Source organism: Phragmites australis, chromosome 3 (genome assembly GCF_958298935.1).
Source record: "Phragmites australis chromosome 3, lpPhrAust1.1, whole genome shotgun sequence".
NCBI lineage: Eukaryota > Viridiplantae > Streptophyta > Magnoliopsida > Poales > Poaceae > Phragmites > Phragmites australis.
In genome coordinates, this window is record NC_084923.1 from 11,141,202 (window position 1) to 11,211,511 (window position 70,310).

A 70,310-nucleotide genomic window follows, 5' to 3' on the forward strand; every position below is an offset into this window, starting at 1 on the left:
TCCCAGTTCCAGTTGGACGCACGCATCCCTGCCTTGAGCTACTAACCAATAACCACTACCCGGTCGTCCGGACTACGGACGGCGACGGCGACGGCGACGGCTCGGCTGTGCCGTTTACTAATGGTGGAACCGCCGGAACGTACTTAGCTAGCGTCGGACAAGGCAATACTTTACAGAGCTCTCCATGACTCCATGCATGGAGCCACATGTCAGCAGAGGAGTATGTGCTCTGGTGGTGCTAGTAATATTTTTAGCTTCGATTGATCAGCTAGTCGTAGATGCCAGTGGTTAACTGGAGTACTGGACTGCCGGCGGCACTGGCTCTTTCCCATGATCCATGAAATTTAAGTATTAAGTTGGCCAGGGAGCGTCGGCGTATTACAAGATTGGGATCCATGATGGAGAGTGATGAAACTCCCAATGATATATGTTTGCATGCATGGAGGCGTTAGGCTCTAGGTTGATCTGCTAGCTACAATGGCCTGGGCGATGCGTGAGATAAAATTATATATAGCCCGTCAGCTTCTGCTTACAATTTAACAGTGGATCGCGACTGATAAAAATAAGATGCTGATGGCCCAGCAAGTTGGGAGGTCAAGTTGTCAATTTGCACTATGACAAATGCAAACAACAGTCAACATAGGTGCATTTTTACCATGAAAGGCGAGGAAGCATAGAAGATTATCGACTGAACTCCTGTAGTACAAATTTTAGGTGCAGGACCAGGATCTTGAGTTGGCAACATACAACCCATGGCAGATACTAAATCAGTTAGCATAGGCGGTTATTGGTAAGGCCGTAGCTCGACGAAATTTAGATCTTGTTTGAAACGAAGGAATCACGTAGGCACTTTACATATAATAATTTAGTTATTGTAGGTTTTGAGAACTTTACCTGCAGTCGATACTACTTCGTAGACATTAGAATAACAAGGAGTCCTTGCACCTTAGCACCGCAGTAGAGATACAAAGAGTAGGAGGAGATGATTGGAATCCCATGTGGACACCTTCATTTGGCACCTAAGGTGTGGGCACAACCTGTTAACACTCTATGAAAGGCTTAAATCGACTAATCACTGTTGGGATGGATGTGGTAATCACATGTCTCACCCGGTTTCAAAGAACAAACTAGATGTATTCTACATGTATACTAGGATCAGTTTCTATACATACGGTGATGTTATAAGTGAAATTATTACAGCGTCATTACATAACGATAGAATTCATTACAAATGATCAGTAGGTCATAAACAAGCACTAAGATAACTTCTAGTGGTAGCTAGTCTTCATCCACCTAGAACTCAGCTCCATCATCCAGAATCATCAAAGTCTTCTCCTTCTGAGCAGCAACAAGAGGTTGAGAGAAAGCAATCGTGAGTACATGGAGTACTCAGCAAGTGTGGCAAAACATGACATGAAGGCTTAAGGCAAGAAAGGCTTGACTCAGGTTTACTCCATCTATGTGTGACGATACCAACCTTAAAGGAATAGCTCATCGGATTCCATCCGACTACCAGACTCGCCAGATATTCTATATCTGGCTACCAACTTATCAGAGTATCACCACCCGATTACCCAAAACCAACTATCCAAGATCTCCACTAATAATGAAGAAGTACAAGCACGACTGATCGATCAGTTTTATACTCTACAGAGGTTGCACATTTTACCCACGAGTCGTGGTTCCTATTTTGCTTCACACTTCCGAGGTGTAGAGCCGGGGTCTCACTTTAAGGCCTTTACAAAGCGCATCCAAATCCATATACACCGCTAAGGTTTCACCGCTAACAAAGATTCCATCCACTGCAGAGGTCTCCTCTTATACCACTCAATAGCCAAATGGTGCGTACAGAATAAGGAGGACGTCTAATTAATTGGTCAGGTTGTACCCATATAAGCCTCGTGGTTGCGCTGTTTAGCTGGGTTACATGCTCCACAAAGCGATCCTTAGGATCTAAAGCAGGTACTTGCACATCACCCAATACGCACACAGCAGCCATACCAACCAAACCAACCTGCCTAGATCCCTATGGTCCATGTTGCTACAAAAGATTACCCAAACTGGTTCATGTTGTATAGACCATTAATCAAATTAACATTTATCTCACCCGACTTGACAGCATAACTAAGCAACCCTTACACCCAAATTACAACATCGGCGACAAGGATAATTATAGAAAGTAATAATAAACTCTAAACATGGGATTCATATTGACAAAGCATGCAATTAGAAAGTAAAAGACACACTTTCCTATAATAGGGTCAATGTAATCAAGGACACTTACCTTCAACAACAGGTTGCTCAAACTCCTCAAAAGGTTGGTCATTTAGATTCATGAACTGCTCGTCTACTAATGCAATCGCAAGAATCGAAAACAAGCAAGCACAAACATCTAAAAACAGTACACCAAACAGTAGCAAAGTACTATAAAAGCTTACTAAGAGAGAGAACTAGCTCTATGATCGCGGGAGCGTAAGAATCGTCTAAAATAGAGCTATAACAAAAAAGTTATAAGGGTTTTAAGCTATAGGGGCTAAAAGTAAAATAACAGGGGCTGACAAGGGTTTATTTGTGAAAATAGAAAAGTTTAGGGGCCTAAATGTAAAATTACTAATTTTCGAGAATAAAAGGATTTGTTTTTGTACTGAAAATCCTATTTATTGCATCATGCTGATGTCACTGGCTTACTAGGCAGCTAACTGGGCTCAGTTGCTGACATGGTCGTGCCACATGGGACGAAAGCGCATGCGTGGCATGGATACGTGGCAGTGCCGACTAGGGTTAGGCTATTTAAATCTACACCGTTGATCTCAAAACCAGCGGCTATGATTTAAAGGGGTGAAGGGGGTATCTAATCCTCTAATCTCGATCGCACGTGAGGGATTCGATGGCCGACGATGGTTGAGGGAAGTTTGGCGGCCGACGGTGATAGGGAAGCGGCGGCGCCGCCTTAAACAAGGCCAGAGCATCACCGGTAATGCTCGATCTAGCGCTACGGGCTACCAAAAGCGACTGGAAACTGTGCAAACGAATGAGGTGGCGACAAGGATTCTCACTAAGAGCTTCACAGCGACCGGCGATGGCTCGGCAGTGGTCAGCAACGGCGATAAGGCGACAACGAGGTCGAAGCTCGGCAGGGGCTCGGCTACGGCGATGGAGAAACAAAATTGAAGATCAGGAAGGCTAGCTGGCCGTCCCGTAATGCCGAAAAGGTGGTTAGCGGGCCTCGGGGTGCAACGAGGAAACCAGCGATGGCGAAGGGCGGAAATGCTCATCGGAGCTCGGTGGGAAATGGCTTGTTGTGGCGGAATGGCGTTGAGGAGCGGTGGAGAAAGCTTCCCATGGTCCTGCGATGTCGACAGTGTCCTCAATTGCGACGAGGAGGGCTCTGGTGCGGCGGACGGCGTGCGGTGATACTTTTGGAGATGGGTTGAGGGAGAAAGGGAGGGCGACGGGGTGCTGCGGAGGCCATTTTATAGCACGGAGAGGGAGCGGCCCATTGCGGAGACGTGGGGCATAGGGGTGGAGGTGTGCGCCAGTGGTTTCGGGCAGGCAGTTGTGCATGCGGCTAGAGGTGGAGGAAGGGACTGATAGGTGGGCCTAGCACGGCAGTAGGATGGTGAGAGGGAGGGAGCAGGCTGGGCTTCGGTTGGCGTCGACCCATGGCGCGCGGGAAGATGTGCTGGCCTAGTGGGAAAACAAAACGGGTGTAACACCACAAGGCCTTACTGCCAACGATAGAGCTACTATATGAGCACTGGGGTCGACTAACCCCCATTGACTTCCTACCATCTCCAAAGTAAACCTCTTGCTTGCCACAAGTGACCCACTCTTAGAAATTGATACTTTGTAGTGGGTTGCAAAGAGATTTCCAAAGGCACGTAATTAGACAGGGAGATCTTTTATCCCCAATCTTATTAAATCTTGTGACAGAGGTTTTGAGTTCATTGATGAATGAGGCTAGGGACAGAGGCTTTGTCTCAGGATTGGTGGAGCACCTTGTCCCGAGGGATCACACATGTGCAATGCGCTGACGATACAATGCTTATGACTAATTGCTCAGAGGCTAGAATTTTGAACCTGAAGATCATCTTATACTGCTTTGAATGGATGTCAGGACTTAAAATCAATTTTCACAAAAGTGAAGCCTTTGTTTTTGGGGCTGGCCAAGCAATAAAAGAGAAATGTGTCAAAATGCTTAATTGCAAATTAGGGGTCCTTCCAATTAAATACCTTGGTATCCCAATTGATGATAAGCCTTTAGATCTTGTTGCTTTTAACCCCTTGGTTCAAAAACTATAGAAAAGACTTGATCCTTGGAAAAGGAAAAACATGTCTTCAGGGGGGAGATTTGTTTTATCCAACATTTGCCTGAGTAGTCTCTCCATGCATATCATGGGCTTTTTATCTTCTTCATGTTATAACTCATTAGAGAATGAATTATGTTAGATCCAAATTTTTCTAGAGAAGGGCCTAGGATAAATTCAGATATCATATGATTAAGTGAGAGGCAGATTTAAGACCAAAAGACCAAGGAGGCATGGGTATTATTAACACAGAGATTATGAATCAATGTCTATGAAATGGATTTGGAAAATTCTGAAGAATGGGGATGCACTTTTGTGCAGATTTCTGAGGGCTAAATACATGAGAGATAGGGACTTCTTTAGCTCTAAGAGGAAAGGATCCTCTCAGTTCTGGCAAGGTCTACATAAAGTTAAACATTTATTTCAGTAGGGGTCACCTACAAAGTGCATAATGAAAAAATGATTAGTTTTTGGACTGATACTTGGATACATGACACCCTCCTCAAGATTCAATTCCTTGATCTTTACAAAATGACCTCAGATGCAACTTCCACTGTGGCTGATTGTTTTGAGGATGACACTTTCAGAATCAATTTCAGAAGAGCTTTGACTTCCTTAGAATTAGGGAAATATTAGGATATGAACATGTTGTTTAACTCCATTAATTTGGATTTTTTGGATGATGAAGTCCATTGGGCTTTGGAGAAGTCCAATAATTTCACCACTAAATCCCTATACCATTTTATTCTGGATGGTGGAATAAGAAGCAAAATCAGTGGTAATATATGGAAGTGCAAAGTTCCATAGAAGATAAAGATTTTCCTTTGGCAGATGTTTAATAATAGATTGCAAATTGCAACCACTTTAAAGTGAAGAGGATGGAAGGGTGGTGGATCATGTTGTCTCTGTGGTAAAAAAAAGAAAATGTAGATCATATATTTTTCCAATGTGTTCTTTCTAACTTCACATGGAGTGTAGTTAGAGAATGTTTTGTCTGGTCTAAGTAACCCAGGATCCTTGATGAGTTTGTTGTTGGATGGTTGACTCAGAAACTAAAGCTACCAACAAAACTAGGTTTGTTCCTTTTTACAAGGCTTAGCTGGGCATCTTGGAATGCTCATAACAAGATGACAATTGAAAAGATCTTCCCCAAGAAGCCAATTGATATTCTTCTTAATGGTCTTTCATGCTTGCAGAGTTGGAAAATCCTGCTCAAGGACGGCGACAAGGAAAGGATTGATCCGGCTCGTGTGCATCTTATGGACTGGTGCAATAATTTTCAGCCTAATTATCAAGAGTTGATCATTGACAATACTTCTGGAGTATACCGAATGATGGGTGCGTGATCGACGTGTTCGCTGTGTGTGTATGAACTCAAGAACACTAGGGTTATCTAGGTTCAGACCTCCCATAGGATAAAAGTCCTACGTCTTGTGTATTCTTTTATGGATTGTATGAATTCGTTTACAAATGTATTCCACCCCTCTTACAAGCCTGATCCTCCCCTATTTATATAGCAGAAGTGGTGTACATACAAACAGACTGTGACAACAACGTGACTGGTCTAACTCTGATGAAACCAACTACCCCTAGCTTGGATAGGTATAAAGAACCTACACTGGTCGACCGGCCTGCCCTGTCCCATCGCCCCATGCTGCATGCCCACCTACGACACTGTCACATCTATCGTGCAGCACTACGCTTATTTGTAACGTCATCCCGTATCATTTAATGCTACAGGATGGGACACTGCTTATCTGTGCCGGCCAAAACTTTGTTCGCTGGAGAGGATGTCTGGGGAAGGAAAACACTCGAGTAGATAGCATTTAATGCGACTTGACAGGTTAAGATGAAATATCTACCCTGTGACCAGTGAGGCTGGTCGTAGGGCTTACCTTCACAATCAAGGGGTTGGTCGCAAGAGCCTTGCCTGGTCGTACGATAGGGCCATGGTCTTTGATAAAATATCTACCGCCAGTTGGTACTCCCTTGTGCAGACTCCCCCTGGCAAGGGACCTCTTATTCTATACATCAACACTAATGTTGATATCCAATCTGATATCATGGAGTTGTAGTCTCATTGATGTGTTTGTACGCTTAACTTTGATGCTAGCGTCCCTAGCCTGGTATTGTATTTTTTTTCTATTTTGGTTGTTATCTGTGGTCTGGTAGTTGTTGACAGTTAATTTTGCTTTCAATAGAAGCAGAGATCGGTTCTCCTATAAGAAAAAGGCACGTAATTAGCTAGATGTTTTGATCAATTTTTTTTGAAAGGATGGCAGGAGCTTTGCCGATTTTATATTAGAATGAGAATAGAAGAAGACAGGATGTGAGTACAACGTCATCCAACAACAGGCGAAAAAATGAGCCTGAAGATCAACTGGTGACGTCTAAAGGCAATAACAAGGAGGAAACAACTAAAACGGAAAGCAAAAGATGAATAGAGCAACGACAGCACCGGGAGCCCCCTATGTTGTGAAGTTTTCGCCCACTGGATTATCGTCAAGGGCTTCCCCAAAAGCAATCCTTTTTGGTCAATGTCTTCCTTTATTTCGACTTGCATCGGCGACATTGACTCATTTTGAATGACATTCTACTGTTGCAATTTTTCCAAACATTTCATCCGAAATAGATTGTTACACCATTAAAATCCTTCCTGAAATTCATGTGAACCCTTTTTGTTTGACATCTGCCACCATCGGTTGATTGTGGAGTGGTCACTCAACCTTGGCAGCCCCCGGATGCCAAGACAATCCATTTCGTCCCAAACATTGTTGACAAAGGTATCTTTGCGTAGGTGAGTTGGTGTTTCATCAGCCTGTCTGCACAACTTGCACATTTGAACATGTGGCCAGCCTCTACATGCAAGATTATTTAGGCTCGGTTTTGGTTGTCCAAATCGGCTTCATGTTGTATCTTTTGATTGCTCTCGTGAATTGTATGTTGTATGCAGTTTTTATGGTATATCCACCGTTAGACGTCCATCTCCAAGTGATTGTGTCTAGGTTATTTGCGTGCAACAAGAAATCCTGCAGGTTTTCCCATAACAACACTAGTTGATTGAGCTCTTGTAGTGTTGTAAGTTGCTCCAAACTCCAGATCCAATTATGGTTCGGTAGTGCTTGGTTGACCAGTTGGTTTCTTCTATGGGCATTGGTATATGGGGCTGCTGTAATGTTCTTTGGTGCTTGACCGTGCACCTAACTTGAGTGCCAAAACGAAGCTTTCTTTCCATCACCTAAAGTCAACACTGTTGAGGCATCGAAGGGGTTTCTATCTCCTTGATCACAAGGCACCGACATCCCTTTTCCAGCTCTTCTCCTATCCATAGGAAGTTTCGTCGTATATGATCGATTTTCTTGGTGAGCCATTTTTGGAGAGGAAAAACTGTGAGGAAGTATGTTGGTTGGGAAGATAATACCGCCTTTACTAAAGTCTCTCTTCCTGCCAGAGTCCGGAGATAACAATTTGAGATAATTCTTTGTGTGTCATTGAATGTTAACCAAATTCTGTATTTGCCACTGAAAAAATCATGTTTACTTTCATGCCACCAATTTAGTATTTTTTTGTTGTATATAATGCGATAATATGAGCAATAAAATTATTCCAAAAGTATCAAAAGAGGAGCTTAACATATCAAAATCATTGCACATGAACAGTAAACATAATAACAAAGATTTTGTGTCAACAATAATAGAGAGCATGTGTGTTGTATGAACTAAACTGCACTCAAAAGACTTTTGTAAATTTGCTCTTAGAAATAGAATGACAATTGGCCTAAGGACCTGTATGATCCTGCCCCCTAATTGTCCTAGCAAATTTTTCATAAATTGGGCAATGTCCTTAAGATCTCAGCTAGCAAATTATAACTAGACCTAACTTCTTAAGTTCTGAAAAGTTATCCTAGACAGTACTACAGTCCAAACCAAAATACACCAAGTCGGCATAGTGAAGGAAAAACCAGTCAAGACAAAGATGGAAAGGAACCACAAAATTGCTAAAGATAGTGATTGCAAAATTGAACTATTGATCCATCTTGTGATAGAAACATTATGTGTATTGAAATATCACTGCAGCACCAATCCAGAAATAGATTAACAGATAGAATCTAGGAACCAAATACCACGTGTATCTCTGTATACAGGAATTAAAATGGCATACACACCGAACAGCTCTAGGAACCAACAGATTCAACCAACAAGAGAAGCTACAAATTATATGCTAGTGTACTCAACGAACATGCCCAATCTTATACCCTCTAATTATTATTGAGCATATGTGCAGTCCAGAACATACAAAGAGAGGAAAAGGTTGAATACTCACAATGATAAATAATCAAATGAGTCAATAAGCGAGGCAAGGCATAGCTTCACAGGCGCTGTCCCAGAAATCCGATCACCCGCCAATTACCGCCAGTGAGAGGAAGACAGATATACAATACCTCAACTGTACCACCACTGCAATACAAGTGAGCCTTGATGAATACAGCTCCGAGGAGCACCAACACAGCACCTCCACCAATCAATCTCCAAAACAGCGGGGCTCTAACCACCGGAACCGAGTTCAACTCGGCTCAACCTCAGATCAACGAAGCAACTCAGAGAAAGACCATGGGGAGGAGATGGGGAAAAGGGAGAAAATCATATTTCTGTTCATTCCTCGAGAGGAGTCAGCCTCCACCATATAGGGGACGATGACATCATCCAAACCCCCACGCACCCGAAGGAAGCGGAGGGTGGTTGTGTCGCCACCTCCCATGTGTCGCCGCTCCTCCCTACCTGGTGCTCTTGATCTCTTCTCCTCCTCCTGCCCTAGTCAGAACAAAGGCAGGGACACTATGTGTATTGAAATATCATTGTAGCACCAATCCAGGAATGGATTAACAGGTAGAATCTGGGAACCAAATACCACGTGTATCTTGGTATACGGGAATTGAAATGCCATATACACCAAACAGCTCTAGGAACCAACAAATTCAACCAATAAGAGAAGATACAAATTATATGCTAGTGTACTCAATGAACATGCCCAATCTTATACCCTCTAATCATCATCGAGCATATGTGCAGTATGGATTATACAAAGCGAGGAAAAACTTGAATACTCACAATGATAAATAATTAAATGAGTCAATAAGCGAGGCAAAGCATGGCTTCACAGCCACTGTCTAAGAAATCCGATCACCCGTCAGTTGCCACCGGTGAGAGGAAGATAGAGATACAACTCCTCAACCGTACCACCACTACAATACGGGTGGCGAATACAGCTCCGAGAAGCACCAACATAGCACCTCCACCAATCAATCTCCCAAACAGCGGGGCTCTAACCACCAGAACCGAGTTCAACTCGGCTCAACATCAGATCAACGAAGCAACTCAGAGAAAGACCATAGAGAGGAGATGGGGAGAAAGGGAGAAAATCATATTTATGTCCGCGTCTCGAGAGAAAGAGCCGGCCTCCACCATATACGAGACGATGACACCATCCAAACCCCCATGCACCCGAAGGAAGCGGAGGGTGGTTGTGTCGCCATCTCCCATGTGTCGCTGCTCCTCCCTACCTGGTGCTCTCAATCTCTTCTCCTCCTCCTGCCCTAGCCAGACCAAAGGCAGGGACATTATGTGTATTGAAATATCAATGTAGCACCAATCCAGGAATGGATTAACAGGTAGAATCTGGGAACCAAATACCACGTGTATCTTGGTATACAGGAATTGAAATGCCATACACACCAAACAGCTCTAGGAACCAACAAATTCAACCAATAAGAGAAGATACAAATTATATACTAGTGTACTCAACGAACATGCCCAATCTTATACCCTCTAATCATCATCGAGCATATGTGCAATATGGATTATACAAAGCGAGGAAAAACTTGAATACTCACAATGATAAATAATTAAATGAATCAATAAGCGAGGCAAGGCATGACTTCACAGCCGCTGTCTAAGAAATCCGATCACCCGTCAGTTGCCACCGGTGAGAGGAAGATAGAGATACAACGCCTCAACCGTACCACCACTGCAATATGGGCGAGCCTCTGCGAATACAGCTCCGAGGAGCACCAACACAGCACCTCCACCAATCAATCTCCCAAACAGCGGGACTCTAACCACCAGAACCGAGTTCAACTCGGCTTAACATCAGATCGACGAAGCAACTCAGAGAAAGACCATGGGGAGGAGATGGGGAGAAAGGGAGAATCATATTTCTGTCCGCGTCTCGAGAGAAAGAGCCGGCCTCCACCATATAAGGGACGACAACACCATCCAAACCCCCGCGCACCTGAAAGAAGCGGAGGGTGGTTGTGCCGCCACCTCCCATGCGCCGCCGCTCCTCCCTCCCTGGTGCTCTCTATCTCTTCTCCTCCTCCTGTCCTAGCCGGACCAAAGGCAGGGACATCACCCCACCCACATGGGCTGGGGCTACCCAAGCAAGTGAGTCGGCCGATCCAGGTGAGAAAGAGAAAGCCCAAGAAACATTAGAAATTCATATTTTCTCAACATTTTTATCCCTTAAGTGTCATTGTCGTTATAACGGAGATGACGGTAGTGGCACACATGAGATGAAAAATTAAGTTTTTTCATCCCTGTATGCCACTGACGTCATCTCCGTTATGACAGCGATGACACACAGGAAAAGGAAAAAAAATGATGATATGGAATGGATCATAATTTTTTTCAGTAGTAAATCGAGAATTTTGTTACCATTCAGTGTCAAACACGGAATTTTGTCTAAAAGAGAGTTTTCTTTTCATCCCAGTAGCCTCCCTCCTAATTTATCAATGAGAGGATGGAGGACCACTCTACGGAATTTTCTTGTGTCTAACAGCAGGCCCAAATATTTGATGGGAATTAATCAATTTTACGCGAGAAACATTGTAAAATTTGATCCAAAGGCTGCTCTCCACATTTGATCAGGTAGATTTCAGTTTTGCTTAGGTTTGTTACTAGACCCGTGCATTTCCTAAAGTCCTGCAAAATATTATGAAGATCGAGCAGCTCATTGCGGTCTAGATAATGTATACCCTTTTTATAGTTCAGTCCCCGAGCTTGGTATGGCCTAATCCAATCCAGCAGATGAGACGTCGCTAGAAACAAGTTCGTGCTCACTTACAAAGCTTCACTACTTAGTGTGTATTGGAAGAATATTTTTTTGATTATTTGTAACCTACAACTCATCACTGCACAGATGCAACCAGAATTCAGTTTTTTAATTTAGAAAACAGATGCAACCAGAAACCATGCCAAACAGATTAGTGGTTCTGTCCAACAGTAAAGACAAGAAAAGGAAAGGAACCATAGGTAGGAACAGAAGGCAAGTTAAAATATTATTTTTGTGTTGTTTGGTGGTACCCAATAATTTAATAAACCAAATGGATGGTTAAAGAAAATTTCCAGCGTTCTAAATGAGACCTAAATATTGACAAAATGATGTAACATTGCAGCATAAACATATTGAAATATCTTTGCTTAAAAGTGGCTAACTGCATTGTATTTACTTGCATCTAGTGAACTGTATTGCTTGTAATGTTAATTTCTTGTTTTTTTCCTTCTGAAACTAATTGTTCTTTTTATTGTTGCGAATCAACCGCTGAAACTACGGGCTCGTTTGGCAAGGCTCCAGATTCTCCCAGAAACGTTTCGGTTTCAGATTATTTCTGGAAACGTTTCTCTGGTGAATCACCCTCAATTTTCTGAAAATATTTGGTAGGGATTCTGGATTCGGATTCTTGAAGAAAAATGACCTGAGTGATTCTCGAAACAGGTAAAACACCATTTTGGGTGATTCTCCTCGTAATGTTAAAAATGAGAAATATTTCAGATGATTCAAGGTGAAACGTTTCACGTTTTGGTGTATTTGACAGGGATTCTAGAGAATCACCAGAGAATCTAAAATGTTTCTTGCAACCAAACGAATCCTATATTTCTTTTATTTGACGTGCTTGCTAGAATCAATGAGCTTAAGCACTTTGATCTATTACTATATTACAAGGTCAAAATAAGTTGCTAATGCCATTGGGACATAGCTAATATTCTTACTCCATATAGCTGAGAGGAAATGGTAGATGGCAATGGCGGCTTACTGAAATGATAAATAGAACTCATGTCTTGCAGATAATGGGTTAATGGCCAAGGTTTGGTCGTGCTAAGGGCATGTTAGATAGGCTTATTTACGGGGTTTGTAGGACTTGATCCCAAGTCCTCTAGGTTGCTAAATCTTAAGAGTTGAGAATTATAACAATAACAAACTTGCTAAATCTTAAAAGTTGAGAATTATAACAATAACAAACTGAAAAAGAGAGAGAGTTGAACAGTGAACAGAAAGACCGTCTGGTTCGTCTAAAGTTCCAACTCACCGATGGAACGGTTTAAAGAGGAAAACAATCTTGTCCATAATAATCATACGAGATCTAGTCTCATGTATTTGAAGCCGAAACACAATTTATAGCGTGATACCTGGTAATTTATTTTCTTTCTAATTTCATTATATATGATTTTCTTTATCTTTATCATAAAATTTTATGGTAATTTTTACTATATATCTCACTATAAATTAGATTTAGCCTCAAAATACATAAAATCAAATCTCATATGATTATTTTTCGTCCATCTTATCCAATATACTAATCCCAATTGCGATGCCGGTGTCTGGTAGTGCAGTGACGCTGTTCCTTCCCAGTCCGTTCGGGTCCCGGGACCCGGAATGGCACAGCCCTCCGTCTATAAATAAGCCGCTGCCCATGTCCTCCGGACTCGGCAAATCTCTGCTCCCTCCCAACCGCGCCAAAACATTTCCGGGCACCAAACCAGAGCACAGCTCGAAAGAACTCACACCTGCGGCGAGACGCAAGTGCAGGTCATGGACGTGACCGGGGAGCTCGAGATCTCCGGCTGCTGCTCCACGACCACCTCGTCGTGTTCCTCCCTCGACGACGGCACGGGGAAGTACTACGCGTGGAATGGGCTGTCCCCAGTCGCCGACTGGGGCACGTTCTGCTCAGATGATGGCGGGCAGGACCTGCACGACCTCATCGAGTCCATGCTCTGCGACGACACGCTCGTCAGCGCGGCTGACGACGACTGCACGGGCCTCCACCCGGCCATGTTCTCCGATGACGCGTACTGCTACTCCAATGGGTCTGGCCCGAGCAGCACCACCACGACGAACCCGGGCACGCCCGTGTATGACGTCGATGCGCAGCAGGGCGACTGCCCCGAGAAGGGCCTCCGCCTGCTGCATCTGCTCATGGCGGCCGCCGAGGCGCTCTCCGGCCCGCACAAGAGCCGGGAGCTGGCTCGGGTGATATTGGTTCGGCTCAAGGAGATGGTTTCCCACACTGGCGCCAGCGCCGCAGCCTCCAACATGGAGCGCCTCGCTGCGCACTTCACCGACGCGCTGCAGGGGCTGCTCGACGGGTCCCACCCAGTGGGAGGAGCCGGCAGGCAGGCCGCCGCGGCCGCGTCCCACCACCACCAGCAGAACACCGGCGATGTGCTGACGGCATTCCAGATGCTGCAGGACATGTCGCCGTACATGAAGTTCGGCCACTTCACCGCTAACCAGGCGATCCTCGAGGCGGTGGCGGGCGACCGGCGCGTGCACATCGTCGACTACGACATCGCCGAGGGCGTCCAGTGGGCTTCGCTGATGCAGGCCATGATCTCGAAACCCGACGGCGTGCCGCCGCCGCACCTGCGCATAACCGCCGTCTCCCGAGGCGGCGGAGGCGGCGCCCGGGCTGTGCAGGTGGCCAGCCGGCGCCTAGCCGCCTTCGCGGCGTCCATCAAGCAGCCCTTCTCGTTCGGGCACTGCCGTCTCGACTCCGACGAGAGTTTCCGGCCGGCGACGATCCGGCTTGTCAAGGGGGAGACCCTCGTCGCCAACTGCGTGCTCAACCAAGCCGCGGCGACCACCACCATCAGGCGGCCCACCGGCTCGGTGGCGTCTTTCTTGGCCGGCATGGCAACGCTCGGGGCCAAGGTGGTGACGGTGGTGGAGGAGGATCAAGGCGAAGCGGAGAAGGACGACAAGGAGTCCGGCGACGCCGCGGCGGGCGGTTTCGTGGCGCGGTTCATGGAGGAGCTGCACCGGTACTCTGCGGTGTGGGACTCGCTGGAGGCTGGGTTCCCGACGCAGAGCCGGGTGCGCGGCCTCGTGGAGCAGGCCATTCTCGCCCCGAACATCGCCGTCGCCGTAAGCCGCGCGTACCGGACCGTGGACGGCGACGGCGAGGGGAGGAGCGGGTGGGGGGAGTGGATGCGCGGGAACGGGTTCCGGTCCGTGCCGCTCAGCTGCTTCAACCACAGCCAGGCCAGGCTCCTCCTCGGTCTCTTCAACGACGGGTACACGTTGGAGGAGACGTCGCCGAACAAGATCGTGCTCGGCTGGAAGGCCCGGCGATTGCTGTCGGCGTCCGTGTGGGCGCCTCCGCCTATGTCTCTGCCGTCGTCGCCTCCGGAGGGAGCGTTCCAGCCCGTGGAGATGGCGCCGGCCAGCGGTGGCGTAAGCCGGATGGAGTTTGACTACATTGACTCGTTCCTGGTCGAGCCTGCTTACGCGCTAGTTTAATCGTGGTTGTGTTGAGTCAGCTGCTTTAGCTCGGATGTTCTAGGCCTTTTTGATAGGTTTTTTTCTGGAGCCAGAAGTTATTTAAAGGATTGGCATTTAGTCTTATCTTCTGATGTTTTTTGACTGGTTATAGTTGAAATGAATTGAATCTGAGAAGAAAAGAGAAGATTTTCTGGTTTTTTTATGTGCTAAGAAATTAAAAGTTTATTGTAAAAACTAATAACTAAAATTTAACTGTCATAGCCTCTTCCTCAAGTAGAGTTTTTTTCTAAAAACCCTAAAGCTACAATTTATTTGTTGGTTCGCCTGTTTCGTTGGTGAGTCAATTGCAAGAGGTTGAGAGTTCCTAACTCTAGTCCCCAATCTCCAACTTAAGTGGTTAGACTTTGATTATGTACAGTCCAAGTTGAGTGGGCAGTGTTTGACAAACTTTAATCCAAACCACTTCTTCCAGAACAGTGGCAAAATACTTCCCTTTAGGTCTTGTTTGGCTGGGATTTTGTACTAAAATTTCCGCCACCGACTTGATGGCCACAAATTACTAATTTCGTAAACTATAGCAACATTATACATTTATGAATATACTTTTTAAGACAAATATCCTCATACAATTTTTAAATATTCAAACTTAATATATAGAAAAGTAAATTGTCATCCAAGTTTAAATTAATTGACTTCACGTAGTCCAAAACATGTCTTATTTGCGACAGGAGCGAGTGCTACAGTCCCTTAGCCCACCCCCCCCCCCCCACCCCACCCTATCGTATTATCCACATAATTGAGCGTGAGTTTGGAACATAAGAGTTTTGCAAAGTCTCATAGGAATCAATTCAATTCGTATGAGATTTAGGGGGGGAAATCTCATATTCCGAACGAGGTCTTAAAATGCAACAGGATACATGCCAAACCGTTTGAAATGAATGAACACATAATACAACACCTATCTTGGTGCATATCGACCGCGTGGACAAGGGTGGATATGCGTATATGCACACCAAATCCATATCTGCCATGTTTCTTCGTTCTCATGAGAACAGAGCATAGCATTTGCCAATATTAAAATTTGGAGGTACTTGGAGGCTAAGAACTAAGAAGTGGCTAATCTGGTACACATACAACATTGAAATAGGATTGCTGCAGAAACCTGTGGGATCCCTAAACTGGTAGCTTGCCAATAGTTCCATTACTGCCAATCCTATTGAGGAGCAAGGATGTCCGGAGCTCCAATTAGCCGGATGCTTTAATTTTCTGATAGCCTGTCTTGTTGGTTTTCAAAAAAAAAAAGTCCAAAGGCATTGTCCAAAGAAATTATGTTAAACTGCATATTTAAGATATTCAATTGAGCGGTTTTGAAGTCGAGTAGTGATTTATTTTGGAGTTTCGATGCTTGCTTAGGCACCAGTCTCCTCTCTAAAGCCCTGACTACTACTCAAGATCCATTTGAATCATCACGAGTCTCTAATCTTGGTCATTTGGGGGCCCAACTAGTGCTTTTGGGCCTTGAATTCGGCCTATGCTGGCTTTCCAGTCTCCTGAGATGCGAACAGACGAACCGGGCAGGATGCTCGGTGACTCGGTGAGGCCGAGGCCTAGGTGACTACTCGGATGGGCATCAGTGCATTACGGACAGCCGGAGGGAAAAGAGTTTTTCTATTTTTATATTTTCTAACATTAATATTTAATAAATAGACCATGGAACAATAAAAATACTGCAGCTCTTTCAGATGATGTAAGAATAGTAACGTGGTAGTGGAGCCTCTTAATGTCCTCTCAGAGGATGATTAGTCCTCACCTCCCAGAGCCCGATGCGCATCGCCCCTTACCGCTCTCTGAAAGGTTGGCTAGCGTCAGGGGTGGTTAGCCCTCATTTGGAATTTTATTTTTTAATTTAATTTTGTATACGTCAATTTGAAAAATAATACATATTTATTTAGTTGTGCAAATAGTTACCAAAACGACATCACAGAGTGTTTATTTTTTAAAAATTTTGATTTGATGTAAATTTGTCGATATTTATTTATTTATTTGATCTAAAATTGTATGAGTAATTTTTTATTGAGGTAATGTTGGGAGGATATAAAATCTATTTTTTGAACAACTGTAGTTGTGAAACACTATTAGTATAAAACCGATACGGATGTTCCATATGCTGACAAATATTACATGGGACATGAAGTTTGTCGTTGGTGCACGAATGGATCATAACCATAAAGATATGATAACAGCAAACGTTGACATGTATGCCTAAAGACTAATCTAATAGCGTTCCGTTGTTAATCCTAACATGCCTTAAGGAATGAAAATATGCTATGTTACAGTAGATGCTCTTTACTGAGTGCACCTAGGATATTTGCCCTTTCTTAGGGCATCAGACACGTCCGCCTTAGCGCGATAGGCCCTCTTCTGCTTCCTTTCCCTCTCTCCTTCACGTGCTTAAGCCACGGCAAGCTCCTCCACTGTCTTTCTCATGAGCTCCTCCTCCTGCCGCTTCAATCGTAATTCCTTCTGCTATTGCTCGTACTCCTGACGTTCGTACGCTTCCCTCCTCCACCGCATGCCCACGTAGACCCACCGCTTTTGGTCCTCATTTTGCTTCATGTCGAGCCATTCCATGAAGTCACAGATCGGTAGAGGAAATTGGATAAATGAAACAAGATGGGAGATTAGTAAACCAGTGCATGAAATCGTATGGAAAGTGTCACACGAGTGATCTATATCGCTATACTAGTGGGTACTCATACGATCCATATTGAGGCTTGTCGTATTAGTAGTTGGCACACATAAAAAAGCGTAGGCCATGGATGTAGGAGATATCCTGAGACTCGCGAAACCTACAAGGGTCGTCACAAAAGTACATCAATGGTTCGACCCCCTAGGGGATGAATATCCCCTAATGTTTATCGGGTGGGCTTGATGGAGCTGACGAAGACATTGCAGTTGAGAGAGTTGAGGAAGGAGTGGTCTATACATGGAAGAGGGTAGAATTATTTATGGTAGCTGGGAGCTGGTGCATGGACTGAGTGAATGGGCTTGACTGGGGGTTGGAGCATAGGATTTCCTATGAAAGCTAGAAAAGTTATGGCATTGATGCTAGGCAGAGATTCTCCGTGTCAGAATAAAGGTGTTATCATTTAATTTATGATTAAAACTCTGTCGTGTGGTCACTTCATGTCTATAGCTTGGTATCTAAGTAATGTTTTTCATATATTGGAAAGAATTATGCTGAGATGGTACGTTAATATAATAAATTTATCATAACATTGATTAGACATAAAGTTTACAAATAATTCATAATATAATACGTAAATATAAGACACTAACCATATACCCATCGAAATGAACTAATGAAATGGAATTGTAAACAAAATAAATTGTCGTGACTGGCATTTGCATAGTTATTAGTGCATAGATGTTGAATACCTAGGTCATCTCAAGATGGCGGAGGAAAGTGCCGATGCAAATTAGTAGAAAAATGTAAGTTGTGCCAGTCAATACTATCAAGGTAAGATGGTTGCCATCTCTGAGGTGGTGATAGGAAGTTGTAACGATAGGTATCATCAAATCTACCATCATTTTTAGGGTCATCAATGTTCTATAGAGATGGAGGACTCGGAGGGAGGGGTTGTTGTGGCATGAAATCGTCGTCGTCGTGATCAACTTGAGCTATCATGGTAGTAGCATGCCCTATTTCGTTGTTGGTTGTAGGTTATCTTGATGTGGTGCATGAACGTCCTCTTGCAGTGTTTCTTGAACCTTCTCATGTAGTGCTGCAGGAACGTTGAGACATTTGGGGTATGAAATCATCGTCCTTGTTATTTTCTGGATGAGTAGTAGAGGGCATCCATGTACCCCTTAGGTTTGCTAACCATCATCATCTTCTACGCAAACCAGGCATCACACCCCCGCCGAAGAGTATATACACCACCAAGAAGTTTGAGATTTCTCTGTTGATCAACTCCGTGTCTTCCGGAAATGCCTAACATAAAAGAGGAGCGTTCGAATCAATGGAAAAAAAGATAAGTAGGGTGACCAAATAGAAAATGACGAACCTGAATGCGGGATGCATACTGATTGGACAACATCGCTATCCTTCTTTGACTTCTAGAGAAACCATATTAGATAGACTATAAATGAGATGAATGCTATTGATTAGATATTTGATTTTAGTTACCTGTGAACGTGGTTTGGAATCGTGCGAACGTTGATGAGGGGGAACACCTGGAAGCATCTGAACTGCCACATCACGCGGTGGGGTGAGTACTCCTCAACGTAGATGTTAAAGATGAGCGACTTCTTCGTAAGCCAATAGTCAACGTCATAGCCGCACAACAGAGACAGACCGAAAGACGCACGGGCTTGTATCATCAAGTGCCTGTAGGGGGTCCAAACCACGTCCTCTGGACGCAGACGGTCGAACTGCGACCTAAAATGCTCGTACGCGTTGTGGGCCTACTCGTGTGCCCAGTGCGGCTATGGAGAAAAATAGTAAGAAATTGGACTTAAAACATATAGCAAGTGAAGCAGAGCTATGTTTCTTACGTACCCGACATCAACACTACAATGAGCCCATGGTGGGCCTGTCCTCCTCGTGTTCCCTGTACCATTTCTCAGGGTACGGGGACTTATCCACAATGGGCTAGCTGACCGCGAACCACTCGTACGACCACAACTGCAGCAGCAGTGGATACTCGGCGAATGTGGGATGTGGCTCATTTTCCTTGCACACGCCGCACAAGGCCTGATCCATCACCGCAAGGACAGCGGAGGTTCAGCTCAACTAGAGGACATCATCGAGCTTCGCATCTACGATTCCCCTCGCGTATGGAACAAGGGTCCTCAACACTCGGTGGCCTTGGCCGCTGGTGAACATAAGCCAGTCGAACAACCTAAGTAGGTAGGCATCCAAGTGCCTCGAGACCGAGTACACACATGCGTCTGGGTGCATGTATGCAGGCTTGAAGTAAGGCAAATGATGATGAGTAAAATATCTTCCAAATCGTAAAGTAAATGGCAAGGTACCTGGAGCTGGAGGATCTACTTCTTCATAGGCTCTTGCGGATCTAACATGAACTCAGACACATAAGCGGGTGCGTCGTTCGTCCGTTGAACAGGGGTGAACCACGCAAGCATGACGTTCATCCAATCTGCATCCACATCGACGAATCCAACAGTGGCTCTGGTGTAAGGTAAGCCTAACAGCTAGGCTACGTTCTGCAATATCGGAGCCATCTCGCCACAGGGGAGGTGAAAAGTGTGGGTCTCAGGCCTCCACCAGCTGACCAGTGCAGTGATCAGCGAGCGGTCAAAATAGGATCGCCTCGCAGCTTCCTCAGGATTCTCTATTGCTCGGGCCTCCACCAAATGACACATCGGTAGGAGTCCAGATGCTGCCAACATGTACCATTTGGAATATTAAGTGAATATAGAGTATGCAATAAATAAATAATCAGGCACATACGTAGCTAACTCGTGACATACCGTGCTTCCAATGATCGTCGATCATAACTAGCTCCCCAGGGGCATGTGGTCGGAAAACTCATAACTCTATCTAGTGAACGACAGACAAGAAGTTGTGGTGCTTCTTGTCCACTGCAGGGTCAAGGAACTCGGGGGTTGTTGGGTACGTCATATCTGCATTGAAACCAAATATAAATATTCTGTTACATGAACATATTACATATACACATAGTTATGTGAACATCATATAACATATAGTTACACAAAGTTATATGAACATATTACATATACACACAGTTACGTGAACAGCATATAATATACAGGTACACAAAGTTACATGAACATATTACAACATATAGGTACATAATCAAATACAAATGTAAGGTCTAAATACAACGTACATATGTAAGGCGAAAACCTTACAAATATAACATCGAGATACGCAAAACACATTCACATTTGGCCGTTGTCACGATCCCATCTACACACCAAGTGCATTTTTTGGGTAATACTTGTATGTGTAACATATTTCATCGCACTTGCTGCATCGCTTCACCCTTGGACCCGCCTCAGATTCATCCATATCATTCTGAATCCGCCGAGTTTGTCGATGTCTCGGTGTGTACTTCATCTTCTCTTTGTCTATAACGTAGATTTGCGAGGGATCTCGATCACTTGTAAAGGTATCAACAATGTCGTAGCTATAAAGCTCATGGTTCCATGTGTTCAGTATCTGATCCTTCATAAAGTAGGGGGAAACATATTTTCGGGGTAGCATATTGTGCTCCCCAATTGTAGCTATGATGTGTGTACACGGCCTGTGTAGCAATTGTAGCTTCTGTTACGTATAGATGCATGTTCCAAACCTACGCACACACTCTTGCAACTGGCGCTCATATTTGCCACCCCTACGACCCTTATTTCAACACAAGACACTGAACCTATGCTCCGCAGTTCCCTCCTGATTTGCGTGGTGCATATGTGCCTTCTTTGTGGCCTTCTCCATATACTCACATAGCATCGATCCAAATAGCATATAGTTATCTGACATTGCCTTTGAAGTAGCTGCATACCGATCAATGAAATATCTGTAAGTTTTATGCAGAATACCTTCAACAATTTCAACAAGTGGGAGGGACCTCATACCCCGCATAACCTAGTTGTAGATATCAGTAAGATTAGTTGTCATTATCCCATACCATACCCCTCTAATGTTGTACATCAATGTTAATTTCTCTCTTAGCTCATTTTGTATCTACTACGAAAAATTTCTAACAGTTGACCCTGACCTCCTTACTATCTGGGGAGTATCTGTTGGGATGGATCTAAGAGCAACCAGCTCATCTCCGGAGTCTGCTACCTCAGCTGCCAGCTTCGTGGTTAGTTTGTCTAGTCTTGTCTATAGTGAGTTGAACTTTCTCTACTGGTTTTGGCTGCATAATTTCTTAAAAAGACTCCTCAAGTCCTTATTTTTGAATTGTTTGTAAAAGTTTGCACTCATATGCCTCATTCACTACCTGCTCTTCAAGTTGAGCCACTTTACTTGTACACACCGTCAAACGATGCTGTATTGCATATCCAGCAAAGCCTACAAGATCCATGCATATCTATCGCGAATCAAACATATATCAGGTTGGTCTATAACAATAGCATGCTTGACCCGCTCAAGGAACCATTACCAGCTCTCCTTGTTCTTGCTCTCCATGAAGACAAACTCCAGTAGCATGACTTGTTTGTTCCCGTCTACCCTAATTGCGGACAATATATGCCCTTTATACTTCCTAGTGAGGAACGTCCCGTCCAAGCAAATAATAGAACGACAGTGCCTAAATTCCTTGATGGTTGCCGCAAATGCAAAGAAAGCATGCTGCAATACTCGAGGGGTAATGCTTGATGTCAAAGTAATTTATAGGGTTTCTCGCACATATTATGCCTATTTGACATGGTAAGTTATTATATGAATCTTCGTATGTCCCAAACCTCATCTCAATAGCCTTCTATTTCGCCCTCTATGTCTTGGCGTAGTTTATTGTGTACTAGAATATTTTTTCAATAGCATGAACTATTTATCGTGGCTCATACTTTAGATTATCTATAATCTCTCCGTACATACCATTGGCAACAAAAGCAGATGATAGGTTTCGATAAGAGAACTCTATTTTCTTAATGTGACAGTTATGCTCCCCAACTATTGAGCACTCCCAGTGGTCAACCCATTCCCACTGAATGTGTGCACCCACCATGAACAATGAGGAACCAAACACTTGATGTCGTACTTCTTTTTGCTCGACTTCACAACCTTGAACTGGCTCTGAAGAGACAGCGACCAGAATTTCACTGTATCAATAACAGTCTCCTTACTAAGGTAAATAGCACCCTAAGATACTTCGTTCTCATGATATTTCTAAGGTGTCCGATGACCCTCACTGACCACCAACTTTGAAAATTCCTAATTCCTCCACTCTACAGGAACATAAGCATTTCCCTCCTCGTCGAATGAATTATCATCAGTAATGGCTTCCTCCCGCTCTTGATCTTTCCTCTCCATCTCTTCAATTATGTTAGGGATTTGCTCCCTCTCATTAGCTACACTCCTCAGTTGCATCAACCACGTCTTGCTCGTTCCCTACAGTTGTCAGGTCTGCTTCATTCACCACTGTCTGACTTGTTCATACTACCGCTTCCCAAATGTTTATCTCTGTTGGATCCTTCTGGTACGTCTCAGCTAGTAGCACAAGAGGAAGACTATATTCATATGCTATATCTACATATTACCTCCAAGTAGATGTCGTATTAATCGAGACGAGCTCCCCAAAGTACTCCTAAGTAGCATGACTTAGCACAGCTCTTAGCTTAAGCTCATGTCGCTAGGATCCAATTGAAAATAGCGCATCAGCTAATTACACATGCTCACTATGATTCTCTTATTGGCTCTACTAAGTCTCTTGATGACAATGTTAAAACTCAGAGAGATCTACTCCGCTGCCACATTGCCATTCTTATCGCCCTCTAAAAATATTGTATCTCTTTAAGAAGGTGGTAGACATCTATTTATGTGAATATTACCATTAGGGATCTATTTATTTAAATATTGATATTAAAAAATATAAAAATAAAAGACTAAGAGAGATTCCTTTCCGAAAACATAGATGCCTATTTATTTAAATATTGACATCAGAACTCTATTTATTTAAATACTAATGTTAGAAAATATAAAAATAAAAAACTCGAGAGAGAGAGAGAGAGAGAGAGAGAGAGAGAGAGAGAGAGAGAGAGAGAGAGAGAGAGAGAGAGAGAGAGAGAGAGAGAGCTGGGACGGGAGATGAGAGGAGCTTGTGTTGCATCAGGCATCGGCATTGGCTGAAAAACTCCGAGCACATGGCATGACTCATGATCGTTAATGGCTGTTGCAGTCCATCACTTAGAATCACATGGCGCGACTCAGCATTGACCGGTCCTTCATGTGGCTGCTAAGATCAGTTGCATTAGCAAAGTCCAGACGAAAAATGAGACCCAAATCAAACGGTAATACTTCATCAGACGCAGAAGCCTGCAGTCTTCAGATACGTAAAACCACGTGAGGCCCCGGATGGTTCAAACCGTTTGATTCCGGTGCTCTCAAATGCCCGGCGCGACCAGAATTCACGATTCACCTATATGTGTTTGGTTTTTCGCTTCTCTTGGGTCCTAACCTACCAGATGTAAAGAATTAAAAAAATATATATTTAGTTGTTTATATTCACTGTTGCAATATGATCTGATAAGTACAAATATACAATATTATTTTGAATCAGGAGTGAAACCCGCAATCTGATCCGACGGATATAGACTATACATCCACTCATATAAACAGACTCATTTATTAATATCACAAAATCATCTTTATACGAGACTTTTTTATCCACACATACGATTTCAAATTTAATCAATTAAAAAAACACAGCTAAGTCTATCTAAACCTATACAACTAATCAAATACTTTAAATAAATATAACTTTATTTAACTTACTTCCCTCAGTCTACTTGTAAGATACATATCTACTAATCCTAATCCGGATAACAAATACACCCATCAGTTTCCACCATACCTCGAGGTCCGCGCGGACCGCGGAGAAACCCAGCGGGTACGCGAGAAAAGTCCCTGGCGCGCTCGGGCCCAGCGGGTGCGCGACACCGCCCCACCCCATCCGCACACGCAAATCTCGCGTCGCGGCCCAGGGAAACGCAGCCGCCTCGCGGTCGCGGAGCACACCGAGCGGCACGCCACTTTCGCCAGCCGCCGCCGGTGCGCGCGGTGGGGAGGGGAGTCCCAGCTCCTGAGCTTAAGCTAAGGGAGACCGCGGCCCCACGCGGCCTTTGCCGCAACCCCCTCGCCCTCTCCCCCCTACCATGCGCGTCTCCTCCGCCCGCGACGCCCTCGCTCTCCCGTCGGACCCCCAGCTTCTGCGCCTCCTAGATGGGGAGCCGCGACAAGGTCGGGTGCTCCCCGGCCGCGCTGCCCCTCGACCGCGTGCTGGCCACGTTCGCCGCCAACGCCGAGCAGCTCGGGAGGAGGTGGGAGGCCACCGTCCGCGGCCGATGCGGGGAGGGAGCTCGAGCTGCGGGCGGGAAAGAGGAGACGAAGGGGGCGGATATCGCGATGCACACGCCGCTGTTCTACGCCACCTGCGCCCTCGGCGGGATCCTCAGCACCGGCCTCACCCACCTCGCGGTCACGCCGCTCGACCTCGTCAAGTGCAACATGCAGGTCCGTGAGCGAGAGGTTCCTTCCTTGCTTTCCCAGATGGCTCAATGGATAATGGAGCTGCTGATTGGTTCAATGTTCGTTCTCAGGTGGATCCTAGCAAGTACAGGGACATCTCATCTGGCTTTGGTGTCCTTCTCCAAGAGCAAGGTCTTGGCGGGTTCTTCAAAGGCTGGATGGCCACGCTGGTTGGGTACAGCTGCCAGGGAGCCTGCAAGTTTGGGTTCTACGAGTTCTTCAAGAAGTGCTACTCCGACATTGCTGGCCCTGAGCATGCTGAAAAATTGAGGACTTTGATCTACCTTGCAGCTTCAGCGTCGGCTGAGGTGATTGCAGATGTAGCTCTCTGCCCCATGGAGGCTGTCAAGGTTCGAGTCCAGACACAGCCAGGATTTGCTCGATGCCTGACCGATGGACTTCCGAAGATTGTCCAATCTGAAGGTGCCTTTGGGTATAGATACTGCGTGTCTTGTGTGCTTTGTGTTACAACTAGTCTTGTTCAAGGTTTTGGAGAACACTCTTTAATCATGTGTGCAAATTTCAGGCTTTACAAAGGACTTCTTCCTCTTTGGGGCCGCCAAGTTCCCTGTAAGTCAAATGTCTGAGAGGAGTTAAGGGTTCATCACTCCTGATTTTCTATAGACCAAGTAGTTTAGAATTTTGATCAATACCGAACTTTTGTAATTTAGTCCTCTTTCCTGCACCTGCTCTGGTATGAACGAGCCTGCTTGATTTCATTGCTTACCCGCTGGTACCGAAACAAAATTTTGAAGTGGGGAACTATCTCGGTAACAACTTGTATGATCCATAATTCATTGCACTCTGCAGTAGAAATCTAGCCCAGGCACATTTGTCAAAAAACTAGAGTTTAAAGCTATGTGTGAAATAGTCTTCGAGTATGGTGTTCATGGATAACTTAAATAACTTGATTGTGCGACATGACTATGTAATGCCCACTCACCTTTAAGGCGCTTTACAGAAAACGTAGTCATGCAGAGATAGTTCGCACAACTAATTCGCAGAGATAGATCTTATTGCATTCTTTTAACTGAGCAATAGCTCAGTTGGTAGAGTCTCCAGTTGAGAGGTCACCCACCTGGACTCGAACCCGGGTGCTCGCAGGTCGTGTGAATACCTCTCTAAAGAGTTCGGTACTCCCTCTCTTAAGACAAAGCCAGGGGGATGTCTTTTCCCCATGGTCGAGTTTTTAATGACCTATGCTCGCTTGTGCACCCTAATTACTTCTATTTATTACCTTGCAGACACTATGATGAAATTTGCTTGCTTTGAGACCATAGTTGAGATGGTATACAAGCATGCGGTACCAAAGCCGAAAGATCAATGCAGTAAGCCACTCCAGCTAGCAGTGAGCTTTGCTGGGGGGTATATTGCTGGAGTTTTCTGTGCTGCTATATCTCATCCTGCAGACAACCTGGTGTCTTTCCTCAACAATGCACAGGGAGCCACCGTGGCAGATGTAAGCTGCTAGTCCTATCTAAAAAAGGTTCAAAGTAAACTATGTAGCTTACACATTGAAAAAATATCATATAACAAAGTTACGCCTATCTAATTTTGAAAAGAAAAGAAAAGATATTCCTATCCGACTGTAAGATCATATTATTCTATAGCATTACCAATTTTGTGAACAGTTTCTTAACTTTTGTCTTCTGATCAATGCATTATACTTTCAGGCTGTACGAACCCTTGGAATGTGGGGCCTATTTACACGCGGCCTTCCTCTTCGTATTATTATGGTCGGTACTCTCACAGGAGCGCAATGGGCAACATACGATGCGTTTAAAGTCTTCGTTGGATTGTAAGTAGACTTTGCTGTTTCATGCATGTGGTGATATCAAGTTATCTCATGATTACCTTTGATTAATTGTGCAGGCCAACATCTGGTGGAGTGAACCCTAGCGGTGCTGCTGCTGCCGCTTTGCACCAAGTGGATCACGAAAAGCAGAGCTGACTGCACTGAGAAGGTCTTGTGCTGAGCTATCCATCACCGAAGTATATTATCGCGATTCCTCTGATTTTCGCAAGAGCTTGAACATAGGAGGATGAGGTGTTAATGCTATGTTTAAGTTTTAGCCGTAGAGCATTCACTTTCAAGGGCTTTTGTTGCTACCCCTTGAATGACAGAAAACTGTAATGAATGAATTGCCTTTAGAAATGCATTTGGCACATTGGCAAACTGAGCTGTTGTTCGAATGACACTTTTAAATTCTCGCCACTATTAGCCTGTGAGCCTGTCCCACGGTTCCAGTGTCCTCAGTTTATCAGGGTCAGACTTCTGCTTGTGCAACGTGGTGATCTGGTTTGAAGAAGGAAGAATTCTAAGCATGGAACATGTATCTAGCATCCCCTGGCAACTAGTGATTATTGTTGATTCTAATTAGGTTCGGTTCGAGGATTTTTATTTTCAATTCTACTTGTCTAGACTGATGAAAGAAGAGATACCAGAGACAGACTAGTGAGTCGCTCACCATTTACAGGCACACGAGCAATAGCATTTTTGTACACAAGCAGCTTTAGGCCGGTTTGTTTGAGCTTTTGATTTTAGCTTTTATAATAACTATGCTTTTTATTTTTCTAAAAAACTACTTTTAAATTTTAAAAGTAAGCTTTTATAATAAGTTTTTAATTTCTCAGCATATCATTTCTCAGAAAAGCTACTATTAGCCAGCTTTTTAATTTATAGTTTATTTTCTCACAAACAGGTTTTTAACTTCTCTAGAAATCAAAAGCTACTTTTTAGCAATACCATTAGTTTAAATTTTTAGTAGTAGAAAAACTAGAAACAGAAACCTAAACAAATAAACCCTTAACTAGTATGCAGGTTTAAAGAACTAAAAAGAGAACAACATATACAGCGTTCTGCTCATCCAAGATGGCCACATGCACACAGCAGTAGAACCAAGAAACAGAGCACACTTGCGCATGCTATTGTTAGACAACAGGTACTTCGCTTAAGTGTGTATCAAAAAGTTCAACACGCCAACATAATTGTATGGTCCCCGAGAACCATGTAACGCATATAGCAACATACAAAGTGAGTTGAAGAACATAATACAAGGCAAAGCGTTCAACATTTCCGGATCTCAGTTGCTGGAACTCTGGTCATCTACTGCTGTTGCCCAGGAAAACCTTGCATTGGAGGACGCGGTGGGGGTGCTCCAGGAGTGAAGTTAGGTGGCGGTGGAATCATTGGGCGTGGAGGACCATTTGCAACAGGTGGAGGAGGCGGCGGAGGTTGAGCACCCCCAATAGGTGGTGGAGGGATCCTAGGGGGCATTCCCATAGGTGCAGGAGGAGGTGCCTGAGGCGGGGGCGGTGGAGCTTGCGGCGGGGGCGGTGGAACTTGTCCCTGCGGCCTTGGCAGAGCACCAGGACCTCCAGTCCCGTTAGGCAAAGTCCCAGGGGCTGGTGGTGGACCTGGTGGTTTATTAGCTTCTGTCGGTCTTGCCTTGAAGTACAGCTGCAGCTGTTACCAAAAGTACAATGTATAGTTGTGAAACCAAGATTGCTAGAAAGCTAGCTAAGCTCAAGGTAAAAACTTTGTTAAAAAAGACTAACCATGTACTCCTTCTTGTCAGGATCCCAATAGGAGAAGAATTTATCCACTGATTTGTCAATCTCTGTGCTTGGTATCTGCAACAAGAAGTCGTGTCAATAATATTCATTGGCCAGTGGGTCTGATGCCCTATCAGAGAAGTTCTGCAATGAATCACCTTGAATCCAATGGTTTCGTAAGGTTCTGCTGCAAAAAGTAGGTATTGGTATCTCTTATCCCAAGTTTGGACTTTCTGTACAAAAAGAGAAGCATATTTTAGTACATGGGGCAGTACAAACAACATCAAAGCAGCATACTATAGCTCAAACAGCCATGTTGGTCCTCATGCTCAGAGATTAGCTTTACCTGTTCATATGATGACATGAAACGGTGCCTTGGCTTGCTATTTTCTTCGATTTCAGGGTAACCAATCTAAAAGGAAAATTGTCAAAGTTAACACCCCACTGTAAAAAATAATTTAAATTGTTCGTAACAAAATAAAATGATAAAGGGAAAATTGCATATTTGGAAATATGTCCGTAACTAGTATGGTATTCATCATTATGTGTTGTATTATATTATTTCAGTTAAACTCGCGTGTGTTGTATTCTATTATTTCAGTTAAACTCATATGCATGAAACTTATTACTTTAAAACCAGAACTGAATAGTTTCAGAAGAGGAAGAGCAGTTAAGAAACACATAAGCTGATAATTAATTTGGATATGCTAATTTGGAGAATCACTATTTCAAATATGCTAGTTTGTCAATAAGCCTGCTTTATCAGAAGATGAAATTTCAGATAAACAATAGTTTGCACATATGAGCTTAAGCAATCCTTACAAACAATGGACTAGTAGATGCAATAAACTTAAAGATGGAAATGGGAACTAACTTAACTGGTACCACCATAAGATCATTCGCATATGTAACTTAGGTGCCTACATTACATGACATGAAAAGAGAAATACACAAATATATATATATATATATATATATATCTTTAGATAATGGCAGATTCGAAGGCAAACTAACTTTATCTGGATTTTACAATATCACACGCAGAATCCTGTGCAGACTAACTCCATGTGCCAAATAATGTGAACACAACCAATACTAACCTCACATGGTTCAAAAAAATTGAGTACTAACCTCAAAAAGAAATGAGTGCTGCTTCGTGTCAGGATCATATTGTTTGGTTACTGTATACCCAGGTCTGCCAATCTTAACTGCAAAGGGAGGAAAGGTAGTTATGAGAACAGCTGCCAAGAGAATGCAATTGTGTGTGAACAACTAAAGTTGATTGTGTACTTTACTACCAAAAAAAGGTAACAATAAAATAGAAAGGCCCAAATAGCTTAAGAACATTCCAGGACGAGTAAGCCTTCAAAATCATCAAGTCCTATAAATTTTCTGTCCTAAGGAACATCCATTGGGATCAGAAAACTTCATCAATAAAAGGAGTTTGCAGAAGTAATCCAAACGTGCACGATTAGGCTCCAAAATGGGCATAGTAAAAGTAAGACCGAACAACATAAGCTTACATTTGCATCGTCCAAGCTCCAAGATGAGATTTCAAGGCTTTTATAGGTACATTCTCTTCTCAACCATGTTTGGTGATAATATGACCTAAGACAAAATTTCGTTTTAGAAAGGGTTTCAGCTTCCTTCAGCTCATTTAGGAGCCCTTCAGTTATTTGAATGGATATCTACCTTACTTTTCTAATGTGTCAGTAATTCAGCATTACCCCTAACAATGGACACTGGAAAACTATATTGTCAGTGTCTACAGCTTATCCAGAAAAGGTAGAAAAACTCCAGCAAGAAACTTCAGGAAAAGGTGCAGCATGATCTATGTCAGTGAATGTCGTCAGCATCAAATACCTTAAATAGCCATGTGTTACTACAGTAAATAAAGTAGCATATGATCGCCAATTGTCTTATTTTCGACAGAAAAGTAGTTATGGCATATCCAAACAACAGATGGAAAATGAAGATTATGCTATTATAGATATAATGTTCACTTCTTGTTGTTCAAACAATAACTTATCTTTTTTAGTTGGGAATCAAAAAACTTATTGTTGTTCTATTAAGTGAAATTATCAGGAAAAACACATAAAACAAGGCATAATAATTGGCAAGGAAAAGTTGAACTCGAACTAGCCATCAGATCCAGTAGGCTATGCATCCATATTAGGTGCGCTATACAACCTCCAACCATTGAATATCCAAAGGAAATCATGGGTTCTGGGTTTACAACAAGAGGAAAGTTGAAACATCGTGGAATCCTCACAACAACGAACTATGCTATGACACAAGTACTATATCACTCCAATCGTCAAATCCTGAAATAACCAAAAGAAAGATGCCCCAGATTGTTGCTTCACTAACACTCATGAACAAGCCTAGCGCAATAGCAGTTTTTTATCTGAATGAGCTAAATGAAGTCCAGGCAACTGCCAAACGTAAATAGCGAGTCCTAGTTGGTAGAATTATACATATCCGCAACAATTGCAGATTATTTGCGTCTAAATTCCAGATAGACAAATTGGGGAGGGGGAAAAGGAGAGTGGAGAGTCTGTTTTTCTCACGCACCAGACTTGCGGGGCGCGAGCTTGCGCTTGTTGGGCTGGGGCTGCGCGGGCGCATCCTTGGCCTCGCGGGCGGCGCGCTTGGCGAGGTTGGTCTGGTGCCGCTTCCCCTGCGTGTGCGCCAGGTAGTTCCCCTCGTTGTTGTGCAGCGTCAGGCATAGCTTGCACTCGTAGCTGCGCAGGCGCAAAACCCAGCAGAATCAGCGTATAGATCGATAGGATCCATCTGCTCTCTCTCTCTCTCTCTCTATTTTCTTTGATGCAATTTAGAGAGAAAGAGCAGTGCGAACTAAAAAACGCGAATCGAGAGGAGCGCGAGTTCGGAGACGAAGCTAGGGTTTAGTGCGGGTACCTGCCAAGGTGGTTGCGCATGAAGTAAGGGTCCTTGACGAGGTCGATGGTCTCCAGGGCCAGGCGGCGGAGGCGCTCCCGCCGGTCGATGGCCTCGTTCTGGGCGGAGGCGGCGCCGCCGCTGCCGGGCTTCGAGCCCCATTCGCGATCCATGGCGTCCGCTCGGTCTGCCTCGCCGCCTCTCGAGTCTCGAGCGGATGCTCTCCTGTCCGATTTTTATTTGGAGCGGTTCAGGTCAGTTTTTTACTAGCAAGTAGGTCGGCTCGTATGAGACCGAGCCCAACTCGCGGGCCCGTAGCATTAAGTCCTTGACGGATTCGGCCCAAAAATATTTTGTATGCGTACAAATGATTCGAGATTTTGTTCTTCGAATTTGAAATCTGGAATCGATAGAGATTTGACACCAATTGCAGCAAATCTTAGGAAGGGGGAGTTAACCAGTGACAGGCCCAGAATAAAAATAACTAGATATCTTAATTGACCTGCTAGGAGTTTGGATCTCATACATGTTAGACTCGAGTATATCACATAGGATGCTATATATCATGGATCACACTAAAACAAAAATTTAGTCAGTGTCATGTGCACCCCGTGGAGATAAGGAGGATCCATCCATGAAAGTGATCAATTTTTAGGCTTATTTGGGAGAGCTTCAACTTCAAACTCCACTGTGGATCTAGGTGGAGTCTTTCCAAACACCATAGCTCCATAAATTTGTGGAGCAGCCAACTCCATGGATGTAACACCATGTGTTTTAGCATTTATAAATTAGCCAAAAATCCCTCATTTTTAAAAACTTTTCCTAAATAATTTAAGCCAACTTAAAATCTAGAATATATATATATATATATATATATATGTATTTATTCATATGTGTATATATATTGTATATACATATTATATACCTAGGCTCTACACTATTTATTGATGCGCCTAGCCAACTCAGCGAACCATTTTTCTCCACGTGCCAACCCAGCGAGCCATTTTCTCCCCGCGCGCAAACCACATGCATGGTCAAAGGAACCCCACCATCCCACCTTCTCTCTAGTTCTAATTTTTTAAATATTTTTTCTCCTAAACCGTTACTCCTATTGACGAACCACTTGAAGCATCTTACTTAAAAAATATATATATGCTTAACAAAACTAAATTCATTATGGATATGTTTTGACGAACTTTGAAATAATTATAACCATATAGTGATTGTAACTACCCGTTGCAACTATATGCATAGTAAGATTACAACTTACCTGTCCATACTGACTGATTGTAACTAATTGCAACTATATTGCAATCGGCAATGTTGTAACTAAAGTGCATATCATGTTGTAACTAGTCCACACTCGATAATACATGTTGTAACTAGAGTATCTATCATATTATAACTAATACTTACTCGATAATATTGTGACCATATTGCAATCGATAATATTGTAACTAGAATGTCTACCATATTATAACTAGTCCACACTCGAATACCATGTTGCAACTAGAGTGTTGACCATATCATAACTAGAGTGTCCATCGTGTTGTAACTAGTACTCTCTCGATAATTGCATTGTGTGTCTGGTATATTGTAATTATATTGTTGTAACTAGAGTGTCTACCATATTGTAACTATATTGTTCAGCATGTTGTAACTCGGTTGTCTCTATGTAATTATATTATTTAGCATGTTGTAACTCGTTTATCTCTAACTCGACTGTCTAATACTCTCGTTCTAATTTTTGAAATATTTTTTTGCTAAACCCTAACTCCGATTTACGAACCACTTGAAGCATCTTACTTAAAAATGTATGCTTAATAAAACTAGATACATCATGGATATGTTTTAATAAACTTTGAAATAATTACAACCATATAGTGATTGCAACTACCCGTTGTAAAGACATAGAGTAGTTATAACTATATGCATAGTGAGATTGCAACTTACTTATCCAAACCGACTTATTGTAACTAATCATGACCATATTGCAATCGGCAATGTTGTAATCAAATTATTCAGCATGTTGTAACTAGAGTGTATATTATATTGTAGTTAGTCCACACTCGATAATACATATTGTAACTATATTACCTACTATGTTGTAACTGGTGTGTTCACCATGCTGTAACTAGAGTGTCTACCATATTGTAACTAATACTCAATCGATAATGTTGTGACTATATTATTCAGCATGTTGTAACTATATTGTTAAGCATGTTGTAACTAGAATGTCTACCATGTTGTAACTAGTTCACACTCAACTACTATGTTGTAACTAGAGTGTCTAACGTGTTGTAACTAGTACTCACTCGATAATTGCATTATCGTAACTAAAGTATCTAATATGTTATAATTATATTATTCTAACTAGAGTGTTTACCATAATGTAACTATGTTGTTCAGCATGTGGTAACTCGACTGTCTCTAAATCACAATTACAACCTAAATTGTAACTGCAGTATAGCACAAAACGAAACTAGATGTCTAACATGTTGTAACTATATAACAATCCTAAAACTTCATCAAAATATAGCCTTCATGGATCTCATTTTGTTAAGCGTATTTTTTTTCAACAATATACTTGAAACGATCAAAAATCGTATTGGTAGTTCTAGAGATATTATATTTTAACAATTCAAATAAAAAAAAAACTCTACATGTATGCTCTGGTGGGTGGGTTTATATGTGTTCATGGCATCAACGAATTGTCTCTCTTGGTTTGTTAACTTACGAAAAACTCAACTGGGATGAGCACAATAAGATGCTAGCTCGGTCGGCCGCAGTGGCGCAACGCAAGTTTGTTCTGCGTCTAAGCGCGGAATAGACTTACCGTGTGTGTATATATGTATGTGTATTATTATTTGAACTATGTATTTCAAAATTTACCATAGCCAAATTCTAAATCAACCCTACATTAAATTGAGCATTTGCATTTTTGATTTCTTGATGTTCTTGAATCTTGAGTGGCGATTCGAATTTGAATATCTTTTAAATTCAAATCTTGTCTTAGTTCAATTCGGCTGAATCTTAATCCAATTCGATTCTTAGAAATTCGATCTTCCAAATCATCATCTAAGTTAAAGTGGTTAGATCTCTGGATCATTTCCTTTAGCTCAGTTCCTAGTCAGATTCAAATTCATCCAAGTCCTCATCGAATTCATATTCGAATGCCAATCGTTCAAGACATAATCTCGTGCATTCTAAATCTATCCCTTAACCCTTTTTAGCTATAACTCAAATTCAGTTGATTCAATCAAGGTTCAAGTTCGAATCTCTTAAATTAATTCCTCATTCCAAAATCATGTCAAATAGTAATTCAAATTCAAATTACCCTAACCCAATTCAAATTCAAGTGATGATGCTCTTTCCTCTATAGGATAATTTCTTCGTCCAGCTGATCTGCACAATCCAATATCGAGTTGTCAAGGAAAATGCTGATGATGCATTCATGAGTTGCAGAATCTCCAACAACAAATTCAAGCCTATGTCTTTGATGGTAAATCATTATACTGAACTTTTTGTTGTTTTCCAGTACTGTTTCTCTAAAGTCTTCTTGAAAATTAGTGGTTCGAGCCCTAGTTCCAAGAATAAATCTGGATGATCTTTTGGAGCAAAAGAACTATGTGGCCAAAACTGTACTTGAGGAGCATGAAAAGGTAATCCATAGGCCCGATTCTGCTGGGAGTTTGAGATTGGCTTGAATTCTTGGTTCTGCATGAGTATAACTTTAGTGTTACATCTGATCATTATTTTTTGTTTTGCGTGTTTACATCTTATCATTAATTTTTCTTTGCCCCTATATGTATGCTTACAGTTGGGCTTGTGGTTCAGTACATCCTAAACATATTGTTTTGTTGTCCCTAATCCTGACGGAGCGCGACATCGTGGCGCTCAAGCACGGTGTTGAGGCACAGCACAGGTAGCAAGAAGAGACGGAGCGCGCCACGGCGGAGCTCAAGAAGAATGTGCCCGAGCTGCAGATGGCCAACTACGCGCTCGGCGTCCGGCTGCGCGACGCCTCCAGCTGCCGATTCCAGGTGTACCGTGGCCGGACATGTTATGATTGCTCAAGCGAGTGATTGCTCCCTCATCTTCTCTTCTTGTAATAATCTGGGCCTTAGGGATAATTATTGTGTTTAGCAGCAGCATGTTGCTGGTTAATCCAATGGATGTAAGCACTAAAAGGAAAAGGTTTTGTTCAATTGGATTGTATTGATCGCAAAGACTTGAGCAAGAGGTTGATCTTCTGAATTTTGAGAGCGCGCTCTTCTGAATTTTGTTTGGTTTTGAGATCGATTAATTGTAAATTTGAGTTGATGTTATTACTCATCAAACAACATCTTGTTTGTAGTGAATTGGAGAGATGATATTCGTGACTAGATGTGACGAATTGCTCGAACATGTCACCACAGTAGATGAGTTCACAGTAAACTATTTTAACTTGACCAACAATCTTTATGAATAATCACAGATACTTATATGTAAAAACAATATATATGTAACACCATAAAGATAATACTTGTATAAAAAACCTCTTATTTCTAGATTTGAAGCCGGTCTGCTAACCAAACATCTTCACTGTCAGCTTCAGCTCTGTAGTATATCTACTCTACCGTGGATTTTTAAGTAGAGCCGGAAACAGGGAGTCGAACTGTGCTAAACAATCCCTTAGCGTGTCAAGTTGGTCTGACACTTTCATGTATCAATTCAGTTCAAGACTTCAATTATGTATGCTGCTGCTAGTCTGCTGCACGACCAACGATTAATCTTATTGGATTGGATCTGAATTTGTCCATTATGCCAAATACACAGATGACTACGACCAGAATTCAACATCACTCCATTGGACGTGCAAGCTTTGGCTAGTCCAAGGGGTAGGGGATCGTGGCGATGTGGTTGTGCGCCACGGTCCCGATCCACAGCTTCCGGCCCACCTCCCGCACCTCGCTCATCAGCTTCATCACCTCGCGCCCCCGGTCCTCGAGCACCTCCACGACGTTGCCCTCGCCGTCGAGGAGCGCGAGGACGGTGTGCATCCTCGTGGCGGCCCTCTTCGTGAGCATCGTCAGCGTCATGGGGAACTTGAAGCATACGGTCCGGAGCCACGGCCGCTTGGCGAACACCTCCTGCCCCAGCGTCCGGCAGCAGTCGATCGCCACCCAGAACTGCCCCTTGCCGTTCGAGCGCACGTTGTCCGGGAAGCCCGGCAGGTGCGCGAAGACCTCGAACTCCCCCGTTCGTGGGCCTTCCAGCCAGTACCTCATTATCCTAACCAAGGTGAAATGTGTGTAACTTGATCATGCCAATGGGAGGAGCCATTATCATCTGGTTATAATCTTCTAGTAGGATCATGAGCATCAAAATTACAATTTTATTTTTATTTTTACCTGCAGTTTGTTGTCTCGGAGAAGAGAAGAAACTGTTGGTCCTCTGAGATCTGGACGCCGTTCGGGAAGACCAACCCCTTGAGCACAACATGGACAGCACTTGTTTCTGGGTCATATCTGAGCAGCCTCCCGGTGCCTTCTCCTTCCAGCAGGATGTTCAAGTGGTCCCTGCAAAACTAGCTTATATAGTAACTACTCTTCAGCAGAAATACCGAATTTTTTACTCAACTGAAGAGACTCGAATGCTTTGGTTTGCTCACTTTCTGCTGTATCTCATGCAAGTGTCGGTGAAGAACACGGAGCCGTTCCTGTGGATGTCGAGGTCGTTCGCAAACCTGATCGGGTCCCCGCCGGCTTCCCTCGCGAGGGAGGTCACCACGCTGCCGCTCTGGCCGATGACCATGAGCCCGTAGTAAGCGTCGACGACGTAGAGATCGCCGGTCTCCCTGTGGAATCTCAGCCCGAGCGGCCGGCCGCAGAACTGCTCCTTGTCGTGCTGCTTTCTCGTTGTTGAGTTCACTCCATTGGCACAAACTTTCTCTGACCTTTGCCAAGAAAGAACATTGTACATTGCATCAATACATGCCGAGATGAACTATTGAGGATACCAATGTTCCCAAGAATGCAAGTGTTAGATCAAATCTCTTATGATTTCTAGAGAAACTAATGAACGGAGCACTTACCAACCAGGATTCATAACGGCAAACGTCTCCCACCCGGTCTCCTCGCCCATCCACGGCACGACGCGGCCGTCGGCGAGGCCGGCGTACGGCCCGCGTCCCTCGCGGTCGAATTCGATGGACTCCGGCCCGAACACCTGGCCGACGAACTCCAGCCTGCCGCGCCTGAACCGGCTGGCGTTGTCCCTGGGCCATCTGCCCATGACCTCCCTGTACGGCGCGAGCTCGTGCTTCACCGGCCAGTAGTCGATCCCGGCCAGCGGGCTGAGGGGGAATGGGTCCGCGGCGACCAGGGCCACGAAGAAGAGGTGCGGGTATTGCACGATGCCATCGCGGCCTCGCCGTAGCTGGAGCCTCTTCTCTTCCATGGAGACAAGGAGATGGTGATCTTAATGGATTTGTTCAGGGAATGTGTATACGTATCTCGATTTGCATGGAAGTTGCATACTTGCATGAGTAAGATGGATTGTTTGGGCGTAGGTGTCCTTTTGGTTCAGAGTAGCCCATGAATCTTTTTGAGTTCTCAGAGCTGCATTTTTTTTAACAATATGATCCATGTACACGATCTTCATTCAAAGCCCGAGACCAGATACAATTCAAAGAATCGAACCCCTGTTAGCTTAGCTCCCAACTTATAGCTTCTTTAAGTTGGGCAGGTCTCCCTCTCCTCGCCCATCCACCGCAAGACGCGGCCGTCGGCGAGGGCGGCGTACGGCACGTGTCCCTCGCGGTCGAATTCGATGGACTCCGGCCCGAACACCTGGCCGACGAACTCTAGGTATATTTTTAGTCTTATCACAGTGTTCATTATAAAATCTAGAAATATATGGCAAAGAACATACTTTATTTTTTTTTCCGAGTTCCACTCCTTAGGTCGCGTGTGGTGGGCAGATGAAGATGTTGGGTGTCACCGGAGTAGTGGGCACAGGCCGGGGGGGGGGGGAGGGAAAAAAGAAAAAGGTAGAGAATGGTGTGGATTTAGTGAGCGTGGAAACAACACACATTAAATATAACAAAGAGAAGTAGAGCCAAAGAAAAGGGTGGCGAACGCACATGACACAACATCAGTACTATCGTACGGTTGGGCTGGACATGTCTCCATTAGCTACTAATGGAAAAAGCACAGATTTATATAGGGATCAATCAGGAGAAAAAGGCAAATAACAATGAAAAGAGGCAGTGGCAACTTAGGTCGATCATTTGGGCACTAATGTTAATGTGGTCTTTTTAGGTGGCAGTGGATAGTAGGGTTGATATCTATTAATTAATAATGCGACGATGTGCAAATAAATGCACATACAATGCAGTGAACAAACCAGGGAAAGTATCTACTCCAAAGTGTAATTATACAAGCAAATTTAATGATGCAAGCTTTTTTAAAAAAACAATGGGATGATTATGGCACTACAAACCATCGGCTCTAACACCTGCAGTCGAACTCAGTAATTGTGCAGATTAGTGAGCGCAGGGCGAGCAATTTTTTTTTGAAAGAACTAATCTTTCAAAATTATAATCAAGCACAATAAAATTGTATATGCTCCGAAGACAGGCAACAACTTGAAGGGTAGCTTGCTCATAGACAGCCATGCATCCTGCCTTAGCACATGACCAGAAAAAGAGCTGTCGCGGGGTACTTTGGAAGTTCAGTAAAGACAATTCAATTTCTACTCCACAAAGGATACTTTCATTGTCAACAACTTCACATAGCAATGAGGCATATGGCAAGCGGCACCTAGACGCGATAGCTTGCAAGAGGGAGATATAAGAGGCTTCAATAGCAAACATATGGTTATCCCAGGTTGGTCTAGCTTTCCTTTTTTTATTTTTCCCATTATGCAGGAAAAGGAGTAGGAGATAAAAAGGGGGAGAATAAGGGAATGTAAAAAAAGAGGAGAAAGAGAAAAGGTAAAAAAAGAGAGGATAATGTGTCAGTTGCTATACTATGTATAACGGCATAATGTAACAAGTACAATACAAATATGCTTAATAATATCATACATAAGGCAACTGGCAGTAAGATCTTCACATAATATGGGCATGAATGAATTAATTACGGACAGTAGGGGGTTACATCTTACCGAAATTAGAGAATTCAACCTTGCGCCAAACTCCTTGCAGATCAAACAACACAAAGGGCTTCAAAAGGTGAAAACCTACATAGAAAGAAAGAATACCCGTTAGCTTAATTAACACACATTAGTATTAGGCAATGATAACGACAACATTTTTTTAAAAAAAAATGGATGCCCAAAGAAGCAGGAAGAAGAGGAAGGGCGTTCATGGGGGAGGGGGAGGGGGTGGGTGGAGTGAATAAGATGGCAACAATGCCATACCAGAAGCGATGAGTAAAATGAGACTGGAATGTATCTCCCATCGATACTCCTTTGCTACAGTAGCTAGGGAAACACAGGGAGAAGAAAAATATTAGGCTCAGATTGGACTTTTTCCCTCGTGTTTTTTTTTCTTTTTTTGTCATGTGTTCCGCAACAAAGTTTTAAAAAAAGGACCATAACAGAGAAAATAAAACAAAAGACATAATGTAATATGTGGGGGCATTGTGGCAGTTGCTATACCATGCATAATAGGATGATGTAATAGAGACAACAAAAATACGGTTAATAATATCATCCACATACCAGCTGACAATAAGATCTACCTATAATATAGGTATAAACAAATCATCCCGGGACAATAAGAGGAAGGAGCCACATCTTACCAAAAATGACGAACACAACCTTGTCACAAGCTACTTACGGATCAAACAACACGAAGAGCTACAAGAGGTGGAAACACAAGGAACTTTTTAAAAAAGAGCTGACACATCTAGCATAACAAAAATAATAAAAATGTGGCATAATGTAATATGCGGCACAACATAACAGGAACAATAAAAATACAGCATAATGTAATATGCGGGAACAATGTGTCAGCTGCTACACTATGCATAACGGCATGGTGTAACAAAAACAATAAAAACACGGTTAATAATATAATGCAAAGCTAACTAACAATAAAGTTTTCACATAATATAAGTTGAAAAAGATCACTCAGAGACAATTAGAGAAGGGAGCCACATCTCACAAAAAATAACAAACACAACCATGTGACAATATGCTTGTGGATCAAACAACATGAAGAGATACAAGAGATGGAAACCTGGATGGAAGGAAGGACACCTGTAAGTTTAATAAGCTCACATCAGTACATTAATGAAATAAGGAATATGGTTTTTGTAAAAAATTTCATCCCAAAAAGTAGAAGGTAGAGGAAGCGAGGCCAAGCCGGGGGGGGGGGGGGGGGTTGAGCGAACAAGATGCTAATAACGCTATATCAGGAGCGATGAGCAAAAGTAGATTACAATAGATCCACACTTGGTACTCCTTCGCTGCAACAGGTAAAAAGCACAAAGGGAAAAAAAAGATTAGGCTCACATTGGATTCTGCCGCTTATACCCTCCACCTCCCTTTTCTTTCCTTTTTCTTCCCCTCTGCGTACATCCTTTATTTTCTTTTTTTCCCCTCATGCGCATGGGAACAACCTGAAGGGGGAAGGGGAAACCTTTGCATCCAATCAACAAATAATAAGCAGAGAGCAACATCAGCACACACGAATCCAATCATAAGGGGTAACAAACAAACATGTGGATAGGCAAATACGGAGCAATAACCAAACACAGGAAGCAACGGGCAGACACACGAGCAAGTGGAAAGCAGTGATCAAAACAAGGGGGAAATCGGCCAAATACGCACACAGAGCTGCGTGGAAAGAGACATGAAAACCTTAAAATCATTGAAGGGAAAAGCAACCAGATGATACGGGGAAAAGAGAAAGGAAGAAAGCTTCAGGTCGCTTTCCCTTTCCCGTGCCACGCTAACAATTAAAAAACAATCGATAGATGTGGGCAAAGCACGAGAAAGTGCTGGAAAGTAATGCGAGGAGGGCGAAGGGAGGGAAAAGAACAAGCAACACCATATGTTAAATCCATCGCCATAGAAAGTGGCAACCAAAAAACAGTAAACAAATCGAAGCGACGGTAGGGGAAGAGATATGGATCTAGCCATTTTTAAAGCAACCGCTGAAGCTACCCAGCCTCCATCGCCATAGAAAATGATAACAAAAAATAACAAACAAATCGGAGGGCTACTAGGGAAAGGAACATGGATGTAGACACTTTAAAGGCAACCGCTGAAGGAACCAAGCCCACAGGCCGGGAGGATCAATGAGATCCACAAGCTGAAAAGTCGCCATGTGAAAAGATTCGAATCGCGAGCACAACCACTGGCCAAAGCAAGCAATAGTGTGAGGGTAAGAATGAAGACTGAGCAGCCAAGAACCATACCTTGCAAAGGGAAAAAAGACGAAAAAGGGAGGAGGAGCTCTAGATTATAGCGGCCGACGAATACCTTGGACAGCTGTGCATTAAGCCCACACGCATCACACAACGTGCCACAAGGGCTGGCAGTGTCTTCCTGTGAGGAGGTAACCGGCACGTGTAATGCACAAACACGTACACTCGACTAGCACATGGCACACGACAACACACAACGGGGGGCATCCGGAGAGATCGGCGGGAGCCGGCGGCAAGTAGCCTGTCGACACGTGGGCTCGCTGGTTCAGTGTGAAACGGAGCGCGCAACGAGAGCTGCATGACGCGCATCGGGCGAACGAAACGATTTTCGCCGACTTAGACCACATGGTTGGCCTCGGAGCCCCGCCGCTCTAATATATTTTAACTTGATTCCCTTAATCATTCATTCATAATTAAAGGCACTTAACCTTCATTTGAGAGTGCGTGAAAGTTCGATTTGTTTCCTTACTAGTTACGTGCACATGTTTCGTATATAACGCGGGACACGTGGTCGCACACGAGAAGTAGATCTGCGCAGGAGCGTACACGGCAGGTGAGTCCACATAGGAGTGTGTATGATAGGTGAGTTCACGCAAGAGCACGCGGGAGTGGGATATGGGCCCACGCGTAGAAGCGAAGCAGAAAACAGACGTCAAAAATACCGGAAGAAAAATATATGTGAACGAACAAGAACCTGGTTGACCGGCCGAATTTTCGCGAATCCCCTTCTCGCTTCGGCTTAGCCCTGTTATCTTTCCCCGCGAACCAAAACACATCGTCCTAATTTTCATCGCGGAGGGAAGCAAGGGCGATCCGTGGGGCGGCCATGGCTTACGTCGAGAGAGGTAACCCGATTTCCCGTCGAATATTCCAATCCTCAGGATGGATTCATCGACTTTCTTATCTATTACTTGTACTACTGGGTTCGCTTGCCTGTCGGATCCGTCAATCGATCCAATCCTGATGGTTCTTATGATCCTATTGCGGTAGTTGTCGTGTGGGTTGAGCATGTAATCCTGTAGATCCGGAAGCTAGAGTAGCGAATACAGCAAGCTGTCATCGTTAATCTTGCGAGTCCGCCCATCATATACATCAGATTTCGAGATGCATGGGTAAAGCCCTAGCCATAGAATTATGGTTCGCCCATGTTTTTCTGCTCAGCGAGGGGGGATTCTTGCTGAATGAACAATTCTTCTGCTATCTCTGGGAATCAATTGAAATTTCTATTAGGAATCCAGTTAATGCGTGTTTGGATGAGGGGAAAACAGAATTCCCTATCCAACCAGTTTAGTGTTGAACTGCAGCCAATGAAATATCGTTGCCTTATACTGGTAGCCGTTACAGATTGCATCGTTGAACAAATCTTTAGAATTGACTGGATTACGTAGCTTGGTGCTCACCGTATTTTTATTTGTGGCATCATGTATAATTAGTTGTTGTGACTTGTGAAGGAGATGCTGATAAGCAAAAACATGATGAATGACTGGGACAGAAGCGTATAGCACAATGATGCACTGTTTGGGCTGTCGTCGTTCATGCTTAATTTCACAAACCATGTAGACAAGAGTGACCGTGCAATTCCCCAATTTTACAGCTGAACTCATGGGAGATGGGGCCCACCTTGGAGAGAGGCGCCAAGTCCTCTCTAGTCTCTACTAGTATCTTTTTGGTCATATGTAGGCACAATGGTTTTTGGAGCGAAGAGAAATTTAGCTATTAGGGTTTTTGGAATTTTATGATATACTTGATATTTTGGGCAGAATTGCAGCTGGTAGTTTGATTTATTTATCAGTACCATACTGAGGTTTTTCCCAAGAAAAGCTGTGAGTTCTTTCCTTTATATATTGGAGATGAGTGCAAAAGATGCAATTATATCACTTCGTATTGGTTAATGAAGTGTTGAGCCAAATAATGCGCGACTGCTGTATATGTTCCCTTTTTTATTGAGCTGCATATTTTTATACTTGCTAAAAAGTTAGATGATGAATGTAGATCGAAATGCCTAGCAAATTTGAGGTCTGAAACTGTTAGAATGTTTTCTGAAATACCACCGCCATACTGTAGAAAATGAAAAACAGCAAAAGATTTCGGATTTACATATTTTTCATGCAAGTATAGAAGGAATTGGAAAAATTGCCACCATACCATTATGTTGGAGCCAGTTTGCCAAAATACCATCTAAAGTTGTGCCATTGTCAAAAATACCACTATTGTTCATCCCTGTTACTCCAAAATACCATTATGAGCTAACTGAAGAAGGAAAAGACATATGTACCCTTGTCCTTTACTCTGAAACAAATCTGGACAGCAACCATACACATCACAGTGAGAAGCATACTTAACAGGAAAGCAAATATGCATCCGACTTATCAAAGTGAGCATGCATAAATTAGGTCATACATCATTCAAACCACAACAAGTAACATCAGATTCAGCAAGGCATCGGTCCATACTTAGTAAATAAGTTCATACATTGCTTCCAAAATACATAAGTAGCATCACACTACTTTCGAAAGACCACAACAGCACTACATGTTTGATTTCAAAGGGGAATTCATAGCAGCCTTTTGCCTCCTTGTCAGGGCCCTGGACTTGTGCTTGCTTCAACTGGTTGAGTGCATTGGCTAGTAGGAGAACATGCAAGTGCTGCCCTTCGCCTTGTCATTGGACTTGAAGTTGCAGCCATATTGCCATATTGCTGATTGGATTCTCTAGTTGATGTCGAAGGATTGGCACACTTGGTTTTCTTGCCTCTACAGCCTTCTTCCTCCTCTTCCTTCAATTTAATTTAGTAATGATCAGCACATGAACATATAAATGAACAATCCAAGTAAATTATGTAAATGAGGTGTACCTTTTAGACTGTTTTGGAGGTGGGTTAGGCATGCCATCTGGATCAGCCATGGCCTCATTGCAACGCTTTTTCATGATTCCCAAATTGTTTACATCTTTTGCATTGATGTTGTTTTTCCTGTTGATGATTCACCACTATTCTTTATCCTTTGATATCTAGGCCACCCAACTGACCTAGTCAATTTGGGAGGAAGCACCTTAAATCCTAGGTCCACCTTGGGCCATTGAGATTTCCCTCTAATTGGCATGAGGACACTCTGGTATGCAGCCTTAAATCTGGCCACTGAGTAGTAATCATCAACATAGTCCTCTATCTTGAACTTTCTTAGTGAGAATATGAGAGCAAGAGCATGTGTGCAGGGTTTACCAGTGATTTGCCATTGCCTACATGCGCTCTCCCTTTTGTCCAAATCAACAGTTGCATCCATGTGCCTGAACGACTATCAGCTCCTGAAACCTCAGCTATAGTTGGATCTGCTTTTGATATGTTGTAGGGCAGCCCCTTGCTTCTGAGGTTCAATTCCTTCTTCACACTTGGGAGTAGTTTCACCTGAGGCAACCCTTTTGCAACTTCCTTCCTTGTCTCTAGCTTTTCCATTATCATCTGCCTAAGTGTGTCCCATAGGTCTACTACTGGGAGTTGCTTGATCTTCTTGATCCAACTATTGAAGCACTCTGCTAAATTGTTGTTGACATAATCAACTTTGCACAAATCAGAAAACTTGCTTTTGGTCCATGCTTCTTTCTAAGTAATCGATTGCTTCGTCATTGTACCCAACACACTGGTCGTCTTCATACTCACCTTGGTAGGTTTGATGTGGCCATGCAGCAAATGGAGCAGCCAATAGAACATTTTCCTCAGGATCGTTTTCACCAACATCAGGCGGAGAGCTATCACCACCAATAAGTTGAGAGCTTGAAAGAACAGCAACTAATGGTTGTGAGCTCGTGGGGACACCATCTAATGGCTGTGAGCTTGAGGGAACAGCAACTAATGGCAGTGGTTGTGGCTGCAAGCTCAAGTAATGTTTGCGGCTGCTTGTTCTCAATAGGCACAGAATTTCACATTCCTTGTGTCCATGTTACATTCAAATAATGCAGGTATCTCACACTCGGCAATTAAAGGGATCAACCCATCCTCTGTTGTAGAATACTACGTTGTCATTCTCTAATCATCATTCGATTTGAAATAGTTCTTAACATGTGAAGCTAACTCAATGATAGAGAACAACTCATGGTCCACAACAAAGTGTCAGGTTTTACCCTTTCGATTCCTTTCTGCCATCTATGATTGTGCAAAAGGATTCAATCATAACTTTTACTCGAAATGCGTCCGAAGGATCAAACACTGAAATAAGAGTTATAAAGGTCAGGATTCGAGTATCAGCGCAACCTAAAGGATTCAAGTATTCAACACATTGAACAATCTAACATTACAAACAAGTCAATCTAGCCTAATCATGCTATATTTCGGCCCCAATTTTGATCAAATCTTGCATCACAAAAAAGCGAAGAACAACAACATACTCGGTAGGGATCTCACCAGGATCCTTCCTGTGCCTCCACCGTGGGCGGGCTGGCTCCTACCGCCAGCAGCACATGGCAGCGGCGCTAGGGTTTGCTGCCGGGGGGGGGGGGGCAATGGGAAGAGTGACGGGCACTAGGGTTATAGCATTCACTTTTTCCTAGAAGAATTCAAGGGTTCTTGAAATTGTTAGGATTCCATTTGTGTCCCCCCCCCCCCCTCAGTTATGGATTGCCTTTTCTTTGTCAGGGTTGTATATATAATCCATCAACCAAGCAAAGGTCATTTTAGTCTGGACTTGCTTTGCAGGTGTTGTGAAAGACAAGCGGACAATATGGCGACTGAGCATAATCTCTGACTTCTTTCGGGCTGTTGTGAACTTCATCAGAATGTTCTTTCTCACAATGTTCTCAGTAAGTAATCAGAATTAATTACCCAATTTTTTGTTACCGCCAACTTTGCTTTGTTGGATAGGCTTCCGAAATAGGAGAGAACACAATCTTATTCATGTACTTTGACCTTTTAGGCCGAAAAAACAGACAGGTACAAGAAAGGATATGGCGCTGGTAAGAAATGGGACGGTGGACCCGGTGGTGGAGGTCCCGGTGGTGGTTCTGGACGGGGCCCATATGGAGGAGGTGGCAATGGTGGTTCTCGCGGCCCTCGCACTCTATCTGACATCCGATCCAATGACCACAGTATGTGCTCAAATTCCAGATTATGGTATCTTATTTCAGCACGGTGGACTTCAGTTTTCTAACCATCGGTACAAATTTCAGGTTCTCTCCCTGCTTGTGGATCCTGCTGCGGCTAATAAGCGCACTACCATTCTGCCTGATGATTGCTTAACAGATGAATACATATGCTCCGATATGTCCTGAAGGACATCATAAGTCGTGTTACACATCTTACTGTCAACCGAGTACAATCAGTGTGTCGTTGCAAAAAGTCTGTACTCTGTAGCTTGACTCTGGTTTACGTTGCGTGTAATGTATTTGTGGTTTGCCTTGCGTGTAATGATGTCTAATGCACATTGTACCAAGCTTAATGAATTGTCTGAATCGTTCTTTCATGAAGACGCAGGGAGTGATGAATCCTCATACACACAACTGGGGGTTGCTGTGTTTGGCTCATCAGTTGCAGTTGGTCCCAGTCTGGCAACGGCATTAAATGGAACGTGCTCGCCAGTTCGTTTGAAACAAACTTTTCCTGGGTGATTGATTGAGCGAATAATGTTTCAAAACTTTTCCCAACAGCAGAAAGCACATGTAGTAGGAAAAATTCACATGTCCCCTTCAAGCCATTTGTGACATTGCATCCTTGAGTTCTCCTTTCAAATGCAGGATTTTTTCTACGATACCGTAGCTAATCAAGATTTATGTGAACTTTTGTGTTAGCCCTTCATTTCATAATACTTGACATTTCTCTAAGAAGTCACTGATTCAAAATATTTTACATCGACGTTGAGCTTATTTATTACGATTTTTCGCTCTCTAGTTCGCCACCGTTGCTTTGAAGTTGTGAAAAAAGTTGCATATCATGTAACAGTTATTCATCACTTACCTAAGAATTGCGAAGATTTTCACTATCTATTTTTTTTGATAGGCGAAAGCTTTGCCCGTCAGTTTTATAGAAGAAGCGCTAAGAAGCATGAGTTACAGTGTTAAACCCGAGTCCAAGAATGGCTCCGAGTTAACACAAATAAACGAAAAAGGACAAGAAATCAAGTATGATCTATTACATGCAATTGATCAACCACTACGACGAGGCAAAGCCGAAGTTAGGGTCGACGCAAAGACTCTCTCATCACGTTTCATCCATACTCGCCAAGTGAGTAATATAAACAGGGAGTCGAATCCACGCCTTTTTTTCCTTGGGTAGCGGCGACCGCCAAATGTACCAGCCATCCTGAACAACGTTGTGGACGATGGCCGAGGCAAATGAAGCATTGCAGCAGTCTGGTGCCACATCTGCCTAGTGCCATAGGAACTGCTGTGCTTCAGCGTCTCCTTCCCTGACCACAAAGTGGGCAGAAGGCGTGCGTGTCTGTATGTCGTCATCTCATTCGGTCCGCTGTCCATTGCCGCAATGGGAAACACAAGCCACATGAAATGCTTGGCACGCCCCGGAGAGTAACTTAGCCCACAGTTGATGTTCTTGTCCGATGAAGGATGCATCATATGCTGATTTGGCGGAGTAGGTGCTGGATGGATCCCACTTCCAAATCCACCGATCCTCATCCTCATTGTCAAGCTGCTAGGATTCCAGCCTATCCACCGCACTGACGCCCATGACTGGACCGAGTGTAAGGTCCTATGGGTATCATCGACAAGGAGCTTGGAGAGCTTAAATCTAGGCCTGGCGAGGATGATGACGATGAGACCGACTCCGATCAGTCGACACTGGGGTACCAATAAGCCGATCACATGTTCCACCACATCTTCAGCAACGCAGCAACGTACTCCTCGAACAGAAAATACAAGTCATTGGTCTGGGAGGTGTGAGCGACCACACTGGACCCAAGCCCACATATGAAGTGGTAAGAAGTGCCACTTACCTTCAGTCAAGCCGACAACCTCGTGAGTGTCAAGTGACCTGATCTCTACCCTATTATGATCGAAGCCACTATGCAGAACATCCGATTGGGTCTCGTGCTAGTCGACTGAGGGAGCTCCATCAACCTCCTCTTCATCGACACACTGGACACTCTAAAAATTCCAAGGAGTGTGTTGAAACTGTCATCCCCCTTCTTTGAAATTACCTCGGACTTCTCGGCCAAGCCCTTGGGGTGGTTCGAACTGCCCGTCACTTTCGGCTCACCGAGTAACTTTAGGACCAAAAAAGTCATGTTTGATGTAGTGGACTTCAGGACCACCTATAACGCGATCTAGAGGCGACCGTCAATGTCTCAGTTCATGGCCTTAACATGGTCGAGTTGACTCTCGGGTCATAGCTGGAGAATGCTACGCTTAGTGCCCACCCAGTGAAGATCCATATCGCCACCAACCAAGACGAGCGACTCAAGGCAGTATGCCTTGACGACTCTGACCCAACCAGGAGGTCCAGATAGGGCTAGCCTGGCCGCCAAATAGGAACTCATGCTCATCACCTTCCTCCGAGCGAACGTGAATGTCTATTTATGGAGTCCATCTGATATGCCTGGAGTCCTCAGGGACGTGATAAAGCACAAGTTGTCCATACGACCTGACGTGCGACCAGTCAAGCAAAAAACGTGTTGGTTCGCAGCCGATCGAAAGGAAGCACTTCATGAGGATATCAACAAGCTCCTAGAAGCATGCTTTGTTTGATAAATACAATACCTAGAGTGGTTGTCTAACCCAATCATAGTCCAAAAACACAATGGTAAGTGGATGATGTGCATCGATTTCACCAACCTCAACAAGGTGCGCCCGGAAGATCTCTACCCTCTACCCTGGATTGACTAGCTTGTCAACTCAACCATCGGCAGTGATCTCCTAAGCTTCTTGGATGCCCGTTCGAGGTACTATCAGATTTGTATGTATAGAGAAGATGAGGAGAAGATTGCTTTTGTAACACCCTTTGGGGTCTTTTGCTATGTAAAAATGCATTTTCATTTAAAAAGCGTTGGTGCCACTTACCAGCATTGTATTCAACTCATTCTTTGACTACAATTCAGTAGAAACATTGAGGCGTACGTGGATGATGTGGTCGTGAAGAGTAGAACCAAGGACGATATGGTCGCAGTCCTCTAGGAAATGTTTGACAACCTTTGGAAGTACCGCATGAAGCTGAACCTAGATAAGTGCACATTTAGAGTGCCATCGGGGAAGTTGCTCGGATTCCTCGTTTCCAGTCGAGGAATAAAGGAAAAGTCTGACAAGATCAAAGCCATCGACCAAGCTAAAAGAAGTTCAGAAACTAACATGATGTGTGGCAGCATTGAGCAGGTTCATCTCAAAGCTGGGAGAGAGGGGGTTGCCGCTTTTCAAGCTCCTAAAGAGGAGCGACCACTTTCGGTGGACACTGGAAGCAGAAACAACCCTCCAAGATCTAAAAAAGTACCTCTTCTCCCCTCCTATACTGACCGCACCTCGACCTGACGAGAAGCTCTTGCTCTATGTTGCAGCCACCCCACAAGTCGCGAGCATGGTACTGGTGGTCGAACGAGAAGGTCTTCAGCGACCAGTGTACTACGTCGGTGAGGTCCTACACAACGCGAAGACTCGGTACCCACAGGCTCAGAAGCTACTATACGTCATTATGATGGTTTCTCGCAAGCTCAGACACTATTTTCAGGCCCATAAAATCAAGGTAATCCCCTCACTCCCAATCAGAGAAATTATTCGCAATAAGGATGCGGCAGGAAGAACGACAAAGTGGACAGTAGAGCTCGGGGAGTTCGATCTCTAGTTCGTCCCGTGAACGGCTATCAAGTTCCATGCACTGGTCGAATTTGTGGCCGAGTGGTCATCTTTTGAGCCTGAGTAGGTACAACGACTAGAGGCAGATGAGTACTGAACCATGCACTTCGACTGGTAGTTCACGCTGAAGGGAACGGGAGCTAGAGTAGTCCTGACCTCGCCAACTAACGACATCCTTAGGTACATAGTTCAATTATGTTTCTAGCCACTAACAATACTGCGGAATTTGAGGGCCTCTTGTCTGGAATGCGGGTAGCCTTCGCACTTAGGATTAAAGGTATGTTAGCGATAGGGGACTCACTACTGGTTGTTAACCAAGTGCATAAGGAGTGAAGTGAGGAGACTAGAGCGATGTTTTTTCAGTTTTGAAGTCCGGCATGTCCCTCGCAAGAACAACTTCCAAGCCAATGAGCTAGCCCATCTAGCTTCTTCTCACAAACCCATCTTGGTCGGAGTCTTTGAAGAAAGACTCACACGACCATTCACCACGGTCTCGGGCCAAGGTGAAGGAGATGCTCCACTTGGAAACAGAGCACTAAAGATAACACCTTTGTAGGCAACGCCTCCTTCGGTGCCATCGACATTGGGTGGCCATCATGTGGTCGTCATGCTCAATTCGGGTACGACCTAGATGGATCAGATCTCGAACTACCTTTAGAATCGAACAATCCCTGACGATGTTGCGTTAGTAGAAAAGGTCTCGTGGTAAACACGCGGATACTCCTTGGTAGAGGGACACCTTTATCGCAGGGGGAGCAAAGTCTTTTTACTGAAATGCATCACTTAGGAAGAGGGGAGCACAGTTGTCGGTGTATCAGGAACCGAGGGTCCCCGAATCCCGAGGCCAAGCCAGCCATCCGCCACATGGTACCATCCCGCGAGGTCTCTACTGAAGGATAAGAAAAGCTCAAGTCCCGGGAGAAGGTGCTCGGGGCCACAGTCAGTGGTCCCCGGGCACCCCAGTTCCCCGATGATCCACGGAGTCTAAGTACCGGGAAGAAAGTGCTCGGGGAGATGTACGGTCACCCTCGAGCACCCTAGTCCCCCGACGATCAGAAGAGCTAAGTTCCGGGAGAGAGTGCTCGGGGCTACGAGCAGCGGCCCCCGAGCACTCGGTTCCCCGAGGATCCGTACAAGAGTGCTCGGGAGAGAGTGCTCGGGGCTGCACGTGGCGGCCCCCGAGCACTCGGTTCCCCGAGGGTTCGCGCAAGAGTGCTTGGGAGGAAAGTGCTCGGGGAGGTGAACAGTACCCCCGAACACCCGGCACCCGAAGACAAGGATAGGTATTCTCGGGAGAGAGTGCTCAGGGATGTGAACAGTACCCCCGAGCACTCGGTACCCCGACGACTCAGAAAGGCCCCCGAGGGGCCTTCCGATGAGGTGTCAACTAGCCAGAGGTCCGAGGCCGCATTTAATGGGCGTGCGTGGCCTGACACCTCCAACTGCTCCCGCCGCGCTCAGCGTCAGTTCCTGCCACGTTTTGGCAGAGAGGCGTGGGGTCATTAATTGCACAGGTCCTGTCCCGTGCCATCCGGCTTGTCTCGGGATAATGTCATGAGGATCAAGGTGTTCCGTCTGCCGCACTGCTGTGGCAGGGGAACAAGACAGGGCGAGTACGCCGGGTTGCTCTGCGGCTGCCTGGTGGGTCCTCTCCACGGCGCCCGTTGCCAGGGCATTTATGGTGACGGGTGACCGGGCGTGCGACGTATTTTCCACCCCCGGTCACTTCGCACAGAAGAAATGATGACGCCATTTCCATTCATGGCGCCTTGGAACTCGTGCCCCCTCCTTCCCGTTCGGGGCATGTCTCGGCCGGCGGATACTTAAAATAGCCGGCAACACAGAAGCAAGGGTGATCGGATCTCTCTGGACTCACTCTCAAAGAACACCAACCCCACAACGAACCAGACCAACGAAGAGAGACACTGTGAGCAAGGTTGAGCACAGTTCCAGCCGAAGAACAAGGAGTCTCAAGCTCTTAGTTAGACCAATATTCTTGTAACCAGCAACATCCTTGAGGGACTTCCTCAAGACAGTTATTGCATCCATACAGGAGTAGGGTATTACGTCCCCGTGCGGCCCGAACCTGTCTAAATTCTGGTGCATTTACTTCTTCTCGCACTAGGTCGACACCCCCACCACCGGCCGCTGCATTCATTCCCATTTATTTCTCCGACGAACTTATTCAGGATCATCCCTCCGGTCGAATCTCTAAAAAGGGGTCTCTCGGGATCCCTGCGATAGGAGTTAATCCTCCGACAACAGTGCTTTCCGATATCCATGGAAGCATATATGGTAGCCATGCTTTGTACCGCACTCTGGTCGAAAAAGTGTTCTGGCAAGAATTTTAGAATTTTATCGACCAACTACCCTCCAAGATGCTTGCGAGCTGGTGAAACGTTGCTAGTCATGTCTGTACCATGGCCGACAAACCAACCTACTAGTCCAAGCACTATAAATTATACCACTCTCTTAGCCTTTCGTTGTCTGGGGGCTCGATATCATGAGACTGTTGCCTAAAGCCCTATGCGGTTTTGAATTCCTGTTTGTGGCAATCGATAAATTCACCAAGTGGATAAATGTTGTCGGTGTATCAGGAACCAGGGGTCCCTGAATCCCGAGGCCAGGCCAGCCATCCGCCACATGGCGCCATCCCGCGAGGTCGCTCCTGTAGGATGAGGAAAGATCAAGTCCCGGGAGAAGGTGCTCGGGGCCACGGTCGGTGGCCCCCGAGTACCCCAGCACCCCGATGATCCACGGAATCCAAGTACCGGGAAGAAAGTGCTCGGGGAGGTGTCCGGTCCCCCCCCGAGCACCCTAGTCCCCCGACGATCAGAATAGCTAAGTTCCGGGAGAGAGTGCTCGGGGCCGCGAGCGGTGGCCCCCGAGCACTGTGTTCCCCGAGGATCCGTACAAGAGTGCTCGGGAGAGAGTGCTCGGGGCTGCACGCGGCAGCCCCCGAGCACTCGGTTCCCCGAGGGTCCATGCAAGAGTGCTCGGGGAGGTGAATAGTACCCCCGAGCACCCGGCACCCCGAAGACAAGGATAGGCATTCTCGGGAGAGAGTGCTCGGGGATATGAACAGTACCCCCGAGCACTCAGTACCCTGACGACCCAGAAGGGCCCCCGAGGGGCTCATCGATGAGGTGTCAATTAGTCAAAGGCCCGAGGCCGCATTTAATGAGCGTGCGTGGCCTGTCGCCTCCAACTGCTCCCGCCGCGCTCAGCGTCAGTTCCTGCCATGCTTTGGCAGAGAGGCGTGGGGTCATTAATTGCACGGGTCCCGTCCCGCGTCATCCGGCTTGTCCTGGGATAACGTCGTAAGGACCAAGGCGTTCCGTCTGCCGCACTGCTGTGGCAGGGGAACAAGACAGGGCGGGCACGCCAGGTTGCTCTGCGGCTGCCCGGTGGGCCCTCTCCACGGCGCCCGTTGCCAGGGCATTTATGGTGACGGGCGACCGGGCGTGCGACGTATTTTCCACCCCCGGTCACTTCGCCCAGAAGAAATGATGACGCCCTTTCCATTTATGGCGTCTCGGGACTCGAGCCCTCTCCTATCCGTTCGGGGCATGTCTCGACCGGCGGATACTTAAAATAGCCGGCAACACAGAGGAGGAACCAGGGATGACGAACCGGACCGACGACGAGAGACCGAGAGTAGACACGAAGAACACAGCGCGAGAAAAACACCGTGGGGAAGGCTAAGTCCAGTTCTAGCCGAAGAACAAGGAGCCTCAAGCTCTTAGTTAGGCCAATGTTCTTGTAACCAGCAGCATCCTTGAGGGACTTCCTCAGGACAGTGATAGCATCCATACAGGAGTAGGGTATTACGCCCCCGTGCGGCCCGAACCTGTCTAAATTCTGGTGCATTTACTTCTTCTCGCACTAGGTTGACACCCCCACCACCGGCCGTTGCATTCATTCCCATTTATTTCTCCGACGAACTTATTCAGGATCATCCCGCCGGTCGAATCTCTAAAAAGGGGTCTCTCGGGATCCCTGCGACAGGAGTTAATCCTCTGACAGAGGCCGACCCCGTTAGGTAGATCACAATCACAGCAGTGATTAAGTTCATACGGGCGCTGGTGGTGTAGTTTTGCAATTTAAGTCGTATAATTATGGATAACAGAACTCAGTTCACAAATAGTACTTTCTAGGACTACTGCAAAGAGATCGGTACCAAAGTTTGCTATGCGTTGTGGCACACCCACAGATCAGCGGACAGGTCAAAAGGGCAAATGAGATGATACTGCAAGGGATCAAAACCTAGGTCTTTGATCGGCTTATCAGCTATTCAACTAGGTGGATGAACTACCCATAATACTCTGATTGTTGCGAACAACTCCCAGTAGGGCTACGACCGAGACCACTTTCTTCCTTGTTTTTGGTGCAGAGGCAATGCTTCCCTCCAAGATCACCCTTCAGTCACCTCGAGTGGCCAACTACTCGGACGACGACCAGGTAGCACAAAGTGAGGGTGATGCAAACATGATCGAAGAGTTCCGCGAGCGTGCTCTAATCCGAGCTACCCGATATCACCAAGGCCTCAAACGCTATCACAACCACAAGGTGAGGGAGCGGAGACTGGTCGTAGGCGACCTTGTCCTTAGGCAAATCTAGAATAAGGCCAGTCGAAATAAACTCTCTCCGATGTGGGAATGGCCCTACAAAGTAGTCGATGTCACCTGACCTGGTGCAGTCAAGCTAGCCATGGAGGACGGCAGTGAATTACACAACTCCTAGAACATTGCCTTATTGTGCAAGTTCTATGTGTAGGGTTGCTCGGAGACGGGCCTATTTCTCTATTTTTCATAACCTTCCGAACGAGTGTAGAATAAGACTTGCAAGTTTTTAAAAGTTCAAAAGACTAGACTCTCTATTTTCCAGGATGTCACGACCAACAATGGACCCCCGTCAGATTGACTCTCTGACCACTACGGGACCTGGCGGCCAAGAAGTTAAAATGACCATTTGGTCGTGGGCTCTGGCACAGCGTGGGATCGCTGCTTGCACAATGGCAAATATACTAATGGCCTGGGATAACGACCGTGAGGCTACAATTCCCCACTCGGGTCGGGCACTGGTCGCCACCGAGTGACTTGTAGTGCCAAGGACTGTCCTGTGCTTCGAGAGCCTAACTGACGAGAGGATGGAACAATCAGAGCCTACGTGCCACGATAACACAGGGAAAACTCTCTAAACACTCTAAACAGAGGCCCAGACCAGACGATCTAAAAACTGCAGGGCCCCCCGTATAATCTTCTGTCCATCGGTAAGGCCATCAGAAGTGGTTGAGATATTTTCATTCGTGGAAATGATTGGTTATAGACAAGACGATTATATTTGGTCGGACTATCCTATTACATGTCAGTTCTTTTCCTTCTAACTCATGTGGTCAACGCACAGTTGGTAGAAAGGTTCCACCTGACTCTTGTAAGGCATGGGCATCCACCAGCTCCAAGGGTTCAGAACCATGTGGACCCCTACTTACCCTTGAACAAGTCAAGGAATCTCTTATACTCTTCTCTTGGGCGGCAGCTAGTCGCCCTGGGAATCGGACAATAGCCTGCATAGGAGCCAGGCAGGATGGCTGGCACAGAGACCTTGCTAGAGCTACTGATCAACACCAACGAACCCTTTTTCTAATCCTCCTCCGTCTTCTCCTCTTCGTAGATCTCCTTCTGCAGAAGGTTCCAGTCGATCTCTTACTTATCGTTGAAGATGTCAATAACCTCCCCTAGGGCGATTGCTCGGACCGGTGATCAGACGAGAACGGCCGGAGGAGGCCCTGTCTGCAGTGAGGGAAGCATGAGGGTGACCGGCTCTAACCGTGCGAGTAGGTTCTTGAGATTTTCTGCCCTCGGGGGCACCACCACCAGCGGAGCCGGCGTCGGAGGTGCTCGAACCTTGTCAAATCCTCCAAACCCATCGACCTTCCCGACGAAGGATGGGAGGAGGACACTATGATCTTCAGAGAGAGTTATCTTCTTGCTTTGCATAAGGCATTGATGGGTGGCCAGCTAGGTGAACCCTTGATTTTATAGCCTAGCCAGCCATTGATTCACGCCTAACGTGGAAGGCGAAAACACCATGGAAAACATCCTCACAATCCTACCATTTACTACCCAGGGGACTCATGGCCACGCCTCGGTCAAACCCGTGCACATGTGGCGGCGCCTGGGCACCAACACCTTAGTTTTTTATACACATTCCATCATAGACACCTCGCCCCAGGAAGTACTGAGGAATCTCAACTGGCGCGACATCTGAACGGCTCGAAGTCCAAAGGAGCACACATGAGGAACCAAAAGCCCCCTCGGTCCCGGTAATATTCAATCTCTCTCTCTCTCTCTCTCTCTCCCCCCTTCTCATGACGCTTAACCTCCCCATGTGTGAAAGTGCATCTAGCCCCTATGTGTGGTTTTGGTAATTAATGACAATACCTATGAACTAACAATGGTGTTGAGTTTGTTAGTAGTTTGTTCCATAGGTGATGCATGGATGAAAGATATGCATGAGCTCTAGGTGAATGGGGAGAATGAAAATGCATCAAGATGAATGAGCTCTAGGTGATGCTCGGATGTGATGCATGGAGGAGAAATATGCATCTAAATAAATGAGCTTTTAGTGATGCTCATAAGAAGAAGAAGAAGCTCAATAAGATTAGCAATAAGCTTGAATGCTAAGTTACTTGTGGAGATCAAGTAACTAAAAGTATGACTTGTTAATAGAGTTTTATGAACTAACCCGTGTGCTATGTGTTTAAGAATGAGTGGGGTTAGGTTCTATATGAAGATTGATAATATGCATGAAGGCTAATAAGTTACTTCTGGAGATCAAGTAACTTAAGGTATAAATGTTGTCATTTAGGTTTTATGGACTAACTCATGTACTTTGTGCTTCAGAGTGAGTTGGGGTTAGGATCCATAAAAAGGCATAAGTTGAATTGAAATCATATATGCCAAAAGTGAAGAACAAGAGTGGACTCCATATATGAAAAAGTGAATTCCTTGAAGATGTCGAATACAAAGTGGTTTTCTATGGCAAGACGGTGAAGGGCAAGCAAGACTCGGCTGCGATGGACCATCCGTGGTGAAGGGCAAGCAAATGGCTTGGCGCCGAAGGACCAAGGCGGTGGTGAAGAGCGAGTGAAGGCTTTGCACCGATGGACCGTGCGAGGCTATGGGAAGCTATGGATGATTCACATCAATTATATGAAGAATCAAGAAGAGATGGAGTGAAGAATATATGGAAGTTGGCAACCCTCAAGGTTTGAAAGAAAAAGAAGCGGTACTTGAAAGTTTTCAAATGCTCAAAGTGGTTCAAACGAGTTTTATCTTTAAATTTGAGTATAGGTATGCCGCACTATTAAGAGGGATGCAACGTGAGCTAATTGTCGCGTCTCAGTGCTCAAGAGTTCCCAACCAAACCCAAAGTGAGAGTTTGTTGTTAAGAGTCCGGAGCGGGAAGTGCGGAAGTGTTCAAAATAGGTTTTGGAGTGTTCCTAATTTGATCCTATATGTTTTAGGTCTTGAATTCAGTTGGGATGTGTAGCCCTCTGAATAAGCTTTCCATAGAGTCTAAAATCGTCGAAATCGGACTCCGGGATCAAAAGTTATCGCCGTTTTTCGGAGGTCAGCTATGCTGTGGCCGGAGACTCTGGTGTAGGCCGGATACTCCGGTACCTGGAAAGGCCGGAGACTTCGGTGAAGTCCGGATACTCCAGCACCTGGAGTGGTCGGAGACTCCGGGAAGTCTCCGGGGCTATTTTCTGTGTTAAGTGCCGACCGGAGACTCCGGTGTAGGCCGGATACTCCGGTAAAAGTCCAGAAAAGAGCATAACGGCTAGTTCTGACACATTCTGTGACCGTTCTGACGCCGTATTTGGATTTAGGTCCGGATACTCCGGTGTTCACCGGATACTCCGGTCAGTTCTGTCAAAAACAGTAACGACTAGTTCTTTGGAGTGGGCTATTTATACCCCACTCACCCCATCCTTTGGGGCTGCTGCAAGGGCACGAAAAGAACATCCTCTAGAGCCAAAAGAAACCTCTCCCACTCTATTCTAGTGTATGATTTGAGAAGAAAAGTGAGTTGGGTTGAGAGATTGGAAAATTGAGTGCAAGTGAGCTAAAATCCAATCTTGAGCACTTGAGTTCTCGGCAAGAAGTTCGATTGCGTTTGTTACTCTTGGAGGTGAAGCCTCCTAGCTGGCTAGGTGTTGCTCGGTGAGCTCCCGCACGTGTGGTGAGCCGCGGAAAAGTTTGTGAAGGTCGATCTCGCCTCCGAAAGGGAAGAGATAAAGCTAGTGGATCGAGGAAAGCGGTTGAAAGAGACCCGGCTCGTTGGAGCTTCCTCAACGGAGACGTAGGATTCACGGTGATGAATCCAAACTTCGGGAAACAAATTTTGTGTCTCCTCTCTTGTTTCCTTAATTTTATGTTCTTGCTCAAATCTTTATGCATATTGCTCGATCTACTTGTTTGTGTGTATTTGAGTGTAGGTTCTTCGTGAATCTACTTGGAATCATCTCCGGGAACACACGACATCACTTGGTTTGAGCTAGAACTCTCTACTCATTAATTTTATTCAGTTTCGAGCTCAGTTCTGTACAGAACCCGGAGAATCTGGCCTTTACCGGAGTTTCCGGACCTGTACACTCCGGAATATCCGGAGTACACCGGAGTCTCCGATGGACAGTAATTTCAGGCATATGAACAGTGTTTTCAGCCTTTTTCAATTTAAGTTTTATTGCATATCTCTTGCTAGAATTGAGTAATTTTTGTCACCTTAGGATTGTAATTTCCACACTTATTTAGGGTGATTATGCACTAGTTGAGCCTAGCATATTTAGTTTTTTCTCTTGTGAAAAACTCGTTAGTTTATATTCCGCTGCAAGTTTAGGCCAACGGTAGAAATGGTTGAATTTTTGTAAAAACGCCTATTCACCTCCCCTCTAGGCGACATCATTGTCCTTTCAATGTGACATGAAGTACAGAGTCAAACTCTGAAAGCTAAACGGTGTTGACGACCACTCTCTGGGTGGACTATGTTCCCTCGGGGTCTAAGTGGTGCGACCAAACCTGACTACGGCCACGGGGGAGCTTGGGGGTTACTGTCGGAGTATTGATTAAGTGGGCATCCGGGCTAACGGGCCCTACAAGGGGTATGACGATCGACGGGGGATATTTCCTAAACCCTGGCCCATCGTGCGACCAGGTCCAAGCTCGCACAACTAGCGCAAGGCTTGTGTGACCAGCCTCCTTGAGATATTATGAGATCCCGTGATCAACCCTTGATGGTCGCAGGGCCGGTCCTTATTTAACCCATCTAATCGCACTTATTGCTATCTACTCAAGTGTTTTCCTTCCCCAAGCACCCCATCCAGTGAACAAAGTCATGGCTGGCGCGGTTGGGCACTGCCCCGTCTCATAGCATTAAATGCTATGGATGAAACCTTGCGGGCCAGCATAGCACCACACGGCTGATAAGACAGGGTTTGCAGAACGACCATGGAAATGGATGATTTTGCAGATAGAATCACGGGGCACAGGGACATGACGGCTTGACAGATGATCTTATGACACACGGTGATAGGATGAGTCAGGCGGCCAGGGAAGGCAGGTGTTGAGGCGTTTCACGGTTGGGACAGACATTCAAAGCTCTCATGGTAAGTTGGGCTCACCCGATTCTCCAGGATATGATCTAAGAGTTGAATATATAGCTAGGCATGGGTCTGCTAATCAGAGTCCACTTGTATGTTCTCCCTCTCTCTAGTATATAAATATAGGAGGATCTAGTTTGTAAAGGAAGGGTAACTGATTCACAAGTACTCATAACAAAATACATAAGACGTAAGGTTGTTATCCTTCGGGAGGCCTAAACCTAGATAACCCCGGTGTTCTTGAGTTCAACACGTACACACGCCGACAAACGCACACCTTCAATGTTGTTTACGCGCCCTTCAACCGGTACACCACAGAATCATTATCAGGGATTAATCCTCGACATAATTCCTATTGCTAATGAAGATACTTAGTCAACATGAAAAGAATATACTAATGTAGTGTAATTAACATAACATTTGTTCTTGTGCAGCAGAGTTTCCAACACTTGCAGCTGATGTGTTTTGATTCCATCCATTTCTCTTCTCACAAGTGGACTTGTTGTGACTTATCCCTTTGCACTTGCTACACCTTATGACCGTGCCAACTTTGGACAGCTTAGTAGTAGGTTTGGGCTTCTCTTGAGGCTCTTTGGTTCTGCTAGTCTTTGGTCTCCCTGGTATTTTTAGGTTCTGATGAGCCTTTGGTTTAGACCTGTTATATGTGGGCCAGAAATACATTCTATATACTGGTTGTAAGCAGAACTCATAAGTCCTTTTATACCCCTCAATTGAGTAGCAGTGAGCAATATAGTCATCAAGTTTGTCAGTTCTCCAATGAATGCATGCAATGGCATGTGGGTAAGGCAAACCAAATAACTGACAATACCTACAAGAACATGTATTTGTGCTCAAATCTACAGTAAATCTATGCTCCATATGAGTCACCTCAAAAGCATCACTTACATTGTATACTGCATGGCAAAAAACAGACTCATTGATGTATTCTTTTAACTTCTTAAGATATCGGGGCATACTATTCCTTTCCAGTTCTTTACCTTACTCAAGTTGACTTGGATCCTTACCATCACTTTTCTCCTAATCCACTCTAGCATACTACTGATAGGGAGGAACCTTGACTCAACAATGGAGTGATTGAAACTCTCACACATGTTGTTGTCAACTGAGTTACAATTTGATCCAAGTCTGAACCATGCTCTACTCCAATGCTTTGGATTAGTTCTCATGATTGCCTTTGCCCCTGCAAGTATGTCTTCAGCTAGCTTTGCCTTATGATAGTTGAAGAGATTAACACATGAAGATTTTTCACATTTCCATAACTTCTTCTGCAACTTCCTGTCCTTGAACTTCTTCCTCCAATTTGTATAGATGTGTCTAGCACACATCCTATGCTCAACTTGTGGCACTCATTTCTCTACAATATTGATTAGTCCTTTCTGTTTGTTTGAGATGATAACCTATCCTTCACCATCACTTAGCTGCAGGTCCATGAATAGAATATCACAGAACCAATCCCAAGAATCATTGGTTTCCTTCTCAACAACAACCCAAGCTACTGGGTACATTTGGTTATTCCCATGTCTACCTAAGGCACAAATCAATTCTCTAGTGGTATGACCCTTGAAGAAACATCCATCTAGTCCAATTACTTTCCTGCATCCTGCAAGGAAACTTTTTTTGCAGACATCAAGATAGATGTACATTCTTTGAAATACATCCTCTGTGCTGTTTGGATGGAGCTTAACAATCACAGTGCTACCTGAATTTCTCCTCAACAACTCTTTTTGGTAATCAAACAACCTTGCATACCACCCTTTCATTGAGTCCAACAACTTGTGCATGACAATGGACTTGCTCTCTTGCACTTTGATATGCTAACATCAGCATGCATCACCTCCTGCACTATTTGCTTCACATGCTCAATCTTCCAAGCTGGATTGGCCATGATGGATATGTCTCAAACTTTTCTGCAATCCTTCTTGGTGTCACTAATGAATTATCCCTCCTTGGTAGACAACTATGCTCATCTCTAAAAGTAATGATATGTCATCCTTCAGTTCTTCTTGTATCTGATAATAGGATGGACCATTGGCAATTTGTCCAGTCACATTTAGCTTTCACCCTCTTTAGGTCATTCTTAACAAATTTGATGACCTTCCTTTCAGCTAGACCATACTTCCTCACCTCCTTTATAAATCACACCTTTCCTCTAAAAGTCATGCCCAATTTGAAAGTAGGAATGGATGCCTTCTTGTCATACCTTGGATACTTTAGATTCCTTCTCCCTAGTTCACCATCACTGTCTTGTTCATCATAACTATCTTCTTCTTCACTAGATGAAAAATATGAAGTATCACTGCACTCATGCAAGACATCTATTTGTTCATCCAGTTGTATTTGCTCGAAGACTTTTTTGGCGATTGCTTCAACACCTTGAGGATCCACATGTACTATGTATTCTCCCTCCTAGAACTTCTTCTTGAACTCCTTATACTTTGTCAAGTTCTCCAAAGCCTCAAAAGTGTCATTATCTCTCAGAAGGTAGTCACTATCACTGCTGCCATTATCAACTTCTTCTTGAACTACAGATGTCAGAGATGTTTTGCAAGTGTTTGGAGATCTAACACTGTTGCCTTTTGAACAAGATGGAGATGGATATAATGACTTGAGAAATGCTATATCCTTCTTTTTTTTTGTTCTAGTGACATTGGTGGTTTCTCAACAATCTGTCTTCCTAAAGCCTCACCAGCTTCCATCTCATTCTCCCAATCACTACAATTGTCTTCTTTATCAACATCGGCATCAGATTCCACAGACTCTACATAAGTATCAATGACACCACCATCAGTGATGTAATCTGACATTGTCTGGCATGTCTTGTCATCATAAAGAACTCTTAGTCTATTTGACAACTCCTTGCCAGGGAACAACTAACTCAAAGGCACAAGACCAATGTCCTTGAAGTGGTATTCCAGATGGCCTCTTATCTCTGGCAACGATATTTTATCTCAGTCAATATAGGACATCCCCTCTTAACCTCCATAATACCTCACAACCTTACCATCATTCAAAAACTCCCCATTGTAGTGAAATTTCACTGCCAACTTGTCAATTATCCATTTTGTCAACCTACAAGCATATAGAATTCATTCAATACTACATGGGACAGTACAAAAATACAAGCTCTACCACTAAAACAATCGCACAACAGCTTAAACAAATGCAACCAATAGCTTAAACTACTCAAATCAGCAGCTCAGCTAGGTCTATTTTATTATGTTCGAACATATCGATGCAAATCTTTCCCCAATACAATATAGCTGCAACAGCACTCACCTTTTTCCTCACTGAGCAATATCGATCCGCACGTAACTCCCACACATTCTCCAATAATGTCCAGATTCTGGACCTACGGCGGTCAGATTTGAACGGCGCAACAGCGACAATGGTGTGTAGTAGAGGGATTGTGAAGGCGGCGACGACAGGAGAAGAAGGGAATGGGGGCTAGGGATTTGGGAGCACAGGACAGGACAAGACGATCTCGGGCGTGGATAAACAAGGGGCCTCGCGGCTGACTCAGCGTGCCCATGCCACATCAAGTCCCAGTCAGCGGCGCAAAACACTCAAAACGGTGCGAGGGACGAGCTCTGAACAGGTTCATGACTTGAATGACTTAAGATTTCTGGTTTATAAGATGAGGGACGGTTTTTAAACAAACTCAATAGTTGAGGGACCAAAAATTGACTTTTTCCTTACTCTTTTAGGCATGTTTAGAACAGGACTGAATTGTGCAGTCAATGAGTAAATCCAAGTGGAATTCGTGAGATATTCATGTGAATTTGTACGTTACAAATAAGCTGAGGCCCTAAGTGTTTCTTTGCTCACTGTGTGTGGGTTACAAACAAATATGGTGAAAAAGATAGACTATTCATGTAAAGTTCCATATAGATGATGTCACAGTTTTTAGAAATGTAGGGGTGTTAGAAAAAAAAATCTCAATGAAGAACCCAGTGGTTACAAGAATTTTTTTTCACGGACTTGTGGAGTTCAAAGACATGGCCCCATGTGTCAACCATATATTCACACTTACGTAAGACTAATCTATGTACATCTAATTCTCTATTTGCCATTTGCCACGGATTGAGATCCTCTGGCTTCAGCCCTCAAAGTCACGATGTGACTTCACCCCTTGATTTCGTCATTCGTTTCTTGAATCGAGATCATGCGGCTCAACCTCTCTAATGCATCGAGCTCCCCAGACAGAGAGATGCATCCTGCTTTCTCTCTCTATCCCTTGCAGCTCTCTCTATTAGACCACGCAAGAACGGAGCGATTATCTATACGGAGCCATATCGAACTCAATTCTCACCCACTCGAGCTCGAATCCGCCCTAACCAAGCCTCAAAATGCGTTGAGGGACATCATACAGAGCTTTCCCCTCAGTTTTTCGTGTGAATCCTCCTTTTCCCAGGTCGAATTGAACTTTCACGTGCTATTCTTCCCCAACTCCAGTGACTCTAGTCCAGTCCCGACAAGCCTCGATAGCAGTGCTTCTCCCGGCCAACCAAGGTAGCAAGGAGCTTCCTAAGACCCTACTCAAGCCTTTGCCCGCGCTAGGTCATTGTTGGCCCGTCGCCAGTGTGGCCGTCTGTGCAAATCAAGTGCCGCCATTCTCGTTACCGGCTGTGCTCCAACCGAGCCTGTCGGATGAGGTCTGTGTTAGGTGGTTCATCGTCGCACGCTCTATCTAAGAGTGTCCTCAGCCGGCTAAATTCCGCCTCCGTTCAACGACAGCGAGGTGTGTTGCCATGAGCTCGGCTGTGGCCATCGCCACTAACTAAGAAGAATCCAAATTAGACCACCTCGCACGGCTGAAGCTCCTGGTGCTAGCCACCACCGCCACCTCGTCCCACCTCGTCGTCGGTTGCCACCCGCGAGCTCCTCGGTCGTCGGCCACCATCATCTCCTCCGCTGTGCATCATGCTCTGGGTCATGCAGGCTCATAGCGGGCTATCATGCTGTGCTGGAGCCCCAGCGGCAAGGATCTATCACTCCCGCACTGAACCTGGCACCTGGAGCCCTGTCTGCTTGGTCGCCCGCATCATGTCATCCACCATCGCAAACCCAGCCTCCTCTGCTGGTCTTCTGTACAGGATGCACAAACGGGGGAAGGGGAAGGAAAAAAGACAACTCCCTTAAGGATGGTTTCCCAGGAAAATGATGCAATAGTGATTTCCGGCGCAATCAATCTCTCTATGTATGGAAGCTCGATGCATCCGAGAGGCGGAGCCATAGGATCTCGATTTGAGAAACGGACGGCAGATTGAGGGGTGAAATCACACCGTGAGGCTGAAGTGAGAGACCTCGATCATTTGCGACCTCTATAGCAAAGCCTCATTTTATGGGATCCGGATCTCCCGACTTGAGTGGCACTAGAGTCAAGTCGGGGATCTCCGTCCCATTTTGCCTTCTCTCACCTTCCTCTTCCTCTCTCTCTCTCTCCGACAGCTCCTTTCCCCTCTCCTCGTTCCTCACCCCGCCATGGCCTTTTTCTCCCACCACCATCTTCAGCAGCCGCCGCCGCAGCAGCAGCCGGTGCATCCTTCCTTAAGGTGCGTGCTCGCCCTCAATTTCGTTTCCACCCATTCTCTGTAAAACTCTTGTAAGCTGAGAATCGCGCTGAAATTCCTTTTCGGATTCCACGATTTTGAGCAGGAACGCGCTGCCGGTGCCGGTGCCGGTGGATGGCCAGATCCCGGCGCCGCTCGCCTTCTTCAACCCTCCGGCCGCCTTCCCGGAGCAGGCCGCGCAGGCACCGCGTAAGCTTTCTCCTCGAATCCTCTCTCCGCCTCTTCGAATTCCGCTCAAACTGAGGCTAATTTTTGGAGCGGTTTTGCTCTGTTCTGGGTAGTGGTGGACGCGTTGGGGCTGGCGGGACGGGGATGGAGGCAGCCGAGGGAGCAGGAGCTGTTAGGGGAGAACTCCCAGATGTCGTCCATCGATTTCCTGCAGACGGGCTCGGCGGTGTCGACGGGGCTGGCGCTGTCTCTGGAGGACCGGCGCCACGGCGGCGGTGGCGGGGCTGGGAACTCCTCGGGTGATTCGCCGCTGCTCCTGCTGCCGATGCTGGATGCCGACATCTCCCGTGAGGTCCAGCGGCTTGATGCTGATATGGACCAGTTCATCAAAGCCCAGGTCCCGCACTCACCTTTTTGTGATTTGCTAATTCTGTAATGGTTCGTGCATTTGATGTCCGCAACACTGTGCTTTATGTGCGTTCCGCTCCAATTGATGTAGGTCTGTTGGGGGAAATTATCAAAGCGCTAGTGTTTTCAGGTCATGTAGTTCGTTTGTGCAGGTGAAGGGTGTACGTAGATAGTCTCTGGTAAAGTTGCCAATGGTTCACATAGATAGTCTCTAGATTTCTGCCAGTTTTCTTTAGGTGGAGTATTGAAACAATTTCCTCACTTTTATGTCCGATCTAGCATCCACTTTCGTGTTTTTGTTGACCATCACAACTACTATCAGGTTGAATTTGATGCCAGTAGAGTAGACAGTTAGACACATCCTCTGATAAGACTAATATCCATGGATGAAATACTTAGATGTATACTTCGGTTCTCGAGCACAGGACAGTAAACATCAAGCATAATGAAACGTAAAGAGAGAATTTGCGGTAGAAATGAAGCTGAACATTATTTTCCTCACAGTTTTGATGCCATTGTGTTACATTACTGTAGGGCCTCTCCCTGATCGAAGAACAAAAGTGCTAAATATTTGCGCTGACCATTCTTTCATGACCATAGGTTCATAGCTCATATCTGAATAGCAATTAATGAGATGACATTAATTTTTTTATCAACATATGTAAAGGAGGTCATTTTAGCGTATCTTCACTAATCTCCCTAATGTTCTTCAACTATGATTTGACACCTGAGTCGTTTATTTTGGCATGAGACTTCATGGTGTTCAAAATTTTTCCCTATATTTGTTTGCATATACTTGTCATGTCATGCTTCCCAAGATAGACTTTCCCAAACTACCCCTATAATTGTATGTATCACTGTCCACACTTGTACCCCGCTCTTTGTGCCTAAGTGTTATTGAAGGGCATTTTAGTCCAATATTATGCAAATAGTGGCTTCCTTGATTTACATGCGCTGGTTAAAATTTGACAAGTATCTGAAAACGGAGGTGTAAGTTATGTTGTTGTGAAATGGTTTATCATCCTTGTGCTATATTGTAATTGTTCTAGATAAGGTTTGACATCTTCATATTGAAAGTTCATTCTACTAATATTTCCAAAAAGTATGACATCTAGGTCCTACTGTTGTTCGCTATAACTGCAACTATATCACCCTCTTTCTGATTGAGGAGCTACATTTAATTCTCATAAAATATCTACGTATTGATTATTGTATATTACTGGACCTACTTGACCATTTGTTCTAGTCTGCCACCAATTGTTCCTTACGACATTCCTGGATTATTTCCTGAACTGTTGCACAAACTATTTGTATGACTTAACGGCAATTGTTTCCAGATAAACAACCACAAAATCTTTATTGCTACTTTCTTGAGTACAGTTTATTTTCTCCTAGGGGGCTGAGCATGTCTACACATTAAGGGAGTGTTGAGATATATGCCAGCACACATCCTGGTGCCCCTGGGGATACATGCTTTTCCTGACTTATGGCAGTTATACCTTTTGATTGTTGTCCGGTAAAAATGTTTATTGTTAATAGCACAGTGTATTTTATGGGCTTCACTTTCAGATTATAGCTCGCTGGCAGTAGGTCATGTTGTTTAGGTCCTCACCCTTAAAGCAACCAAGACAATACTGTATCATGAATGCTTGTGAATTCCATTGAGGATTTCATATGTTTATTGCGACCTTTTGTTGTGAATGCTTGTGATTAATGATGTTTGTAGTCTTTATTTAATTTTGTGGATAATTTTAATAGCCTCCTTAATTATTTAACTGTTAGCTTAAGGATGATTGAAAAACATTTCCATATTCGCTGTTCTCATGTTGCTGGCCTTTGCCTGTGATGCCATTGCTAAATTGCATTGGGTCTGGATGGGCCGAATGAACTGGTGTAAACAACATGATTTAGAAATCTATTCAATTCTCATTTGTGGCAGAATGCTTAGGGCTCGTTTAGTAGAGCTCTTCCTGATTCAAATTCTTTATGGGGAGTGATTCTTTGGAGAAAGTGATTTTGTGGCTGAAAGTGATTCTCTAAAATAAAAGATGTGGAGGAAATGATTCTTTGCGGGAAGTGAATCAGGGAAAGCTGCTTTTTTCAGCTCCTCAACTTTTAGTTCATTTCAGAGAATCACTTCCATGGATTCTACTCAGGGAGCTAAAAGCTGAAAGCTGTTGTTTGGCAGAGCTCCTCCTGATTTCAGCCGGGAAGCTGCTCTGGGAGCTCTGCCAAACAGGCCCTTAGTCTTTTGGCAGATCTGCAGATGTAGGTGTGTGTATGAGCTAGTACATTGGCCTGTAGGGCTGTAGGTCTTACTTTTGTTGGATTATGTTTATAGTGGAAACACTTTACCTTCCCCAGTTTGCAGAATTAATCACAATAATTTATTAGAAGTACTTAGCAATGGAAATATTGCTAGGTGATGGGAACATAGGGCTTGCTTTTATTTTATAATCACAACCCATAGTTTAATAATCAAAGTTGAGGGGACAAAGAAAAGGAGGGTATGGGCATTGGGCAATATTGTATGTAAACCCGGGAAAGTGAGAACTGAGAAGCTTTTGTTGCATGTGCTTAAAAAATTGAGGTGTTAATTTTCTATCTGGCAGCAAAACTATCAGAGTGTGTGTCTACATGACAAGAGAGTTTTTCAAGCCAGTAGGCATACCGGTTAAAGCACGCCTGAATTAAATAATGGTTGTCTAAATCATGGGAATGTTGGTGCTAATAGGAAAGTTTTCCAAATCATTTAAAGAAATTAGACTAGAGAATTTGCGAAAAACCAAAACAAAAAGGATACAAGTTGGCAGAAGAGCATGTATTGCAAATGCTAATAAACACTCCAGGACATATGTCTTTCTCATGTTCAATACTTGCCATTCCAGTTACATACAAAATTGATTAAATTCTTTTATGAAGCAATGTAAGATTTTCTAGCCTTGATGAATTAGTTATGCGCTACTATATTTGTCAAAAAGAAAAGTGTGCTGAGTCCTAGCACTGTGGTTCATTCTCCAATAGGATTATGTTCGGTCCTAGCATTGAGGTTTGTTCCCCAATAGAAGTATGTATCGGTTGATTTGATTTGAACCCTAACGCAGGTATCTCTTTATCATGTCAAATGTTATTGGGCTTCAAATATATTATACTACTTTAGAGTTCTAACCAACTTTGTTCCATTTGCAGAGCGAACGGTTGAGGCAGACTATATTGGAGAAAGTTCAGGCAAAGCAGTTCGAGGCACTGGCCTCAGTTGAGGACAAGATACTCCGAAAAATACGGGATAAAGAGGTGGAAGTGGAGACCATTAACAAAAGGAACTCTGAACTTGAGGACCAGATTAAGCAGTTGGCAGTGGAAGTTGGTGCTTGGCAGCAAAGGGCCAAGTACAATGAGAGCATGATCAGTGCACTCAAGTACAACTTGGAACAGGTATGTGCCCATCAGAGCAAGGATTTCAAGGAAGGCTGTGGTGATAGCGAGGTAGATGACACGTCATCCTGTTGCAATGGTGGGGCTGTCAATTTGCAACTGATGACGAAGGAGAACATGCAACCGAAGGATTTGACGGCCTGCAGGGTCTGTAAATCAAGCGAGGCGTGCATGCTCTTGCTGCCTTGTCGGCATCTTTGCCTATGCAAAGAGTGCGAGAGCAAGCTGAGCTTCTGCCCCCTGTGCCAGTCCTCGAAGATACTGGGCATGGAGATATATATGTAG

The 70,310-nt window shown here is 44.6% G+C and overlaps 6 protein-coding genes across 6 annotated transcripts in view; 4 read left to right on the top strand and 2 right to left on the bottom strand.

Annotated features, from left to right (window-relative positions):
• The first annotated feature begins 12,951 nt into the window (after nt 1-12,951).
• LOC133910495 (protein NODULATION SIGNALING PATHWAY 2-like) lies at nt 12,952-14,968 on the top strand. The gene is made up of 2 exons (XM_062352875.1): nt 12,952-12,991; nt 13,045-14,968. Exons 1-2 carry the CDS (start codon nt 12,952-12,954, stop codon nt 14,880-14,882), a joined length of 1,878 nt encoding a protein of 625 aa, XP_062208859.1. The 3' UTR covers nt 14,883-14,968.
• A 9,530-nt stretch (nt 14,969-24,498) lies between these two features.
• LOC133912109 (mitochondrial phosphate carrier protein 3, mitochondrial-like) lies at nt 24,499-27,444 on the top strand. The gene is made up of 6 exons (XM_062354694.1): nt 24,499-25,086; nt 25,173-25,534; nt 25,628-25,671; nt 26,346-26,560; nt 26,775-26,899; nt 26,974-27,444. The coding sequence occupies exons 1-6, from the start codon at nt 24,796-24,798 to the stop codon at nt 27,050-27,052; spliced, it is 1,116 nt and encodes a 371-aa protein (XP_062210678.1). The 5' UTR covers nt 24,499-24,795; the 3' UTR covers nt 27,053-27,444.
• A 550-nt stretch (nt 27,445-27,994) lies between these two features.
• Nucleotides 27,995-31,800, bottom strand: LOC133912110 (uncharacterized). The gene is made up of 7 exons (XM_062354695.1): nt 31,579-31,800; nt 31,231-31,400; nt 29,788-29,864; nt 29,003-29,068; nt 28,815-28,889; nt 28,660-28,734; nt 27,995-28,567 (listed from the first exon to the last, which is right to left on the bottom strand). The coding sequence occupies exons 1-7, from the start codon at nt 31,728-31,730 to the stop codon at nt 28,208-28,210; spliced, it is 975 nt and encodes a 324-aa protein (XP_062210679.1). The 5' UTR covers nt 31,731-31,800; the 3' UTR covers nt 27,995-28,207.
• A 4,418-nt stretch (nt 31,801-36,218) lies between these two features.
• LOC133910977 (protein STRICTOSIDINE SYNTHASE-LIKE 13-like) lies at nt 36,219-37,998 on the bottom strand. Its single transcript, XM_062353213.1, has 4 exons — nt 37,634-37,998; nt 37,211-37,495; nt 36,951-37,118; nt 36,219-36,831 (listed from the first exon to the last, which is right to left on the bottom strand). The coding sequence occupies exons 1-4, from the start codon at nt 37,996-37,998 to the stop codon at nt 36,426-36,428; spliced, it is 1,224 nt and encodes a 407-aa protein (XP_062209197.1). The 3' UTR covers nt 36,219-36,425.
• A 4,663-nt stretch (nt 37,999-42,661) lies between these two features.
• Nucleotides 42,662-47,428, top strand: LOC133912112 (uncharacterized). The gene is made up of 4 exons (XM_062354697.1): nt 42,662-42,823; nt 46,666-46,769; nt 46,883-47,054; nt 47,136-47,428. The coding sequence occupies exons 1-4, from the start codon at nt 42,805-42,807 to the stop codon at nt 47,168-47,170; spliced, it is 330 nt and encodes a 109-aa protein (XP_062210681.1). The 5' UTR covers nt 42,662-42,804; the 3' UTR covers nt 47,171-47,428.
• An 18,256-nt stretch (nt 47,429-65,684) lies between these two features.
• The window catches only part of LOC133912113 (probable BOI-related E3 ubiquitin-protein ligase 2), a 4,788-nt gene continuing 162 nt past the window's right edge, over nt 65,685-70,310 (top strand). The window contains exons 1-4 of the mRNA XM_062354698.1: nt 65,685-65,996; nt 66,100-66,203; nt 66,296-66,579; nt 69,780-70,310. The exon at nt 69,780-70,310 is cut by the window's right edge and continues 162 nt beyond it. Coding sequence (XP_062210682.1) covers nt 65,926-65,996; nt 66,100-66,203; nt 66,296-66,579; nt 69,780-70,310 — 990 coding nt within the window. The 5' untranslated portion in view covers nt 65,685-65,925. The remainder of the gene's footprint in view (nt 65,997-66,099; nt 66,204-66,295; nt 66,580-69,779) is intronic.

What these genes read in the sequence shown, in the direction of transcription:
- LOC133910977 (XM_062353213.1), bottom strand. Translation starts at nt 37,998, where the DNA reads ATGGAAGAGAAGAGGCTCCAGCTACGGCGAGGCCGCGATGGCATCGTG. An exon ending in GCCGTTATGAATCCTGGTTG is followed by an intron (nt 37,496 to 37,633) that starts GTAAGTGCTCCG and finishes TTCTTGGCAAAG; the next exon opens with GTCAGAGAAAGTTTGTGCCA. An exon ending in TGCATGAGATACAGCAGAAA is followed by an intron (nt 37,119 to 37,210) that starts GTGAGCAAACCA and finishes CTAGTTTTGCAG; the next exon opens with GGACCACTTGAACATCCTGC.
- LOC133912109 (XM_062354694.1), top strand. Translation starts at nt 24,796, where the DNA reads ATGGGGAGCCGCGACAAGGTCGGGTGCTCCCCGGCCGCGCTGCCCCTC. An exon ending in CAATCTGAAGGTGCCTTTGG is followed by an intron (nt 25,535 to 25,627) that starts GTATAGATACTG and finishes TGCAAATTTCAG; the next exon opens with GCTTTACAAAGGACTTCTTC. An exon ending in TTTAAAGTCTTCGTTGGATT is followed by an intron (nt 26,900 to 26,973) that starts GTAAGTAGACTT and finishes TTAATTGTGCAG; the next exon opens with GCCAACATCTGGTGGAGTGA.
- LOC133912110 (XM_062354695.1), bottom strand. Translation starts at nt 31,730, where the DNA reads ATGGATCGCGAATGGGGCTCGAAGCCCGGCAGCGGCGGCGCCGCCTCC. An exon ending in AGCACTCATTTCTTTTTGAG is followed by an intron (nt 29,069 to 29,787) that starts GTTAGTACTCAA and finishes TTTTCCTTTTAG; the next exon opens with ATTGGTTACCCTGAAATCGA. An exon ending in CTGACAAGAAGGAGTACATG is followed by an intron (nt 28,568 to 28,659) that starts GTTAGTCTTTTT and finishes TTTTGGTAACAG; the next exon opens with CTGCAGCTGTACTTCAAGGC.
- LOC133912112 (XM_062354697.1), top strand. An exon ending in TCTTTCTCACAATGTTCTCA is followed by an intron (nt 46,770 to 46,882) that starts GTAAGTAATCAG and finishes TTGACCTTTTAG; the next exon opens with GCCGAAAAAACAGACAGGTA. An exon ending in CATCCGATCCAATGACCACA is followed by an intron (nt 47,055 to 47,135) that starts GTATGTGCTCAA and finishes TACAAATTTCAG; the next exon opens with GTTCTCTCCCTGCTTGTGGA.
- LOC133910495 (XM_062352875.1), top strand. Translation starts at nt 12,952, where the DNA reads ATGCCGGTGTCTGGTAGTGCAGTGACGCTGTTCCTTCCCA. An exon ending in AGTGACGCTGTTCCTTCCCA is followed by an intron (nt 12,992 to 13,044) that starts GTCCGTTCGGGT and finishes TCTATAAATAAG; the next exon opens with CCGCTGCCCATGTCCTCCGG.